The sequence below is a fragment of the Saccharomycopsis crataegensis genome (assembly GCF_037102585.1).
Source record: "Saccharomycopsis crataegensis DNA, jcf7180000000082, whole genome shotgun sequence".
Classification (NCBI taxonomy): domain Eukaryota; kingdom Fungi; phylum Ascomycota; class Saccharomycetes; order Ascoideales; family Saccharomycopsidaceae; genus Saccharomycopsis; species Saccharomycopsis crataegensis.
The window spans coordinates 61427-133515 of NW_027043827.1; the positions used below are offsets into that span (position 1 = coordinate 61427).

Here is a 72089-nt window from a genome sequence, read left to right on the forward strand (position 1 = left end):
TTGGGTATTCCACTAAACACACCACTACATCAAGATCAGGTATTGAAAAACATCAAATACAAATATTATCTCACACAAATGCACCATCTCAGCTTAGCGGAAAAGGTATTGGGGTACAATACTTACATTATCCCTAAACTCTTATATCGTGCAATGCATCAGCCCCTTTCTAACTCTACCACCACTAAGATTGAGGAATCATTTCAACACCTTTGTCGCAGGATTGGCAGCCTATCCCTTTCCACCCTCAAAACTTCCACCCAGATGGGAGGATATGGAATGCTCGATCTCAAAAACCACTTCCTATATCGGTACGCACACGTCATATACCAACTACTAACATCCCTGGAAAAATATTTATATCACCAAATCTTGAGATATAAAATCCAATACGCCATTAACACCCAAATCCAAGTGGAATCTCTACTTGATCAATACCAGAAATCTCAACTCCATCCAGAATCTCACTTTCAAAGAATTGGAAGTATGATTGACAGAAACTCCATCCAAACACATCTATGGTACTTTCCGTTACTTGGCTACCAACTCTCATATCCTGGCAGCTCCACCAAGAAAATTACCCTTTCTGACATTGTCAAAAGCAACATTTTCTCACTAGAAGAGAAAAAATACCTCAAATCATGGTCGATTTTATTTGATCTAGAGAACCAGGGAAAAACAAGGTATCACAGATGCAGAAGATTGAAGATTGAAGATATCCAGGACAATTTAGCAAAACCAGTACCAGAGAAATACAAGGCCCACCATCAAAAAATGTTCACTTTTGATTTTAAGAACGGCAGCAAACAGGAACAACTCAAACGAGACGTCTCCAAAGCATCAACAACATTGACCAAAATCACATACCCCCTGGAGCCACAACAAAGAAAATTTTGGAAACAGATTAACCAGATCAAAAGGTGGGTACCGGGTTCAATGGAGAACCTCCACCTCATGATGTTGGGGCTCACATTGTTCAAATCAACAAATTCCCGTTGCCATGTTTGTAATTTTCCTCCAGAAAATTGGAGCACCAACCCCAGGGATCCTGACCATATCAAGGAAGCCTACATCACCCATTACTACATAAATTGCACAGTATCAAGAAACTTATGGAAAATATTAAAAATGGGAATATCTCAAACATGGGATAACATCATATTGCATCAACATCAGAAACAAACTATGATAAAATTGGATCGCTTCGCTTATTACATTGAAAAATATAATAGGGTACGAAGGTCAAATAATGCAGATTGGACTAATCAATCAATGAAAACATTATTATATCTTATTACAGCGGTCTACTAAAAAATTAAAATAACCATAAAACAAAATAAAAATAAAATAAAAATAATATTAAAAATAAAAATAAAAATAGTCAATATCTTAAAGGGGGTTTTTAGTGAGTAGAAATCTCACACTGTTGAATATTAATTTAAAAAAATTGAAATTCTTCGTCTTTTGAAGATTTTCCTCCTCAAAACCAAGAACAAGTTTATATAATTATATACTTATGAGATTTAATATAAATCGAAATTATTGGAAAAAAAAAAAAAAGAAAAAAAAAAAATTATAATGAGTATTAATAATACCAAAAGAATTCCAAAGCCTTCCAACTACTCCACTGATCCAACAAATGATCCACCTTCTCAAGAAACCCTGGTTTCTTCTGATATTATCGTTGACTTAGATCATGCAAATCCCAACGCAACCGATCAAAACAATGTAAACAAACACGGAAATGAACCACATTCAGACGAAGAAATCACTGAGGAAGATGACAATACTTTTTTAAGTACTGCTGAAACCTTTGCAACCCCATCTAATACCATAAATGAGGCCTCTAATGCTGATTCTGATGTTGATATTGCCCACCGCCCAGCCCCGGAAATTAATGTTTCTCCAGTTGATTGCGATCGCAATCTTGATAGTGCAGGTGACACTAGCGTCGACATGCATATGTCAAATCAAGCCACCATTGAATCTCAAGGAGATTCACAACCTTCTGTTTCTATTGATTTTGTTACTGAAAACTCTGAAAACCAAAAAAAAATTGAAAACAACAAAACCCAAAAAAACTCTGAAAACCAAAAAACCCCAAAAAAAACTAACCCAGCCCCAGTTGCTGCTTTCAGCAGATCCTACGCCCAAATCGCCTCGGGCTCTAAAGGCGCATCCCAACAGGGGACTCTGATTATGAACACCACCTCCACTTTTCAAAATGTTTTAGCCAAATTCGAAAGAGTTTTTAAATGGGCTAAATATCTCAAATCAATCAAGTTCGAACACCAAGATGTCCTTGAATATGCTATTAAGGAAAAGGGCATGAGGGGATCACTTTTCGGATTTGACACACAAAAAGTGGAAAATGTTGAAGAGAAATATCAAGAATTTGTCAAAATCTACACCATTGAAAAGTTTTTCAAATTTTATACAAATTCCCATTTAATTAATGAATTCTCAAGATTGAAACAATCTAATATTGCAGAGGAGGATTACATTAAATTTATTATGAGCCATCAAGATAAACAAAAAATCATGATGTCATTTATTATCCCACCTGAGCTCTACCGGAAGTATGAGCTTGATGATCATTTGAGTACAATAAAGGATGCCTTCCAAAAATTAATCGATGTTAAATTAACCAACATTGAAACTGATTTGAATGATAATGATGATATCAACTTCATCAAGAAAGCTTTAATTGAAGCTCAAAACTACTTGTTTATTTCAAATGAAACTATTTGCCTCAAATCCTCACTTATCCCAATATTGAAAGGTCAATTACAAACTAAGAATGAAAAGTTACGTAATGCATTTATTGATTTTGTCACTAGCCATTTAAGTGTTGACATTGAACAATCCACTTACAAGCCACGCATCAATATCAATAAGAATGATAAAGAAATCCAATTGATTGAGATAACAGCCTTGGAAACAACCCCCGACTATTTTGTCGATGCTACCATCAAGCAAGCGCTTGACCTAGCCCAAATTGAACCAACATCATTCTCAGTGATTAAAAGTGACATGACTAAAAGACCTAACGAGGAGCTTAAAAATCGTTACATTTATGGTTACTTGGAAATGGAACCAGGAAAACAAATCCCGGTTATTCACCAAGACAACATTGTTTCTAAAGTTATTACTAAATGCTTACACTGTATCAATTGTGGTTCAAGAGAACACACCAGATACAATTGCAAGCAAGCATCTTGCGCGATTTGCAAAAAGCCTAGCCATGTAGCTAAAGACTGTTACTTTAAGCGGCCAAAGAAAAATGTTACAGATGATCGTCATGAGAACCCCAAACAGAAGCAAAATCAACCACCAGTGATTGAAGTTCCTTCTACCGAGTTCACCATGGTTCATGGTTCATCTAGATCCAGACAGTCAAAACCACCACAAAATGAACTGAGCAATTTATGGAAGAATCCATTCCACCAATTGGGATTAATATCCAAAGAAAGAGATGATGATTATGAAAATATTCAAACTACCACACCAGCTATCAACAGAAAGCATCAAATCACCCCTCCTCCGGTTAATCAAGTTAGAAAGGCCTCCAAAAAGAAGGCATCCGTCAAACCAAAGAAAATCCTTCAAAGGGAGAAACCAGCTGAAACCAAGCAAGAGTCAGCAAAACCAGGAATTAAGTTGAATGTGTTTAGATCCCATCCAATTACCCCAAAATCTAATCAAACCTTGTCCAACCCAACTTCTACCCCAGCTTCTACTCCAAAATCTACCCCAAAATCTACCCCAAAATCTACCCCAATCTCTACCCCAATTTTGACCAAAATTAACACCACCAAGCCTTCAGCACCAAAACCATTTGTACCAAAATCTATTAAGTTAGTCATTAAAGACCCACACCCATCAGTGACATCAAAACTGGCACAAACTGGCTCTAAAGAGCCAACCCTGTCTGAATCAAGTGCAGAACCTGATAATGATAATGACGAAGAATATGATGAGGAGTATGAAAATGATGGAGAATACATCTATGATGCAAAAGACGAATATGAGGATTCAGAAGAATATGAGCAGGATGAAATGCTACTGGGTGATGAAATTCCAGTACATGAGAAAACAGAATTAACACCAACCAATGATGATTTGTCAACTCTGGAAGCTGATGCAACCAGAAACAAACAGACAAATCAAAATTCCAATGAATAAACATAATGATTATTAAAATCAATACTCAAAATATACAACGGAGTCGTATCAGCGACCAGTTGGTAATAAGTTTCACCCAAAAATCCAATGTGTCTTTGCTCCAAGAACTAAATCTATCAGAAGACTTTTCGTTTCAGTTCGATAACAAAGTCATATACTATAATTCAACCTGTTCCAGAACAGCAATAATTGTTGATGATTCTATTCCAGTGTTAGGATCCAAATTAGCAGGTATTACTGTCCAACATGAACTCCAAAAACACATCACGGATGTCTTAATTGAATTAGAAAATAACCAAGCACTCTGGATTATAAACTTGTATAATCCAAATCAATACCAAAAGCAAAATCAGATCCATGATCAGCTCAAACTCAGTTTACTTGCCCAACATCAGAATCTTCAAACTAGATTCCCAGGAAAGACAATCAACATCATGTTAGCTGGTGATTTTAATAATTTTATTGATCGTTCGGACTCCCTAAATTATAGAAGCCGTGAAGACTCAGTTGCTGAATCCTTAACTAATCTCATTACTTTGTTGAACTTGAAGGACTCATTCAATTCAATCAAACATAACATCAAGAAAACATTCACTAATAAAGCATCAGAATTAGGGAAAAGCCGGAGATTGGATAGGTTCTATATCACTGGGAGCTTCTTAAAAAACAAAGAAAACAAATGGAATATGACACAAACAAATCATTTTGGGAAAAGATCCACACATGATTCAGTTACAGTGGAGTTGACTTTAACTTCATCCAAGGCTTACTATAATATGAAGAGATATAGATTGACCGACAGAATCATTAATGTTCTCAGGCACCAATCTATAAATGAAGATATCCAAGGAACCGATGAATTAATAATTGATATTAAATGCAAAGCAGAAAAACTCAAACACATGTTGAAAAAAGTGAAAGTGCCTGAACTTGATAAAGTGACGGAATATTATCAACATATTAACCAAGTTTTCCACCAATATCAAGAACAACGCCCAATAAAACAGCTAAAAGATGTAGAAGGGACACTAGTTCAATCTCATGAAGAGATAATGAAAATAGCAACTGAATATTATATAGACTTGTTTGATGGAACCAGAGGAACAAAGGACACAAAAAAAATACATAAATATCTTCAGGACGTGATTCCAACCCAAGGAATATCTCCTGAAGAGAAGAGAAAAATGGATTCCTCCATAACAATGGAAGAACTCAAACTGGCAATTGATTCGGCAAATTTGAAGTCCACACCGGGCATAGATGGAATCCCATACAAATTTTATAAGGAATTATTTCCCCAAATCAAACACATCCTTCTTCAAGAATTTAACCACATTCTAACTGAAGGAAATTTACCATTCCACTACCGAACTATACTCTTTAACATCATACCAAAGCCTGGAAAGTCAAAAGAAAACATTGGAAACTATAGGCCGATAGCCCTTATCAACACTAATCTTCGATTATTATCCACAATAATTAATAATAGGTTGTTGAAGCACTTGCCCGATATCATAGGGGAAGATCAAGCTGGTTTTATTCCAGGCCGGTCATCGTTCTCCAACATCACCATTTTCAGAGAAATGTTAGATAGTCTAATTCATCCAAAAGATAAAACGCATATAATACCAAATCCACAAAAGCTGATACTAATTGTGGATTTGGAGAAAGCGTTCGATAGGATATCTCACGAATATATGGAACAACTATTGTCCCATTTAAATTTTGGAAAAAAATTAGCCAAGTTAATCATCAACATCCTCAAGCAGACAACGGGATCCTTATACATCAACAACATGACCGGCCCATTATTCAATTTAAAAAATGGTACCCTCCAAGGTAATCCGTTTTCCCCTTCATTATTTGCATTAGCAGTAGAACCTTTACTACGATCTATCAAACAGAATACCAGAGGCCATAGTTACCAAGGAGATTTGATACCTGAAGCATATAGCAGTCAACATTATCTTGCTTTTGCTGATGATATCACAGTTTTCCTCAAAGATAAAAGAGATTATTCCAAAACAATGAAATGTATTAGACTATTTGAAAAATTCAGTGGCAGCAAACTCAATGAAAAGAAATCCCAACTAATCATACCAACTGATAATTATCCATTTTTGACACCATTCCCATTTGAGATTGCTGATGAAAACTTTCAATTGACATATTTGGGGATAACTATTGGGCCATCAGTGACATTTTGGCCGGAAACATTGCAGCGTGACCTCTATATCAAGTACAAGTTATCAAACATGACCAGCTTGCTGATTCAATCAAAAATAGAAGCATTCAACACATATATTGCATCCAAGTTCTATTACAAAGAACTACACCAACCTTTGTTACCCAATCAGTTGAATCAAATTGACACATCGATTAAATTATTGGTCAAGCAAGATACACCTATTTCTTTGGATACACTCAAGACACACAACAACAAAGGCGGTTTCTCAATGATTGATTTAAAGTCTCAACTCCAACACCGAAGAGCTAAAATTTTCCAGGATTTGTTTTTGGATAGTCACGCTAAATATAACCAGATATTACGTTTCAAAATTCAATCAAGTATCAACAACATCATTCAAAAAACATCACCAACAAAATCACCAAAGGAAGATTATTTCAAAACTCATTATTGGTGGGTGGTATTACTTGAACTAGCGGATGACATTGAGAATACCAATGATTCAATTTCCTTAGAAGTTATGAATAGCAGCACATTCTCAGATGCTGAACGGACAGCGTACTGGGATTTCAGAAAAGTTCTTGGTATAAAGAAACGTACAATCAGGTTGAAGCCAATGAAGATTGGAATTGAAGATTTGAAAAATTCAATTGAAAAAGGGATTCCTGAAAAATATCAACAACACATTCCAATTAGAATTAAGGATTTTGACCATACTAAAGGAAGTAAAAAACAACGGGAAAAACAAGATGTGAACAAGATGTCAAAAACACTCATGGACATTACTGGGGTGAATCAGAAACAAGTTGATAACTATTGGCATAACCTCAAAAAATTCAACCAACATTTCCCGGGGAAATATCAAAATATTCACATCTTTCATTTGGGCATTGAAAATCACAATTACGTAAATAATCATTGTGACTATTGCAGCAAAAAATTAACCAGATATGATGAACCCCAATATGCCCCAAAGGAAATCCAATTTGAAATCATGAAGCACCATCTTATTGAATGTCCATTGGCCCAGAAACTTTGGAAAAAAATTGACTTGAATATCCCATTAACCTGGCAAACAATCATTACCCCTGCCACCAACATGAACGAAACCAGAATGATCGATAGATATCTAGGTTTCCAACGAAAATTATCAAGATTGAAATCCAAAAGGCATTTCAATTGTCATATGGCCGTTGATTCAATGATCTTCTTGCTTGAAAGCAATATCTTTTAAGCGGAGAAGAAGAAATAGGTGGGGAAAAACAAGAAAATAAAATCAAAAAAAAAAACAACAATTAAAAACCTTAAAAACGCATAAAAACATTTTTTCACAATAATAGGGTTTTTCACCATTAATGGTTTTCCCTTAACACTTTAATTTTCAAACTACATTAGGTAGTTTATGAGATATATAGTTATATAATTAATTAATATATTGAATTTTGTCTTTAAAAAAAAAAAAGATTCAATACCGCCGCAAAAAAAAACCGCCGTTTGGTGACATCAGTAAAAAAATCATGAGAACCACTAGAAATAGTAATAAAGCTACCCCAAACTACTCCACCGACCCTACTAATGATCCCCCAATCATTGAAACCCCGGTTTCTTGGGGCTCTTCATTGGATGTTGGCGCAACATCTGAAACCCCGATCCCGATAGCAAACATAAACAAACAAGCTAAAGATCAAGATTCCGATGAAGAAATTACTGATGCAGCCGACAATACTATTAATAGTACTGTTGAAACCTTTTTAACTGCTTCAGAAGATCCTGAAGCGGACCAAAACATGGATTCCAACGCCATTTCTACCCCAACTACCTCTCCAGCAATTAATGTTTCTTCAGTTGATTGCGATCGCAATTCTCATGCAGCATGTGACACTGACATTGACATGCATAATCCTGTTATTCCAACCCAAGCCGTTATTTCTACTGATTTTATTAATGAAAACTCCGAAAACCAAAAAAAAATCGAAAATTCTCAAAACCCAAAAAAAATTCTGTTTCTGTTCCTTCTGTTTCTGTTCCTTCTGTTTCTGTTCCTTCTGTTCCTGTTCCCTCTGTTTCATCTTCTACTGTCGCCTCTCCAACTACGGCCTCCAATCCGGTGGCTCCAGCTGTCAATATGGCAAGACCAATCCAAACCTATGCTCAAGCCACCGCTGGAGACAAGCGCACACCTCGAGCCACTACAAACACCAATGATCCATCCTTCCAAAACGTGTTGATGAAATTTGAAAGAACTTTCAAATGGGCAAGTCACATCAAAATCCTTGACTTTAAGCACCGCGACGTATTGGAATATGCCATAAGCGAGAAACGCAAATCAGGAAAATTGTTCTCCACCTCCAATCCTGCTATTATTAAATCCAAAGAAAAACGCGAGGAACTCGTCAAGATCATGGAAATTGAAGATTTCTTCCAAAACTACACCAGTTTTAATATGACAAACGAATTCAACAGATTGAGAAACTCTAGAATCAGCTTGGAGAACTACTTGGAATTTATCATGAGCCAACAGCATCTTAAGGATATCTTAATCTACTTTAAGATCCCAAAAGATATCTTTACAGAGTTTCCTCTTGAAAAACACTTGGAATCCATCAAAAACGGACTCACTAAGTTATCCAAAGAACTTGATACTATTACACAGTCATCCAACGAACCAGATAAGGATTTGATCATAATCAGGGAAAACTTAAAAGGGGCCCTCAACCACTTGGTTATTTTTAATAAGAAGATCTGCCTTAACTCAAACTTCATCCCAAACCCTCAGGATACAGGCTCTGATATCTTCAAGAAGGACAGAAATCTTTTAATTGAATATCTTAACATCCACCTTAAAGTTACAGTTGGAAATTATACCTACACGCCAGGGTCTTTGTTAAACACAATGAATAAGGAATCCCATTTAATTGAGATTGAAATGAATTCCGAGTTTACTGAATTTAACCGGGAAAAACTTCTTGACCATGTCTTCAATGAATCCGGAATTGATCCATCATCCTTCTTTCCAATCAACACCGTTCACTTTACGGAAGAAGCTAGCAAAGCTGCCAGTATTGTCACTTATGGTTATATTGAAATTGACTCAGGAAAATCCCTTCCACTCTTCAATGACAAAAATTTCCGCTCCAGAGTCATCACGAAATGCGTCCACTGCACTGCATGTGGTTCCCGTGAACACACTCGTTTTGACTGCAAGACGTCATCTTGTGCCATTTGCAAGAAATTATCCCATAGGGCAAAAGATTGTTATTTCAAAAAGCAACAAAGAGCACCTATTGTGAATCCGGAAGATCCAGAAAAACACTCTCCGAAACAAAATTCTGGAAAAGCAGTCAAACCAAACCACAAATTAAACTATGGTTTTCAGACTGTCGAAAAAAGAAAAATAAAACTGAATAAACCGGCTACTCCAGAATATTCTAAACCACATTCAAACCCTTTCGACTTATTGGCAAATGAAGAAGAAAATGTTGATGATTCAATTATTGATGAGGACGATACTTTGGAAAAGAACTACCCATCCAATGAGGAAGATGCTTTAGAGGAAGGCCTCTCTACTGATGCAGACCAATCCATGGATGAACTCGAAACCTCTACAACCCAACACACTGCTACTCTCAGACATCAAACCAAACCAATAGAATTATTGTCCAAGAAAGGTAAATCTAAGAAGCACGCCAAGTTCGCGGCCATTAGCGCCATCAAGCTGGCCCATATTAGCAAGGTCTCCAAAAAGATCCTCGCCTCACCTTCATCCCACCCTCAGGTCCGTGTTTCTCGCAGATATCAAGAAGTAAACTCACAACATCATACTACTTCTTCTGCTGCCAACATTCCTCCTTCACCTACCCCTGCCCGTGATACTGTCACTTCCTCGGCTCTGGCCACTTCTTCTATCCCTGCTTCTGTCCCTGCTTCTGTCCCTACCTCTGTTCCTACCCCTCTTACTACCTCACCTCATTCAGCTTCCCCCTTCTCAAAACATCCATCTATCCTGGAAAACTCAGACAAAATGCCCACGCCACTGGAATCATTTAATCCCCGGCCAATGAAGCTTCTGTCAAAAGAACAATCTTCCCCCCTGGATGATAACAACAACGAAATAAATTCACCTCAATCAGATGGCTCAAATGTCACAAAAAACGCCTCTCATACACAAAATGAGTAAACTATCGATCATTAGTCAAAACATCCAAAGATTGAGATTGGATGACTCCAAAATTCTCCATCTATCAAACCAATATAACATTTCAATGTTTCAAGAACTTAATCTTGGCGAGGACTTCCTCTTCCAACACCAAAACAAAAAAATTTATAAAAATACTCCATCATCCCGCACAGCTATTATAATTGAGGACCACATAAAGGTCGTTGATCATTCATTGCTAACAATTGCAGTACTGAGCCAGCTCCAGGTTTATATCACAGATGCCATTATTGAACAAGATGCCAATACAGTGTTTTCATTTTTTATTCGTACCAACCACCGGAAATGTTCATACCAGTGGCAAAAAATAATTCATACCGACCCCCGGTATTTTTCGTACCACCGCAGCGGGATTTATTCAAACCATCTAAGAAAAATAGTTCATACTATTGCACTTCAATTATTCATACCAACAGTATATAAAATTCATATTAATTCCTTTCTTTTTTTATGTGACTGGCTCTATAAGCCTCTAAGCTACTCAGTTTAAACAAATTATACTCATTTTTTCCATAATTCTGTGCTACTTTCTATAAAACCGGATATCTATAATAATATCAATAATATCACGTGATTACGGTTTTCAAGAAATGGGAACGAATGTATGGTAGGAGCTGTTCTCCATTTAAGATGATGAATTCCCACTTTTGACATTCAATTCGGTCTTTATATGATCACCAGATTACTTACAAAAAAAAGCATAAGATTTTACCATCAAAACTAAGTATGGACTTGAAAGCCAAGCTACTAACTGATGGGTATGTTGATGGCCTAGGTAATAGATTCTATGCTGAACCCAGTGAAATGACTTTAGAGTCTGAAATAGCACCAGTTGAAGCTTGCTTTAGTTACAGTGACTATAAGCATTTTGAAAAACCAGGTATCATGGATATCATGGAAATTGATCCTATTTTCGAAGAAGAAGAAAATGCCGAGATGGAAATTGAAATGAAAGAACGAAGATATAGAGGTTCGTACCGGTATTATAATCAAGCTGTCAAACAAAGATTTTGGCACTTGGTCATGGAAGAAGGTGTATCAGCTTACAAGGCTGCAAAATTAGAAGATATACCTTTGCAAACTGCTTACACATGGAAAAGAAAGTGGAACAAATTACTTGTCAATGAATTAAATGGTATCTCGAAGCCAATAAAGAAAAGAGGTCGTAAACCCCTTCTCACTGATGAACATAAGGAATTCCTTCAAAAATTGATAAAGGAAGATGCTACAGTGACTCTCGATTTTATGTTGGAGAGACTCAAGAAAGCCTTCACCAATGTAAGAGCCAAGGCTACAACAATCTATAACTTTGTAACCAAGGTCTGTAAGCTAAGTCTCAAACGTATTTCTAAATGGGCTTTGAGAAGAAGTCTGAAGGAATTGAAGAAACAGAGACTCGAGTGGGCAGAGAAGTATAAAGACAAGCTCGACTTTAGTCAAAACTGTATTTTCATCGACGAAGCAGGTTTCAATATCAGTATGCGGCGTGAGTATGGATGGTCTGCTGTGGGTGAAAAAGCAGTTCTTACTGTTCCCGTAACCAGAGGGCTTAATATTTCGTTCATTGGGGCAATTTCTGTCAAAGGTTGTATTGAATTAAAGGTCAGAACTCCAGTGGCTACATCCAATAAGAAGAGAAAACTTGATTCAGAAACGACCATTGACAAAGTGAGTAAAGGTACAGTGTTTTCATTTTTTATTCGTACCAACCACCGGAAATGTTCATACCAGTGGCAAAAAATAATTCATACCGACCCCCGGTATTTTTCGTACCACCGCAGCGGGATTTATTCAGACCATCTAAGAAAAATAGTTCATACTATTGCACTTTAATTATTCATACCAACAGAATACAAAATTCATACTAAATGCATAAAATTCTTATGCTTTCATTAATATTTTATCTTTGATATTATTAAACATGTTACAGGGGACCCGCACACCCAATAAAGCCCCTTTGCAATACTCATTTACCATTTCAAAGGCTCATAACCAAATTTTGGAGTGGTTTCGTCCTTCCTTAAAATTTTAAATTTTCATTAATTTGTTTTGGAGCTTTGTTGCGTCTTTATGTAATTTTTTTTATAGTTTTTACTTTTTTTTTTTTGGTTTGTTTTCTGTATTTTGTTTTCTAATTTTTTTTCTTCATCTTTGGTATTTGTTTTCAAAAGAGCTGCTGTTGTAAACAGAGATCAATATGTCTAGAAGCATGTCTGCAGAATCCCTTGTAACTATCAAGGGAAATATTTTCTGTGGCTTCTTTCACCCTTGGAGTTAATTGCTCCTTCTTGCTCAAGTTTGATCTTTTGACTTTACTCTTACATACTGACCAGAATTCTTCTATAGCATTCAACCCTGGAGAATAAGGAGGTAAAAACACAAGTTCCAAGCCACTCAGTGCCACTAGTAACTGAAGATCACGTCGTTTATGAATGGCAGCATTATCAAGGATCAAATATTTCATACCTTTGAGCTCCTCGTTATTTTCTATTTGCTGGATCACTGACTTTACAAAACTGTAGAAGTGATTAGCTGTAGTACCTTTACTCACTTTGTCAATGGTCGTTTCTGAATCAAGTTTTCTCTTCTTATTGGATGTAGCCACTGGAGTTCTGACCTTTAATTCAATACAACCTTTGACAGAAATTGCCCCAATGAACGAAATATTAAGCCCTCTGGTTACGGGAACAGTAAGAACTGCTTTTTCACCCACAGCAGACCATCCATACTCACGCCGCATACTGATATTGAAACCTGCTTCGTCGATGAAAATACAGTTTTGACTAAAGTCGAGCTTGTCTTTATACTTCTCTGCCCACTCGAGTCTCTGTTTCTTCAATTCCTCCAGACTTCTTCTCAAAGCCCATTTAGAAATACGTTTGAGACTTAGCTTACAGACCTTGGTTACAAAGTTATAGATTGTTGTAGCCTTGGCTCTTACATTGGTGAAGGCTTTCTTGAGTCTCTCCAACATAAAATCGAGAGTCACTGTAGCATCTTCCTTTATCAATTTTTGAAGGAATTCCTTATGTTCATCAGTGAGAAGGGGTTTACGACCTCTTTTCTTTATTGGCTTCGAGATACCATTTAATTCATTGACAAGTATTTTGTTCCACTTTCTTTTCCATGTGTAAGCAGTTTGCAAAGGTATATCTTCTAATTTTGCAGCCTTGTAAGCTGATACACCTTCTTCCATGACCAAGTGCCAAAATCTTTGTTTGACAGCTTGATTATAATACCGGTACGAACCTCTATATCTTCGTTCTTTCATTTCAATTTCCATCTCGGCATTTTCTTCTTCTTCGAAAATAGGATCAATTTCCATGATATCCATGATACCTGGTTTTTCAAAATGCTTATAGTCACTGTAACTAAAGCAAGCTTCAACTGGTGCTATTTCAGACTCTAAAGTCATTTCACTGGGTTCAGCATAGAATCTATTACCTAGGCCATCAACATACCCATCAGTTAGTAGCTTGGCTTTCAAGTCCATACTTAGTTTTGATGGTAAAATCTTATGCTTTTTTTGTAAGTAATCTGGTGATCATATAAAGACCGAATTGAATGTCAAAAGTGGGAATTCATCATCTTAAATGGAGAACAGCTCCTACCATACATTCGTTCCCATTTCTTGAAAACCGTAATCACGTGATATTATTGATATTATTATAGATATCCGGTTTTATAGAAAGTAGCACAGAATTATGGAAAAAATGAGTATAATTTGTTTAAACTGAGTAGCTTAGAGGCTTATAGAGCCAGTCACATAAAAAAAGAAAGGAATTAATATGAATTTTATATACTGTTGGTATGAATAATTAAAGTGCAATAGTATGAACTATTTTTCTTAGATGGTCTGAATAAATCCCGCTGCGGTGGTACGAAAAATACCGGGGGTCGGTATGAATTATTTTTTGCCACTGGTATGAACATTTCCGGTGGGTGGTACGAATAAAAAATGAAAACACTGTACTACAGCTAATCACTTCTACAGTTTTGTAAAGTCAGTGATCCAGCAAATAGAAAATAACGAGGAGCTCAAAGGTATGAAATATTTGATCCTTGATAATGCTGCCATTCATAAACGACGTGATCTTCAGTTACTAGTGGCACTGAGTGGCTTGGAACTTGTGTTTTTACCTCCTTATTCTCCAGGGTTGAATGCTATAGAAGAATTCTGGTCAGTGTGTAAGAGTAAAGTCAAAAGATCAAACTTGAGCAAGAAGGAGCAATTAACTCCAAGGGTGAAAGAAGCCACAGAAAATATTTCCCTTGATAGTTACAAGGGATTCTGCAGACATGCTTCTAGACATATTGATCTCTGTTTACAACAGCAGCTCTTTTGAAAACAAATACCAAAGATGAAGAAAAAAAATTAGAAAACAAAATACAGAAAACAAACCAAAAAAAAAAGTAAAAACTATAAAAAAAATTACATAAAGACGCAACAAAGCTCCAAAACAAATTAATGAAAATTTAAAATTTTAAGGAAGGACGAAACCACACCAAAATTTGGTTATGAGCCTTTGAAATGGTAAATGAGTATTGCAAAGGGGCTTTATTGGGTGTGCGGGTCCCCTGTAACATGTTTAATAATATCAAAGATAAAATATTAATGAAAGCTTAAGAATTTTATGCATTTAGTATGAATTTTGTATTCTGTTGGTATGAATAATTAAAGTGCAATAGTATGAACTATTTTTCTTAGATGGTCTGAATAAATCCCGCTGCGGTGGTACGAAAAATACCGGGGGTCGGTATGAATTATTTTTTGCCACTGGTATGAACATTTCCGGTGGTTGGTACGAATAAAAAATGAAAACACTGTAACTGGCTTTGGCTAATCAATATCTACAACCCATCTGCTGATTACCAAAAACAAATCCTCCTTCAAAATCAACTCTCCATCACCCTCCAAACCCAGCTTACCACTCTCAGAGCGAGAAGCAACAATAAGACCATCAACATTATTCTCGGAGGTGACTTTAATAATTTTGTCAATTCAAGAGACTCTGCTAACTTCCGTTCTCGCGAACAAAGATCGTCCGAGTCGCTTAAAAAGCTAATCAAAACTTTCAAGCTAGCAGATATCTATGAACATCCAAAATTGCACCAGATTAAAAAGAATTGGACTAACCAATCCACCACGGAAGAAAGTAGTCGCAGAATAGATCGTTTTTATATCAGTCAGTCCATGATCTCCGACAAAAACAGATTTCATATTCAAATGTCCCAACAAAACTATCTAAAGTCTTCTTCAACTCACGATTCTATTATTCTTGAAATCAACACTCAACCTCATGCAATGACTTACATCCCCCAACATAATATCATTAAAAATCATATTATTCAATGGCTTCTGAAGATCAAGTTTCCACCCACTGTGAACTCTACTTCAGACCTCATTTCCGAGATTCGCTTGAAGCTGAATTTTTTGACGATGGTACACAAGAAAATAACAGAAAATACTGATGAACCAAATTATTATGACCACATAAAAACTAGGTTCCACCAACACTCCAGACCGCGCCCAATCAAAGCCCTCAAAGCTTCAGATGGCGCTTTATTGACATCACAGCAAGACATGCTTCTAGAAGTAACCAATTACTATCAAAAACTCTACGATGGATCTCGTGGTTCAAAGAGCTCGGAAAAAATAGAAAGGTTCATCAACGCCTCCTTGGGAGATCAGTTATCACTAACCAACACTGAATCCAACAACTTGAACAAACCAATCACCATGACAGAATTGGAATATGCCGTTACTGAATCCAATACTCAATCCGCCCCCGGGGTAGATGGTATACCATACGGCGTTTATAAGTCTCTCTTTCCTCAGATAAAACACATTCTTCTAAAAGAATTTAACCAAATTCTTTCTTCAGGGGAAATTCCATTCAACTATCGAACCATAAAATTCACTCTCATACCAAAACCAAACAAAGTTGTTCAAAAAGTGGAGAATTACAGGCCCATAGCATTAATCAACACAAATTTGAAACTCTTTTCCAGCATCATCAACGCCCGTTTGCTCCCGTTCTTGCAAAAAATTATCGGCCCAAATCAAGTTGGTTTCATACCTGAAAGATCCTCCTTCTCTAATATAACAATTTTCGGTGACTTGCTTTCCAGTTTAATATCCCCACAAGACAAGCCACATGTCAATCATTCTACTAACCACCGAATCATGCTTGCTGACTTTGAAAAGGCTTTTGACCAGATTTCCCATCTATACCTTAAAATATTACTTCGAAAACTCAATTTTGGAAAAATGACGGAAACTATTCACGCTATCCTTACCAAAGCCCTCGGAACCATTTGCCTAAATAACATTACAGGCCCTTCTTTCCCATTAAGAAACGGAACCCTTCAGGGCAACCCACTTTCACCAACAATTTTCGCGTTAGCCCTTGAACCTTTTCTAAGAGCCATCCAAAGATTAAATAAAGGATTCAGTTACAACCATAAGATCCAACCAAACATCATCCCCAGAGTCAAATACCTTGCCTATGCAGATGATGTTACCTTATTCTTGAGAGATCATAATGACTTCAAAAACACTATGAAGATAATTCAGGCGTTCGAACAAGTCAGTGGTTCTAAATTAAACAAAAGCAAATCCAGATTAATTGTTCCATGCGATCAAATACCATTCCAGTCCGACTTCCAAATAGATATTGCTGACAATAATTATGAAATCCAATATCTAGGCGTTAAAATTGGGAACTCGTGTCAAACCTGGCCTAATACTCTCCAAAAAGACATCAGCACCAAATATTACATGACCAACATGAGTTCACTACCAATATCAAGTCAAATAGTCGGATATAACACATATATCTTGTCTAAGCTATATTACCACGAGATTCATGCACCTATGCTTCCAGACCAAATAGATTTGCTAGAACAATCCATCAAAAACCAGGTGAACAAAAAACTGAAAATCTCCATGGACACTTTAAAAACAAGCCCATTGAAAGGAGGATATGGCATGGTGGATATCAAAAGCCAATTGAGCTACCGCAAGGCAAAAATCTTTCAACAACTCTTTCTCCAATCTTTAAACCCATATTGCCAGTTACTCCGATTCAAGCTCCAACTAGCAATAAACATGATCATCAAACAAAATCTATCCGAGGAAGAGCAGTCGATACAAGGATATATAAAAACCCAATACTGGTGGCGGTTAATATTGGGTGACCAGATCAATATCAAGAATAAGAGAGACAGCAGGTCCATACTCAACCAGGTTATGTTGAGTTGACAATCCAAAGTCATATATTGGGTTTTGTACAGATGGCTCAACGGTTAACACGGGTATCAATGTGTTGAATAGATCCCGGGTTCGAGTCTCGGATAAGACGGTTTATTTACCATGGCTGAGCAATATATAATCTGCATGTGATTATGACTCAGCCTAATAATTAGTCATTATGCATATGATTAATCATCTAGAATGTTCTAGATGGATGTATGATTACAAATCATATATATTGGTCTTATTATAAATATGGGGCCTCTCCCCATAGTTTGAGTTTATATTTTGTTATTTAAATAGTTAGTTAGTTAAGAAGAATAAGAATAATAACAAGGATAGTTTGATAGTATTTGTTATTGGTAATGACTACTGTAACTAGGGTTACAAAACTTCAACAATTTGCTCCAAGAACTTGTTCTTTTTCTTTGGTCCAAGAAGCATATGCTGGTTGTTGGCAAGCCAGTTCTGGTCCTTAAGCACCGCTTTATGTTTTTTGTGTTCTTCTTTAACCAAAGTTTCCCGCTTCCATAGTGATCCTTTCAAATCATAAGTTCTATGGATTTCCTTGTTGGCAGGAAATAAGTTGTTCATCACGATAAAGTAAATTTTCCGTTTTTGAAACACAATACACGATAAAGTAAATTTTCCGTTTTTGAAACACAATACACGATTATTGATCCTAATAAGGGAGTCTTTGTGTGAACATTTGTTTGTTTGCTTTTTTTTGTTTTTGTTTTTGTTTTTTTTGGTGATGTTTTTTTTTTTACACTTATTAATTTGCAGGGTTATATTTTATTATTAACCCTCAACATTTCAAAAAAAAAATTTCACACCAATTAAAAGTTCCGCAACCATAAAAAACTCCCCCAACCCACCACCCAGCACCATCACTAGTTCCCGATTCATTGATTGTGTGTGTGTGTGTGTGTGCGTTTTTCTTTTTTTTGGTTTTGGACATTCGATAATCATCAACATTTAATCATTTTATTTTGGAAAAAAAAAAAAAATAATAATAATAATAATAATAACAATGTCAATGCGGTCCCATTATGACCCTATTCATGATACCAATGGCGAGCAGCCTCGGCCTCAGCAGACCAGGGTGAACATTTCTAGTCTTTTAGCGGAGAATAATCCATCGTTGGAACCCCTGGAGCCCGTGGAAATATATAACCACGAGAGCGACCTGACAATCGATACCGATGAAGAACAGATGAATGACCAAGCTGATGTGTCGACAATGAGCCAACAACACACATTTATCACCGAGAATCCAGGTCCATCCAACAATAATTCTTCTGATGATAATAATTCGAAACAACAACAACAACAACAACAACAACAACAACAACAACAACAACAAGCACCACCACCACCACCAGCAGGAACTTTCTCGTCGACCACCCTGACCCCTACAAAACTCCCATCGGTGAAGATCCCTATCGATGGGATGATCAATGCCCCAAAATTACCAAGCCCATTAAAGAAATCAATGAATGCCGATCCTTTTGCATCGCCAATTGCTACAGGTGGTGGCAATAGTGATATCAATCATCATCATAATAATAATATTAATATTAATATTAATACCGTTGCTGGTGATTCTTCTACCATCACCGATGCCAATGGATCATTTGTTAATTCTTTCCAGAATACTGGGGCTAATAAACGGACGAACCAAACATTGCTTATCAGTGCCAAGCTGTTCCATATTAAAAAAAAGGATGGTCAACCTTTATGGCGTGAGGATATCCAATACGATTTCCTAAGTGAAGTCTTTCATAACGATGTGGTGGCATTCACCAGCCCAGTCCTTCTGGTGGGGTTCAGAAAGTCAATTTTGCCGATTTGTACATCAGTACCATGGCTTATTCTAATAAGACCTCCAAAGTTTTAAGAGAACGGCTATTAACTGATAAGACCATGTCAATTCCAGTATGTATGGTTTCGTTATTGGTGAATGTTGGGAGAATGAACACCACTGTGAATTTTGTTCCGGAAATGAAATCACAATTACGAACTTTCCATTCGATCCCGTCGCTTCAACAAGGGAAAAGCCACGATAATAAAATCTTGCAAGATTCTCCTCGATTGAAAAGTATTTTGAAATCGTGGTCCGAAGCTAAGAAACACCCGACAAAGTTCGAAGAGTTGTTCAACCAACCGCTAGTTCCCGATACCAAATTCCCGAAAACTAACGTCATCAATTTGATTTTCATGTTGTGTTGTTATGAGCATTTAATTTTCCAACATTTTGACCCCGTCAATCTTGAAAATGGCACCAGTAGGAACTTTGTTTCCGAATCCCCGTCGTTTTTAGGTGAAGATTTGACCAAGCCCCATTCAATTGTTTGTTTTTAAACTTTAAGACCACTCCAAAATCTCGAGCCCAACGGTTTTTGTGGTTATTGTACAATTACTTGGAAACCAATTTGATAAAAGAAGAAATTTTGAACAACCCGTTCAAAGATCCCGAGAATCCGTTGCTGATTCCCGCGTTGGTGCCAATTCCTGACGGAATGAACTTCGATATCGATACTCCCCAAGAAGTAGAATACGCCAAGACCATGGAAAAAGTGCGGATGAATTTCTTGAAAACCGACGGTAATCCGGATTTGATGGAAAATGGCAACAAATCAGAGAAATCAAAGGATGATGGAGGATCAGAAAAGCCAAAGAAGGGTGGGCGAGCCGTGAGGAACTCAGGGAAATCCGCCAAAGCTGCGGGAAATAATGGTAATAATAATAATAATACTAATAATAATAAGAAAGTTGGTGATTCTAAAAATAATACTGCGAAACCCAAACCCGACGATATTCACAAGGAGATTTTCAAGAATAATAAGGCAAGAAGCAAGTTCCAACGTCATTATAATGGTAATATCATGTATCTGACGCATTCTATCCTTAACGATGAATTGATAGAAGAAGAGGATGCGAAGTTCGATGGTGATGGGAAAATTGTTTCACGAGAGGTGGGGAATCGTAAAAAAAGATATAATGGAGATTTTGGGGAGTTCGCCACTACTTGTCTTAAGATGTTTAAAGCAGGAAAGAACTATCATGAAGCACATTACCTTGAACAGGCAAAGAATGGTGAGAATGAAGTTAAGGTTGAACTCAAGTTGGGTGAAGATGGTACGACAATTAGTGGATTTTCGATTGATATTTGAGGTATTTGTTGGGGATGTATATTTTTATTTAAGTGTGTTTGTATATTAGTTTTATATATATATATATATATATATTTCATTGGTAAGTATTGATTAATTGAAAATTAATAGATAATTAATGGTTTAGGTGATGTAGTTTGTAAAGTTGATTTACACATAATGAGATCAAAAACAACAATCTATAATACAATCTTCATTTAATACTATACAAAAAAAAGACAAAAAAAAAAAAATGTGAACAAATAAGAATAATAATCAACAATTCAAGAAATGCTTGCCCATTTTTTAGACGTCCAAGCTACTGACCAACGATATATTATCACCTTTCAAAAGGATTCTCCCCAATGGTGTGCGCTTACTGGTGTCTTTGGTATCGATTTCAATAGCTTCTCCAACAACGATATTCATGAACTCATCAAACCCGCATATTTTACCCTGGATACGCGAATGGTTTTGTTCGTATAACCAGATCTGTACTGTTGATTCTTGTTGGTAAAGTTTGAATAAAAGGTTCACTGGGGGAACCATCTATAGAATAGAAATAGGTTAGTAACGATAATTTTGACTTTCTCTTTTTTCCTCCTCCTCCTTTTTTTTTTTTTTTTTTTTTGTAAAGGGGGGAAATAATTGTGAACAATATGACGTACCACTTTCTGTTGGACCGCGGACATTATGGGGGGTTGATTATTTATTATACAAATGATATATTATGATATGTTATGGTATTTTATTACTATGGGGCTAACAATTTTTTTTTTTTTAATCTTTTTGGCAAGACAAAGTGCTAAGCGCAGGATACTTTTTTTGACAACCACCGGTGTTGTAGTTTTGTAACTCTAGTTACAAAAGACATTGATAACAATAATATTCAATAATATTTATTCCCTTGTTATACTTGTTTTTCTTGTTAACTATCTAAATTATATAAAGGACAAACTCAGACTTAGGGGGGCATGGCCCATATTTATATTAATCTCAATGGGTTCTAGAAGGTTCCATAAGCTCTAGAAGGTTCCATAAGTTCTAGAAGGTTCCATAAGTTCTAGAAGGTTCCATAAGTTCTAGAAGGTTCCATAAGTTCTAGAAGGTTCCATGAACAATGACTAACCACATAACTTTGGATTGCCAACTCAACACCCTCTCTCAATTCAAAGTCTCCATACCACAGAGCCTTCTCAACTCCAAGAATTGAGGGGCAGCAAGACCTTTTGTAAACATATCAGCAATCATAACACCAGTGCTCAAGTACTCCAAATTGATAGAGCCAGATCCAATGTGGTCCCTGATAAAGTGAGTCCTGATGTCAATGTGTTTGGTGCGATGATGGAAAGCTGGATGCTTTGCCATCTCAATACACCCTTGGTTATCATCAAACATCCTCACTGGACCAGTATTGATCCCAAATTCCTTGAACACTTGCATTAGCCATAATGCTTCTTTCACACCTTCGCTGAGAGACATATATTCTGCTTCAGCTGTAGAAAGAGCAACCGTTGCTTGTTTCTTGGACCTCCATGTTATTGCACCATTGGCATACTTGAACACAAACCCAGTAGTAGACTTTCTGTCTGACTTATCTCCAGCCCAGTCAGCATCACAGTATCCAAGAAGCTCACCGTTATCATTTTTGCCAGCCTCATATCTTATTCCCAAATCTTTGGTTCCTTTCAAGTATCTTAAAACTCTCTTTGCTGCCTTATAATGCACCTCCTTTGGTTCCTTGAGGTATCTGGATAGAACACCGACGATATAGCTGATATCGCTTCTAACAGTATTAGCAGCAAACAATAATTTTCCAACCAAAGATCTGTAAGCTGTGGCATCACAATCCTCAGCACTGTTGTCCACCAAGGTGAGCTCCTGACCAGCAATAGTAGGCGTCTTATCTGGGTTGCAATTCTCCATTCCAAATTCCTTTAACATAGAGCCAATATAGTCTTTCAAGCTCATGTTAATACCTCCATCATCTTGCGAGATATTGATACCCAAAAATTTCCTGACTATTACCAAGTCCTTCATCTTGAAGACATTCATCAATTCACTTTTCACTTTCCTGATGGCAAAATCTGAGGTACCAGTTATCAATAAATCATCAACGTAAAGCGCAACCATCACAAAAGACTTTTCGGATTTCCTTGAATATAGACAATATTCAGCACCGTTTCTGACAAAACCAAGCGACGACAAAACACTGTGGATTCTTTCATTCCACACCAAGGGAGCCTGTTTCAAACCATACAAGCTTTTCTTCAATCTCAAGACACTGGTTTCCCTTCCTTTAACCACATACCCTTCTGGTTGAGTCATGTATAATTCTTCCTGAAGAGATCCGTTGAGGAATGCAGTTTTCACATCCATCTGATGAACTGCCATTCCATTCTTAGCTGCAATACTCAACATCAACCTGATAGATTCATAACGCACCACAGGTGAGAATGTCTCATTGTAGTCAATACCTTTCACCTGTGTGAATCCTCGAGCAACAAGTCTTCCCTTGAAGACTCCGTTATCTTTCTTTGCAAAGACCCAACGACATGTAATTGGCTTTCTTCCTTTCGGCAACTCGACCAATTCATAAGTGGAATTCTCCTTGTGAGCCGCAATTTCTTCGTCACAAGCGCGCTTCCATTCTGCACTTTCGTTGCTCTTCATGGCTTCCTTATAATTTCCAGGAACATCCCTTCCACCAGCCAAAGCAGCAGCTTCACCAGCCATAAAACAAGAGGCAACATAATTCACAGGTTTGTACTCTAACAACTTGCCTTCGGCATCATCATTCAGTTCTGATTCCTCATCACAATCACTTGGCTGTTCAACATGTGGCTCAATTTCCGAAACCACCAAGTTGTCATTGCTACTACCATTAGGAACAAAAGAAGTAAGCTCTTTTGAGCTACTGTCGTTTCTGTATTTCTTCCTTTGTGGTTTCTCAATAGCAATTTCCCTCTCTGAATCTGAACTGAATGTATCAGATTCTTGTTCAACTTCTGCCAAGATCCCAAATGGATTTCTTTTAATCAAACCTGTACTTTTCTTGGGTCTAGAACCCGATGATCTTTTCCTTTTTGTAGCAGTAACCAACTTGAACTCTTCTGAAACCATCCTTGATGGGATTAACTCTCCAGTGGCATCCTCATCATCGTCTATGATTCTCATTTCCACGTCTTTGCCTGAGGAAACAGTGGACTCTCTTTCTGAATCATCCAAATCGGAAACCATTCGTTCATCATCAACCGAGATCTCACTTGCAACATCCTCTAAGTCTGGATCACTTATAACAGGGCCTGGTGCAACGCCACCAGCAAAACCCATACCACCAGAGCTGCTTACCTTAGCAATCTCGGTATCCACATCAGTGACTCGCTTCACATCCTGATAGTAATATCTTGACTCATCAAATCTGACCTGAGTCGCCACAATAATCTTGTTGGCAGCAGGATCAAAAATTCTGTACGCACAGTGATCTCTATCATACCCGAGCATCACTCCAACCTTGGCGGTAGCATCAAATTTCCCATTTCTCAAACTGTTTGGTATAACCACATATGCAAGGGAACCAAAGCAGCGAAGATGGTCAAGGCCCGGCTTGTATCCATACCAACGACCATATGGTGTGTGGAAATTAATAACGCGGGATGGCGTCCTGTTAATCAAATAAACAGCCGTGCGGACACCTTCAGACCAAAACTGAACCGGCATAGAAGCCCCAATAATTAAAGACCTAGTTTTGTCTTGAATTGTCCGATGCATTCTTTCAGCAACACCATTTTGATAACTATGGTGTGGCACAGTCAACTCATGGGCAATACCTTTGCTTCTCATGAAATCATGCAACTTTCCTGTAACAAATTCACCACCATTATCAGTGCGGATAGTTCCCACGGTAAACTCTTTTCCCTGAGACTTGAACATTGTTTCGGTGTATGTAATAAACTCAATAATCCTGTCAGCACACTCTGACTTGTTTTTCAAACACTTGACCTCCACAAACTTGGAATACCCGTCGACAATAGTGAGAAAATATTTGCTCGAATCAATAGACCCATAATTGATTGGGCCACACACGTCCATATGCAACAATTGTAAAGGCTGTTGTGGTTTAGCACCCTTGCCGCTCTTTGGTCTTCTGGTAACCCCTTTACTTGTCAAGCAGCTTTCACATAACTGCACAGAATCTTCACTGTAAAGTTTACCTTTCACCAAATGAAACATCAGATTGAACTTGTTCATAATATTCATACTGGGATGGCCTAATCTCTGGTGCCACAACCCGCTCTTATCAACACTGTTAAATGCCACACCATCGACACTGGTGTGCAAAGCATAAAGATCACTCATAACTGGATCTTTAACAGCAACCACTTTCTTTTCAGGGTACATTTTCACCTTGTTTCCTTCAAATAATAATCTTGCACCATTCAGAGTAGCCTTGGAAACAGAAATCAAATTGGCCTTTGACCCTGGAACATAATAAGCATCCTTGATTTCGATACTGGTGTTATCACGTAACTTAAACACCGCAGACCCGATACCTTGAACCTCGAGAGAACTACCATCAATACCTGAGATCTCACCAGAAAAGGGACCAATGGTTTTAAACATCTTTCTGTCATTCAAAATATGTTGCGAGGCACCAGAGTCAAAGTACACTCTGGAGACCCTACCATGCATTCCCATAAATGCATACCAAGATGGTGATGGATTCTTCAGATCACCACCCATTCTCTCCTTTCTAGGAGCCTTGCAATCCTTCTTGAAATGACCGGGTTTTCCACAATTGAAGCACTTGTACTGTTTCTTAAAAGCAAACACAGGTTCCAAACCCTCAACACTGGTGGAACCAACCGATTTATCTCCAATGATTTCTCTTGTCAAATCTTGGACAAGCCCAATATCAACATTTCCAATAGTCCTGCCATTTCTAGACTCATACGCAGTCATGACTTCCCTGGAAAGAGTTGCATTAAACCCGGCTTTCTGACCCAAGCTCAAAAACAACGCACACAACACAGTGTTTCCGTCTAATTTGCCAACAGTATTCTTGAAATGATTGAAGGCATCAATGAAATTCTCAACGTTTCCGTTGCTAGATTTCAACCACTTAGCGTCAATTAAATCTGAGATAATACCAACAGCATTTGTAACAGTCAATGTACCATAAGCATCCTTGAGAAACATAAACAAGTTTCTACCAGTACCATCAAATTCGGAAGCCTTAGTCAAAGCAGCGCCTGAGATGCTGTTGAAAATGGCTGTTGAAATAATCTCATCCATAGTAACAATCAATTGGGCAACTTCATTAGCAGTTTCCAGCCCGTCGGTTCCGGTTTCGCCATTGATCAAGTAAGCATGTAAACCAAGACCTTTCATCTTCATCTTAACACTGATCAAAGTAAACCAATCATAAAAGTTCCCGGAGCCCTTCAACTTCTCATCAGCAGCGAACGAAGTGAGAGCATTTGAACTCATAACCTGTTGTAGTTTTGTAACTCTAGTTACAAAAGACATTGATAACAATAATATTCAATAATATTTATTCCCTTGTTATACTTGTTTTACTTGTTAACTATCTAAATTATATAAAGGACAAACTCAGACTATGGGGGGCATGGCCCATATTTATATTAATCTCAATGGGCTCTAGAAGGTTCCATAAGCTCTAGAAGGTTCCATAAGTTCTAGAAGGTTCCATAAGTTCTAGAAGGTTCCATAAGTTCTAGAAGGTTCCATGAACAATGACTAACCACATAACTTTGGATTGCCAACTCAACACGCCATTACTTCAACACCCGATCATATCTTGAACCCCTCAAAGAAACCAAAGAGCAAAAAAGTCTGGATAACAAAAGAGATTCGAGCCTTATGTCCTAAACCTAACGACCCTGATGCCAAAAAGAAAATGAAACATTATAATGGCGTCTGCCGTAAGGCCAAGAACAAATACCTTTGCGACACCTTATATAAGGGTCTCAAAGGCAGATCTTTATGGGACTATCTCCGAAGATCTAACCCCAGGAATCACACCACTCCATCTATCATGCCGGAAAAAAGCACTGCCGAAGGCTCCCAAGCCCTCCTCAACAAATTCTTCCGGTCACACTCTCAAACCACCTCAACTCCATTATCATCCAACTGCACGTTTCGACAGAAAGACTTCCCACACGTCACTTCAACCGAATTCCAAGCCCAATTGGAAAAGATCAAGCCTCATGTAGCCCTGGGTCCAGACGGTATCACAGTGGATATTCTCAAGGCTGCTGGACAAGTGAAGCCTTTCTCAAAGTTACTCAGGAAAAAAATTAATCGCTCTTTGGAATTTGGATTCTTCCCTTCCTCCTGGAAGAACACCATCACCATTCCCATCCAAAAACCCAACAAAAAAGACCTCAACGACCCAGCCTCATATAGACCAATCCCTTATTAATCTTTTGTCCAAATTTGTCGAGTCTATCATTCATGACAGAGTCCAAAAATGGTCTACCCAACACCATTTGATACCAGATAACCAGTTCTGCTCTTATGGCACAGGATGTATTGATTCGCTAATGTATATGGGCTCTTGTTGTAGTTTTGTAACTCTAGTTACAAAAGACATTGATAATAATATTCAATAATATTTATTCCCTTGTTATACTTGTTCTAGACTACATCTGATTAGTAATAGCAAACGTAACTTAGCAAGTCAGGAGCAAGGAGCAATAATCTGGATAATGACGTAAGGAGCTTCTATTAGTCGGGAAGGAAGAATTATATATATTAAAGGATGTTTACATCTTTAAAATATCTCACACTAGTAAATTAGTCAGGAGAGAAGAGCAATTAATTAACAGTGACTTAACAGACCCGAAAGAATATTATTATTGTAATGAGTTCAACTAATGATTCCAATGATCCTGTCAGTGCTAATGCACTGAACACTTCAACTACTCAGTCTGATGTGGCTTCTACTGCTAATAAAGAAGCGAGTGTCCCTAGCTCAGCTAGCAGCTCCCAACATCTTTGGATCCCTGGTATGCACACCGCAGTTATGTTATTTAATATGACATAAACTGAAAAAAAATAGCACCACTAGGTTTCGATCCTAGGACATTTGGGTTATGAGCCCAATGCGCTTCCACTGCGCCATGGCGCTGAACGTTTTTTTTTGTTATATTATCGGATCATGGTTGAGTTGAGTCCTGGTTACCAAAAAAAAAAAAATTAGTTAAGAACTTGATTTTATCATGAGAACCACTAGAAATAGTAATAAAGCTACTCCAAACTACTCCACCGACCCTACTAATGATCCCCCAATCATTGAAACTCCGGTTTCTTTGGGCTCTTCATTGGATGTTGGCGCAACATCTGAAACCCCGATCCCGATAGCAAACATAAACAAACAAGCTAAAGATCAAGATTCCGATGAAGAAATTACTGATGCAGCCGACAATACTATTAATAGTACTGTTGAAACCTTTTTAACTGCTTCAGAAGATCCTGAAGCGGACCAAAACATGGATTCCAACGCCATTTCTACCCCAACTACCTCTCCAGCAATTAATGTTTCTTCAGTTGATTGCGATCGCAATTCTCATGCAGCATGTGACACTGACATTGACATGCATAATCCTGTTATTCCAACCCAAGCCGTTATTTCTACTGATTTTATTAATGAAAACTCCGAAAACCAAAAAAAAATCGAAAATTCTCAAAACCCAAAAAAAAATTCTGTTTCTGTTCCTTCTGTTTCTGTTCCTTCTGTTCCTGTTCCCTCTGTCTCATCTTCTACTGTCGCCTCTCCAACTACGGCCTCCAATCCGGTGGCTCCAGCTGTCAATGTGACAAGACCAATCCAAACCTATGCTCAAGCCACCGCTGGAGACAAGCGCACACCTCGAGCCACTACAAACACCAATGATCCATCCTTCCAAAACGTGTTGATGAAATTTGAAAGAACTTTCAAATGGGCAAGTCACATCAAAATCCTTGACTTTAAGCACCGCGACGTATTGGAATATGCCATAAGCGAGAAACGCAAATCAGGAAAATTGTTCTCCACCTCCAATCCTGCTATTATTAAATCCAAAGAAAAACGCGAGGAACTCGTCAAGATCATGGAAATTGAAGATTTCTTCCAAAACTACACCAGTTTTAATATGACAAACGAATTCAACAGATTAAGAAACTCTAGAATCAGCTTGGAGAACTACTTGGAATTTATCATGAGCCAACAGCATCTTAAGGATATCTTAATCTACTTTAAGATCCCAAAAGATATCTTTACAGAGTTTCCTCTTGAAAAACACTTGGAATCCATCAAAAACGGACTCACTAAGTTATCCAAAGAACTTGATACTATTACACAGTCATCCAACGAACCAGATAAGGATTTGATCATAATCAGGGAAAACTTAAAAGGGGCCCTCAACCACTTGGTTATTTTTAATAAGAAGATCTGCCTTAACTCAAACTTCATCCCAAACCCTCAGGATACAGGCTCTGATATCTTCAAGAAGGACAGAAATCTTTTAATTGAATATCTTAACATCCACCTTAAAGTTACAGTTGGAAATTATACCTACACGCCAGGGTCTTTGTTAAACACAATGAATAAGGAATCCCATTTAATTGAGATTGAAATGAATTCCGAGTTTACTGAATTTAATCGGGGAAAACTTCTTGACCATGTCTTAAATGAATCCGGAATTGATCCATCATCCTTCTTTCCAATCAACACCGTTCACTTTACGGAAGAAGCTAGCAAAGCTGCCAGTATTGCCACTTATGGTTATATTGAAATTGACTCAGGAAAATCCCTTCCATTCTTCAATGACAAAAATTTCCGCTCCAGAGTCATCACGAAATGCGTCCACTGCACTGCATGTGGTGTTGAGTTGGCAATCCAAAGTTATGTGGTTAGTCATTGTTCATGAAACCTTCTAGAACTTATGGAACCTTCTAGAGCTTATGGAACCTTCTAGAACCCATTGAGATTAATATAAATATGGGCCATGCCCCCCATAGTCTGAGTTTGTCCTTTATATAATTTAGATAGTTAACAAGTAAAACAAGTATAACAAGGGAATAAATATTATTGAATATTATTGTTATCAATGTCTTTTGTAACGAGAGTTACAAAACTACAACATGTGGTTCCCGTGAACACACTCGTTTTGACTGCAAGACTTCATCTTGTGCCATTTGCAAGAAATTATCCCATAGGGCAAAAGATTGTTATTTCAAAAAGCAACAAAGAGCACCAATTGTGAATCCGGAAGATCCAGAAAAACACTCTCCGAAACAAAATTCTGGAAAAGCAGTCAAACCAAACCACAATTTAAACTATGGTTTTTGTTGAAGTTTTGTAACCCTAGTTACAGTAGTCATTACCAATAACAAATACTATCAAACTATCCTTGTTATTATTCTTATTCTTCTTAACTAACTAACTATTTAAATAACAAAATATAAACTCAAACTATGGGGAGAGGCCCCATATTTATAATAAGACCAATATATATGATTTGTAATCATACATCCATCTAGAACATTCTAGATGATTAATCATATGCACAATGACTAATTATTAGGCTGAGTCATAATCACATGCAGATTATATATTGCTCAGCCATGGTAAATAAACCGTCTTATCCGAGACTCGAACCCAGGATCTATTCAACACATTGATACCCGTGTTAACCGTTGAGCCATCTGTACAAAACCCAATATATGACTTTGGATTGTCAACTCAACAGAGCCATCTGTACAAAACCCAATATATGACTTTGGATTGTCAACTCAACACCCTCTCTCAATTCAAAGTCACCATACCACAAAGCTTTCTTAGCTCTATGAATTGAGGAGCAGCAAGACCTTTAGTGAACATGTCAGCAACCATGATTCCAGTATTAAGGTATTGCAAATCAATTGTCCCAGATCCAATGTGATCCCTGATGAAATGAGTCCTGATATCAATATGTTTGGTACGGTGATGGAAAGCTGGATGTTTGGCCATTTCAATACACCCCTGGTTATCATCATAAATTGTTGTAGTTTTGTAACTCTAGTTACAAAAGACATTGATAACAATAATATTCAATAATATTTATTCCCTTGTTATACTTGTTTTACTTGTTAACTATCTAAATTATATAAAGGACAAACTCAGACTATGGGGGCATGGCCCATATTTATATTAATCTCAATGGGCTCTAGAAGGTTCCATAAGCTCTAGAAGGTTCCATGGAATTCTAGAAGGTTCCATGAGTTCTAGAATGTTCCATGGAATTCTAGAAGGTTCCATGAGTTCTAGAATGTTCCATGGAATTCTAGAAGGTTCCATGAACAATGACTAACCACATAACTTTGGATTGCCAACTCAACACCCTCTCTCAATTCAAAGTCTCCATACCACAGAGCCTTCTCAACTCCAAGAATTGAGGGGCAGCAAGACCTTTCGTAAACATATCAGCAATCATAACACCAGTGCTCAAGTACTCCAAATTGATAGAGCCAGATCCAATGTGGTCCCTGATAAAGTGAGTCCTGATGTCAATGTGTTTGGTGCGATGATGGAAAGCTGGATGCTTTGCCATCTCAATACACCCTTGGTTATCATCAAACATCCTCACTGGACCAGTATTGATCCCAAATTCCTTGAACACTTGCATTAGCCATAATGCTTCCTTGACTCCTTCACTTAGTGACATGTATTCAACCTCTGCCGTAGAAAGAGCAACAGTAGCTTGCTTCTTAGATCTCCATGTGATTGCACCATTGGCATATTTGAACACAAACCCAGTAGTAGACTTTCTGTCTGACTTATCTCCAGCCCAGTCAGCATCACAGTATCCAAGAAGCTCACCGTTATCATTATTGCCAGCCTCATATCTTATTCCCAAATCTTTGGTTCCTTTCAAGTATCTTAAAACTCTCTTTGCTGCCTTATAATGCACCTCCTTTGGTTCCTTGAGGTATCTGGATAGAACACCGACGATATAGCTGATATCGCTTCTAACAGTATTAGCAGCAAACAATAATTTTCCAACCAAAGATCTGTAAGCTGTGGCATCACAATCCTCAGCACTGTTGTCCACCAAGGTGAGCTCCTGACCAGCAATAGTAGGCGTCTTATCTGGGTTGCAATTCTCCATTCCAAATTCCTTTAACATAGAGCCAATATAGTCTTTCAAGCTCATGTTAATACCTCCATTATCTTGCGAGATATTGATACCCAAAAATTTCCTGACTATTCCCAAGTCCTTCATCTTGAAGACATTCATCAATTCACTTTTCACTTTCCTGATGGCAAAATCTGAGGTACCAGTTATCAATAAATCATCAACGTAAAGCGCAACCATCACAAAAGACTTTTCGGATTTCCTTGAATATAGACAATATTCAGCACCGTTTCTGACAAAACCAAGCGACGACAAAACACTGTGGATTCTTTCATTCCACACCAAGGGAGCCTGTTTCAAACCATACAAGCTTTTCTTCAATCTCAAGACACTGGTTTCCCTTCCTTTAACCACATACCCTTCTGGTTGAGTCATGTATAATTCTTCCTGAAGAGATCCGTTGAGGAATGCAGTTTTCACATCCATCTGATGAACTGCCATTCCATTCTTAGCTGCAATACTCAACATCAACCTGATAGATTCATAACGCACCACAGGTGAGAATGTCTCATTGTAGTCAATACCTTTCACCTGTGTGAATCCTCGAGCAACAAGTCTTCCCTTGAAGACTCCGTTATCTTTCTTTGCAAAGACCCAACGACATGTAATTGGCTTTCTTCCTTTCGGCAACTCGACCAATTCATAAGTGGAATTCTCCTTGTGAGCCGCAATTTCTTCGTCACAAGCGCGCTTCCATTCTGCACTTTCGTTGCTCTTCATGGCTTCCTTATAATTTCCAGGAACATCACTTCCACCAGCCAAAGCAGCAGCTTCACCAGCCATAAAACAAGAGGCAACATAATTCACAGGTTTGTACTCTAACAACTTGCCTTCGGCATCATCATTCAGTTCTGATTCCTCATCACAATCACTTGGCTGTTCAACATGTGGCTCAATTTCCGAAACCACCAAGTTGTCATTGCTACTACCATTAGGAACAAAAGAAGTAAGCTCTTTTGAGCTACTATCGTTTCTGTATTTCTTCCTTTGTGGTTTCTCAATAGCTATTTCCCTCTCTGAATCTGAACTGAATGTATCAGATTCTTGTTCAACTTCTGCCAAGATCCCAAATGGATTTCTTTTAATCAAACCTGTACTTTTCTTGGGTCTAGAACCCGATGATCTTTTCCTTTTTGTAGCAGTAACCAACTTGAACTCTTCTGAAACCATCCTTGATGGGATTAACTCTCCAGTGGCATCCTCATCATCGTCTATGATTCTCATTTCCACGTCTTTGCTTGAGGAAACAGTGGACTCTCTTTCTGAATCATCCAAATCGGAAACCATTCGTTCATCATCAACAGAGATCTCACTTGCAACATCCTCTAAGTCTGGATCACTTATAACAGGGCCTGGTGCAACGCCACCAGCAAAACCCATACCACCAGAGCTGCTTACCTTAGCAATCTCTCTATCCACATCAGTGACTCGCTTCACATCCTGATAGTAATATCTTGACTCATCAAATCTGACCTGAGTCGCCACAATAATCTTGTTGGCAGCAGGATCAAAAATTCTGTACGCACAGTGATCTCTATCATACCCGAGCATCACTCCAACCTTGGCGGTAGCATCAAATTTTCCATTTCTCAAACTGTTTGGTATAACCACATATGCAAGGGAACCAAAGCAGCGAAGATGGTCAAGGCCCGGCTTGTATCCATACCAACGACCATATGGTGTGTGGAAATTAATAACGCGGGATGGCGTCCTGTTAATCAAATAAACAGCCGTGCGGACACCTTCAGACCAAAACTGAACCGGCATAGAAGCCCCAATAATTAAAGACCTAGTTTTGTCTTGAATTGTCCGATGCATTCTTTCAGCAACACCATTTTGATAACTATGGTGTGGCACAGTCAACTCATGGGCAATACCTTTGCTTCTCATGAAATCATGCAACTTTCCTGTAACAAATTCACCACCATTATCAGTGCGGATAGTTCCCACGGTAAACTCTTTTCCCTGAGACTTGAACATTGTTTCGGTGTATGTAATAAACTCAATAATCCTGTCAGCACACTCTGACTTGTTTTTCAAACACTTGACCTCCACAAACTTGGAATACCTTGGAATACCCGTCGACAATAGTGAGAAAATATTTGCTCGAATCAATAGACCCATAATTGATTGGGCCACACACGTCCATATGCAACAATTGTAAAGGCTGTTGTGGTTTAGCACCCTTCCCGCTCTTTGGTCTTCTGGTAACCCCTTTACTTGTCAAGCAGCTTTCACATAACTGCACAGAATCTTCCCTGTAAAGTTTACCTTTCACCAAATGAAACATCAGATTGAACTTGTTCATAATATTCATACTGGGATGGCCTAATCTCTGGTGCCACAACCCGCTCTTATCAACACTGTTAAATGCCACACCATCGACACTGGTGTGCAAAGCATAAAGATCACTCATAACTGGATCTTTAACAGCAACCACTTTATTTTCAGGGTGCATTTTCACCTTGTTTCCTTCAAATAATAATCTTGCACCATTCAGAGTAGCCTTGGAAACAGAAATCAAATTGGCCTTTGACCCTGGAACATAATAAGCATCCTTGATTTCGATACTGGTGTTATCACGTAACTTAAACACCGCAGACCCGATACCTTGAACCTCGAGAGAACTACCATCAATACCTGAGATCTCACCAGAAAAAGGACCAATGGTTTTAAACATCTTTCTGTCATTCAAAATATGTTGCGAGGCACCAGAGTCAAAGTACACTCTGGAGGCACTACCATGCATTCCCATAAATGCATACCAAGATGGTGATGGATTCTTCAGATCACCACCCATTCTCTCCTTTCTAGGAGCCTTGCAATCCTTCTTGAAATGACCGGGTTTTCCACAATTGAAGCACTTGTACTGTTTCTTAAAAGCAAACACAGGTTCCAAACCCTCAACACTGGTGGAACCAACCGATTTATCTCCAATGATTTCTCTTGTCAAATCTTGGACAAGCCCAATATCAACATTTCCAATAGTCCTGCCATTTCTAGACTCATACGCAGTCATGACTTCCCTGGAAAGAGTTGCATTAAACCCGGCTTTCTGACCCAAGCTCAAAAACAACGCACACAACACAGTGTTTCCGTCTAATTTGCCAACAGTATTCTTGAAATGATTGAAGGCATCAATGAAATTCTCAACGTTTCCGTTGCTAGATTTCAACCACTTAGCGTCAATTAAATCTGAGATAATACCAACAGCATTTGTAACAGTCAATGTACCATAAGCATCCTTGAGAAACATAAACAAGTTTCTACCAGTACCATCAAATTCGGAAGCCTTAGTCAAAGCAGCGCCTGAGATGCTGTTGAAAATGGCTGTTGAAATAATCTCATACATAGTAGCAATCAATTGGGCAACTTCATTAGCAGTTTCCAGCCCGTCGGTTCCGGTTTCCCCATTGATCAAGTAAGCATGTAAACCAAGACCTTTCATCTTCATCTTAACACTGATCAAAGTAAACCAATCATAAAAGTTCCCGGAACCCTTCAACTTCTCATCAGCAGCGAACGAAGTGAGAGCATTTGAACTCATAACCTGTTGTAGTTTTGTAACTCTAGTTACAAAAGACATTGATAACAATAATATTCAATAATATTTATTCCCTTGTTATACTTGTTTTTCTTGTTAACTATCTAAATTATATAAAGGACAAACTCAGACTTAGGGGGGCATGGCCCATATTTATATTAATCTCAATGGGTTCTAGAAGGTTCCATAAGCTCTAGAAGGTTCCATAAGTTCTAGAAGGTTCCATAAGTTCTAGAAGGTTCCATAAGTTCTAGAAGGTTCCATAAGTTCTAGAAGGTTCCATGAACAATGACTAACCACATAACTTTGGATTGCCAACTCAACACCCTCTCTCAATTCAAAGTCTCCATACCACAGAGCCTTCTCAACTCCAAGAATTGAGGGGCAGCAAGACCTTTTGTAAACATATCAGCAATCATAACACCAGTGCTCAAGTACTCCAAATTGATAGAGCCAGATCCAATGTGGTCCCTGATAAAGTGAGTCCTGATGTCAATGTGTTTGGTGCGATGATGGAAAGCTGGATGCTTTGCCATCTCAATACACCCTTGGTTATCATCAAACATCCTCACTGGACCAGTATTGATCCCAAATTCCTTGAACACTTGCATTAGCCATAATGCTTCCTTTACTCCTTCACTTAGTGACATGTATTCAGCCTCTGCCGTAGAAAGAGCAACAGTAGCTTGCTTCTTAGATCTCCATGTGATTGCACCATTGGCATATTTGAACACAAACCCAGTAGTAGACTTTCTGTCTGACTTATCTCCAGCCCAGTCAGCATCACAGTATCCAAGAAGCTCACCGTTATCATTATTGCCAGCCTCATATCTTATTCCCAAATCTTTGGTTCCTTTCAAGTATCTTAAAACTCTCTTTGCTGCCTTATAATGCACCTCCTTTGGTTCCTTGAGGTATCTGGATAGAACACCGACGATATAGCTGATATCGCTTCTAACAGTATTAGCAGCAAACAATAATTTTCCAACCAAAGATCTGTAAGCTGTGGCATCACAATCCTCAGCACTGTTGTCCACCAAGGTGAGCTCCTGACCAGCAATAGTAGGCGTCTTATCTGGGTTGCAATTCTCCATTCCAAATTCCTTTAACATAGAGCCAATATAGTCTTTCAAGCTCATGTTAATACCTCCATCATCTTGCGAGATATTGATACCCAAAAATTTCCTGACTATTACCAAGTCCTTCATCTTGAAGACATTCATCAATTCACTTTTCACTTTCCTGATGGCAAAATCTGAGGTACCAGTTATCAATAAATCATCAACGTAAAGCGCAACCATCACAAAAGACTTTTCGGATTTCCTTGAATATAGACAATATTCAGCACCGTTTCTGACAAAACCAAGCGACGACAAAACACTGTGGATTCTTTCATTCCACACCAAGGGAGCCTGTTTCAAACCATACAAGCTTTTCTTCAATCTCAAGACACTGGTTTCCCTTCCTTTAACCACATACCCTTCTGGTTGAGTCATGTATAATTCTTCCTGAAGAGATCCGTTGAGGAATGCAGTTTTCACATCCATCTGATGAACTGCCATTCCATTCTTAGCTGCAATACTCAACATCAACCTGATAGATTCATAACGCACCACAGGTGAGAATGTCTCATTGTAGTCAATACCTTTCACCTGTGTGAATCCTCGAGCAACAAGTCTTCCCTTGAAGACTCCGTTATCTTTCTTTGCAAAGACCCAACGACATGTAATTGGCTTTCTTCCTTTCGGCAACTCGACCAATTCATAAGTGGAATTCTCCTTGTGAGCCGCAATTTCTTCGTCACAAGCGCGCTTCCATTCTGCACTTTCGTTGCTCTTCATGGCTTCCTTATAATTTCCAGGAACATCCCTTCCACCAGCCAAAGCAGCAGCTTCACCAGCCATAAAACAAGAGGCAACATAATTCACAGGTTTGTACTCTAACAACTTGCCTTCGGCATCATCATTCAGTTCTGATTCCTCATCACAATCACTTGGCTGTTCAACATGTGGCTCAATTTCCGAAACCACCAAGTTGTCATTGCTACTACCATTAGGAACAAAAGAAGTAAGCTCTTTTGAGCTACTGTCGTTTCTGTATTTCTTCCTTTGTGGTTTCTCAATAGCAATTTCCCTCTCTGAATCTGAACTGAATGTATCAGATTCTTGTTCAACTTCTGCCAAGATCCCAAATGGATTTCTTTTAATCAAACCTGTACTTTTCTTGGGTCTAGAACCCGATGATCTTTTCCTTTTTGTAGCAGTAACCAACTTGAACTCTTCTGAAACCATCCTTGATGGGATTAACTCTCCAGTGGCATCCTCATCATCGTCTATGATTCTCATTTCCACGTCTTTGCTTGAGGAAACAGTGGACTCTCTTTCTGAATCATCCAAATCGGAAACCATTCGTTCATCATCAACAGAGATCTCACTTGCAACATCCTCTAAGTCTGGATCACTTATAACAGGGCCTGGTGCAACGCCACCAGCAAAACCCATACCACCAGAGCTGTTTACCTTAGCAATCTCGGTATCCACATCAGTGACTCGCTTCACATCCTGATAGTAATATCTTGACTCATCAAATCTGACCTGAGTCGCCACAATAATCTTGTTGGCAGCAGGATCAAAAATTCTGTACGCACAGTGATCTCTATCATACCCGAGCATCACTCCAACCTTGGCGGTAGCATCAAATTTTCCATTTCTCAAACTGTTTGGTATAACCACATATGCAAGGGAACCAAAGCAGCGAAGATGGTCAAGGCCCGGCTTGTATCCATACCAACGACCATATGGTGTGTGGAAATTAATAACGCGGGATGGCGTCCTGTTAATCAAATAAACAGCCGTGCGGACACCTTCAGACCAAAACTGAACCGGCATAGAAGCCCCAATAATTAAAGACCTAGTTTTGTCTTGAATTGTCCGATGCATTCTTTCAGCAACACCATTTTGATAACTATGGTGTGGCACAGTCAACTCATGGGCAATACCTTTGCTTCTCATGAAATCATGCAACTTTCCTGTAACAAATTCACCACCATTATCAGTGCGGATAGTTCCCACGGTAAACTCTTTTCCCTGAGACTTGAACATTGTTTCGGTGTATGTAATAAACTCAATAATCCTGTCAGCACACTCTGACTTGTTTTTCAAACACTTGACCTCCACAAACTTGGAATACCCGTCGACAATAGTGAGAAAATATTTGCTCGAATCAATAGACCCATAATTGATTGGGCCACACACGTCCATATGCAACAATTGTAAAGGCTGTTGTGGTTTAGCACCCTTCCCGCTCTTTGGTCTTCTGGTAACCCCTTTACTTGTCAAGCAGCTTTCACATAACTGCACAGAATCTTCACTGTAAAGTTTACCTTTCACCAAATGAAACATCAGATTGAACTTGTTCATAATATTCATACTGGGATGGCCTAATCTCTGGTGCCACAACCCGCTCTTATCAACACTGTTAAATGCCACACCATCGACACTGGTGTGCAAAGCATAAAGATCACTCATAACTGGATCTTTAACAGCAACCACTTTCTTTTCAGGGTACATTTTCACCTTGTTTCCTTCAAATAATAATCTTGCACCATTCAGAGTAGCCTTGGAAACAGAAATCAAATTGGCCTTTGACCCTGGAACATAATAAGCATCCTTGATTTCGATACTGGTGTTATCACGTAACTTAAACACCGCAGACCCGATACCTTGAACCTCGAGAGAACTACCATCAATACCTGAGATCTCACCAGAAAAAGGACCAATGGTTTTAAACATCTTTCTGTCATTCAAAATATGTTGCGAGTGTTGAGTTGACAATCCAAAGTCATATATTGGGTTTTGTACAGATGGCTCAACGGTTAACACGGGTATCAATGTGTTGAATAGATCCTGGGTTCGAGTCTCGGATAAGACGGTTTATTTACCATGGCTGAGCAATATATAATCTGCATGTGATTATGACTCAGCCTAATAATTAGTCATTGTGCATATGATTAATCATCTAGAATGTTCTAGATGGATGTATGATTACAAATCATATATATTGGTCTTATTATAAATATGGGGCCTCTCCCCATAGTTTGAGTTTATATTTTGTTATTTAAATAGTTAGTTAGTTAAGAAGAATAAGAATAATAACAAGGATAGTTTGATAGTATTTGTTATTGGTAATGACTACTGTAACTAGGGTTACAAAACTTCAACACCACGTGACTAACGAACAAGAAAGAGTTCGAACTACAAAAGAAGAAGAGATTTTTAAACAATATGCAGATGTTTTTCAATTGAAGTTACCAGAAGGAGGATCTAACTTCACCGGAGTCAAACACGAGATACATGTATTGAGCGACTCCAAGGCACCATTCAAAGCTCCATACCGACTCTCACCTCAAGATCGAGCCGAGCTCAAGACGCAGATTAATGAACTACTCCGGCAAAAGTTAATATTTCCGGTTGCGTCTCCTTATGGCGCCCCAGTGCTTTTTGTTAAGAAGAAGGATGGAACGAAACGGCTCTGCGTGGATTACCGAGGCTTAAATGAGATAACTATCAAGTCAAGATTTCCACTACCAAGAATAGATGACCTACTCGACCTCATCAAGAACGCCAAAATATTTTCCAAGCTTGATTTGGTTTCCGGTTATCATCAAATCGCCATCAGCCCAGCTGATCGGCACAAAACCGCCATGGTCACGCCGTTTGGCCAATACGGTTGGAATTGCATGCCGTTTGGCCTCACGAATGCTCCTGCCACGTTCCAACTGGCTATGAATGAATTACTTTTACCGCTTGAAGAATTTTGCGTCGTCTACTTAGACGACGTATTGATTTTCAGCACAAGTGAGGCCGAGCATCGTAAGCATATCGACGCTGTGATATCTACCCTCCAAAAAGCTGGTTTAATTATTAGCAAACGCAAATCAGAATTCTTTTTGGCTGAAGTCTCGTTCCTTGGTTAGCAGATTGATGCCGCCGGTGTTCATGTGGAGCCTGGGAAAATTGAAGCTATCCAACGATTTACGGTATCCACCCCGGAAGAAGCTCATTCTTTTATAGGAATAGCCAGTTATTACCGCCGTTTTATTGAACACTTTGCCGAATTAGCCCGCCCTGTCCATCAATATGTCAACGGGAAGATAGAATACAGTGACGAGGTAAAGAACGCGGTTGGCGAGTTAAAGCGGAAATTGATTTCTGCTCCGGTCCTTATGAACTTCGACAGTACCAAGCCACTCCGAGTCACAACCGACGCCTCTGGTTTTACTTTAGGCGCCGTGTTGGAACATGTGGCCCCGAATGGAAAAACAGAGGGTGTAGTGGCCTACTTTTCGAAGGGCCTTATCGGGGCCCAACTTAGGTACCCAGTCAGGGAGAAGGAACTTCTAGCCATCATTGAGTCATTGAAGAAGTGGCGTCACTACCTCGTCGCTCCATTTGAAGTGGTAACTGACCATCATTCCCTCACCTACCTCAATTCCGCCAAGAATGAAGGCAATCAAAGATTGCTCAGATGGCAAGATTTCATTGCGGACTTTAACTTTACGGTGAAATACCGTCCCGGAGTTACCAATAAAGCTGCTGATGCTTTATCGCGAATGAAAATCAATGCCATGATTATTGACTCGGTTGGTGAAGACGAATATAAGGCTGATGCTTATTTTTCCGAATTGTGGAAGGTCCTTGACGGGGAATTAGAGTGTCCGAAAGAACTAAAATCCATTATTCAACGGTATCAGTTTGCTGAGTTGGCAGGACGCCGACAAATCATTTACCAAATGACTCCGATGGACAAACCCCGGCTTTGTGTGCCTGGAGGGAAAACCAGATACCGGTTATTGCAAGGCGTCCACACGGCCGAGGCTGCGCTTCATATGGGTACGACTAAGATGCTATATCAGTTACAGGAGAGTGGGTTCTACTGGCCTAAGATGCTTAAGACTATTGCCCTGTTTGTCAAGAAGTGTGATATTTGTACGAAGGTAAAACCCACGAATAGACGCCCGGAAGGAATGCTACAAACCCCAACGATTCCTGCCCAGAGATGGTCTAACCTTACTATGGATTTTATAACAGGTTTTACTCCGAGCCGCGGATTCGATTCAATATTCGTGGTGGTGGATAGACTTACCAAAAGAGCAGTGTTCGTGCCTCATAAGAAAACCGATGATGCCGAAGCGGTTGCTAATTTATTTATGGATTATGTTGTCCGAGACCATGGCCTTCCAATGTCCATCATTTCTGATCGAGACCCACTCTTCATCAGTCACATGTGGAAGACCCTTACCAAAATGTTAGGTGTTTCCCAGGATCTCTCCACCTCTGGCCACCCCGAGACAGATGGCCAGACCGAACGACTCAACAGAGTATTGGTTCAATTGATGAGAACGTTGGCTGCTTCTTACGCGACTGAATGGGCTAAGTACTTGGGCATGGCACAGTTTGCCTACAACTCTCAGTACCAACTGGCTATTAGAACCACACCGTTTTTTGCTGATTTGGGCTATCATCCAAGATGTTGGCAAATCATTTATGATATTCCATTGGCCACCGCGATTGGTGATGACTCTATGATTGGGGGGTACGAATTTGTTCATCGGCAAGAAAGGATCTTGGAATCAATTCAAGTACAATTAGCCGATACTCAAAAGGAGACAACAGCGAAGGTGAATAGAAAACGCTCCGACGTGGAGTATAAGGAAGGAGAATATGTGTTATTACACCGCCACGCGTTCAGAACAGCCCGAACTAGCAAGCAAAAGTTCTTACCGCCATTCCAAGGTCCGTATAAAATCGTCAAGGTACTAAATAACACCGCCTTCCAAATCCAAGTCTCAAGCAGGAAGATAATTACTGCCAATATACAATGGGTGAGGAAATATCACGCTATCCACATGATACTACCAGAAGTGGAAAGCGACCCGTGGTACAAGGAAAACATATCGGAAATCCAAATGATTGTTGATCTCGAAAAGGACTACGCCCTTGTCATGTACCCAGGGAAGGCAGACCCAGTGCCTGTCCCCGAAACTTGGATCCGTTTAATTCCTCATGAGAAACGGATTACACTCCTCGACGAGCTTGATGACTTTTTGGCTAACAATAATGATCGAGACGACTCATTCTCCGAGGGGGGATAATGTTATATTATTGGATCATGGTTGGGTTGAGTCCTGGTTACCAACGGTATGGTACCATACGAAACCATGATCTGCATTACCTCATCGAGGTATCACTTTATGTCCCACCGCTTATCTCTTATCCTTGTCGTATCGCCTTATGTTTAGCCTTTTATTCCCAGAACGGGTCCAACACCCCATTATTAGTTTCAATCATTTTATTTATTTAAGGATTCAACATTCCTCTTATTTTCACCTTTATTTAGTTTAGAAAAAGGATCATCTTTGTGATCACCTAATTTGAATTTTTTTTCCTTCAAAGTTCGATTTATTAATAAATATATAATTATATATATCTATGTAAAATCTTATAAGCTAATGCTCATTATATATGTTAGGGAAAACCATATCATATGGTGAAAAACCCTTTAGTGATAATTAATAGTATTTAAATAAAATGTTTTTTTTGTTATTGTTTTTGTTAATTTTTTTTTGAATCTTTTTTTTTTTTTAAAGACAAAATTCAATATATTAATTAATTATATAACTATATATCTCATAAACTACCAAATGTAGTTTGAAAATTAAAGTGTTAAGGGAAAACCATTAATGGTGAAAAACCCTATTATTGGAAAAAATGTTTTTATGCGTTTTTAAGGTTTTTAATTGTTTTATTTTTTTTTTTTTGATTTTATTTTCTTGTTTTTCCCCACCTATTTTTTTCTTCTCCGCTTAAAAGATATTGCTTTCAAGCAAGAAGATCATTGAATCAACGGCCATATGACAATTGAAATGCCTTTTGGATTTCAATCTTGATAATTTTCGTTGGAAACCTAGATATCTATCGATCGTTCTGGTTTCGTTCATGTTGGTGGCAGGGGTAATGATTGTTTGCCAGGTTAATGGGATATTCAAGTCAATTTTTTTCCAAAGTTTCTGGGCCAATGGACATTCAATAAGATGGTGCTTCATGATTTCAAATTGGATTTCCTTTGGGGCATATTGGGGTTCATCATATCTGGTTAATTTTTTGCTGCAATAGTCACAATGATTATTTACGTAATTGTGATTTTCAATGCCCAAATGAAAGATGTGAATATTTTGATATTTCCCCGGGAAATGTTGGTTGAATTTTTTGAGGTTATGCCAAAAGTTATCAACTTGTTTCTGATTCACCCCAGTAATGTCCATGAGTGTTTTTGACATCTTGTTCACATCTTGTTTTTCCCGTTGTTTTTTACTTCCTTTAGTATGGTCAAAATCCTTAATTCTAATTGGAATGTGTTGTTGATATTTTTCAGGAATCCCTTTTTCAATTGAATTTTTCAAATCTTCAATTCCAATCTTCATTGGCTTCAACCTGATTGTACGTTTCTTTATACCAAGAACTTTTCTGAAATCCCAGTACGCTGTCCTTTCAGCATCTGAGAATGTGCTGCTATTCATAACTTCTAAGGAAATTGAATCATTGGTATTCTCAATGTCATCCGCTAGTTCAAGTAATACCACCCACCAATAATGAGTTTTGATATATTCATCCTTTGGTGATTTTGTTGGTGATGTTTTTTGAATGATGTTATTGATACTTGATTGGATTTTAAAACGTAATATCTGGTTATATTTAGTGTGACTATCCAAAAACAAATCCTGGAAAATTTTGGCTCTTCGGTGTTGGAGTTGAGACTTTAAATCAATCATTGAGAAACCGCCTTTGTTGTTGTGTGTCTTGAGTGTATCCAAAGAAATAGGTGTATCTTGCTTGACCAATAACTTAATCGATGTGTCAATTTGATTCAACTGATTGGGTAACAAAGGTTGGTGTAGTTCTTTGTAATAGAACTTGGATGCAATATATGTGTTGAATGCTTCTATTTTTGATTGAATCAGCAAGCTGGTCATGTTTGATAACTTGTACTTGATATGGAGGTCACGCTGCAATGTTTCCGGCCAAAATGTCACTGATGGTCCAATAGTTATCCCCAAATATGTCAATTGAAAGTTTTCATCAGCAATCTCAAATGGGAATGGTGTCAAAAATGGATAATTATCAGTTGGTATGATTAGTTGGGATTTCTTTTCATTGAGTTTGCTGCCACTGAATTTTTCAAATAGTCTAATACATTTCATTGTTTTGGAATAATCTCTTTTATCTTTGAGGAAAACTGTGATATCATCAGCAAAAGCAAGATAATGTTGACTGCTATATGCTTCAGGTATCAAATCTCCTTGGTAACTATGGCCTCTGGTATTCTGTTTGATAGATCGTAGTAAAGGTTCTACTGCTAATGCAAATAATGAAGGGGAAAACGGATTACCTTGGAGGGTACCATTTTTTAAATTGAATAATGGGCCGGTCATGTTGTTGATGTATAAGGATCCCGTTGTCTGCTTGAGGATGTTGATGATTAACTTGGCTAATTTTTTTCCAAAATTTAAATGGGACAATAGTTGTTCCATATATTCGTGAGATATCCTATCGAACGCTTTCTCCAAATCCACAATTAGTATCAGCTTTTGTGGATTTGGTATTATATGCGTTTTATCTTTTGGATGAATTAGACTATCTAACATTTCTCTGAAAATGGTGATGTTGGAGAACGATGACCGGCCTGGAATAAAACCAGCTTGATCTTCCCCTATGATATCGGCAAGTGCTTCAACAACCTATTATTAATTATTGTGGATAATAATCGAAGATTAGTGTTGATAAGGGCTATCGGCCTATAGTTTCCAATGTTTTCTTTTGACTTTCCAGGCTTTGGTATGATGTTAAAGAGTATAGTTCGGTAGTGGAATGGTAAATTTCCTTCAGTTAGAATGTGGTTAAATTCTTGAAGAAGGATGTGTTTGATTTGGGGAAATAATTCCTTATAAAATTTGTATGGGATTCCATCTATGCCCGGTGTGGACTTCAAATTTGCCGAATCAATTGCCAGTTTGAGTTCTTCCATTGTTATGGAGGAATCCATTTTTCTCTTCTCTTCAGGAGATATTCCTTGGGTTGGAATCACGTCCTGAAGATATTTATGTATTTTTTTTGTGTCCTTTGTTCCTCTGGTTCCATCAAACAAGTCCATATAATATTCAGTTGCTATTTTCATTATCTCTTCATGAGATTGAACTAGTGTCCCTTCTACATCTTTTAGCTGTTTTATTGGGCGTTGTTCTTGATATTGGTGGAAAACTTGGTTAATATGTTGATAATATTCCGTCACTTTATCAAGTTCAGGCACTTTCACTTTTTTCAACATGTGTTTGAGTTTTTCTGCTTTGCATTTAATATCAATTATTAATTCATCGGTTCCTTGGATATCTTCATTTATAGATTGGTGCCTGAGAACATTAATGATTCTGTCGGTCAATCTATATCTCTTCATATTATAGTAAGCCTTGGATGAAGTTAAAGTCAACTCCACTGTAACTGAATCATGTGTGGATCTTTTCCCAAAATGATTTGTTTGTGTCATATTCCATTTGTTTTCTTTGTTTTTTAAGAAGCTCCCAGTGATATAGAACCTATCCAATCTCCGGCTTTTCCCTAATTCTGATGCTTTATTAGTGAATGTTTTCTTGATGTTATGTTTGATTGAATTGAATGAGTCCTTCAAGTTCAACAAAGTAATGAGATTAGTTAAGGATTCAGCAACTGAGTCTTCACGGCTTCTATAATTTAGGGAGTCCGAACGATCAATAAAATTATTAAAATCACCAGCTAACATGATGTTGATTGTCTTTCCTGGGAATCTAGTTTGAAGATTCTGATGTTGGGCAAGTAAACTGAGTTTGAGCTGATCATGGATCTGATTTTGCTTTTGGTATTGATTTGGATTATACAAGTTTATAATCCAGAGTGCTTGGTTATTTTCTAATTCAATTAAGACATCCGTGATGTGTTTTTGGAGTTCATGTTGGACAGTAATACCTGCTAATTTGGATCCTAACACTGGAATAGAATCATCAACAATTATTGCTGTTCTGGAACAGGTTGAATTATAGTATATGACTTTGTTATCGAACTGAAACGAAAAGTCTTCTGATAGATTTAGTTCTTGGAGCAAAGACACATTGGATTTTTGGGTGAAACTTATTACCAACTGGTCGCTGATACGACTCCGTTGTATATTTTGAGTATTGATTTTAATAATCATTATGTTTATTGATTGGAATTTTGATTTGTCTGTTTGTTTCTGGTTGCATCAGCTTCCAGAGTTGACAAATCATCATTGGTTGTTGTTAATTCTGTTTTCTCATGTACTGGAATTTCATCACCCAGTAGCATTTCATCCTCCTCATATTCTTCTGAATCCTCATATTCGTCTTTTGCATCATAGATGTATTCTCCATCATTTTCATACTCCTCATCATATTCTTCGTCATTATCATTATCAGGTTCTGCACTTGATTCAGACAGGGTTGGCTCTTTAGAGCCAGTTTGTGCCAGTTTTGATGTCACTGATGGGAGTGGGTCTTTAATGACTAACTTAATAGATTTTGGTACAAATGGTTTTGGTGCTGAAGGCTTGGTGGTGTTAATTTTGGTCAAAATTGGGGTAGAGATTGGGGTAGATTTTGGGGTAGATTTTGGGGTAGATTTTGGAGTAGAAGCTGGGGTAGAAGTTGGGTTGGACAAGGTTTGATTAGATTTTGGGATAGTTGGATGGGATCTAAACACATTCAACTTAATTTCTGGTTTGGCCGAGTCTTGTTTGGTTTCAGCTGGTTTGACGGATGCCTTCTTTTTGGAGGCCTTTCTAACTTGATTAACCGGAGGAGGGGTGATTTGATGCTTTCTGTTGATAGCTGGTGTGGTAGTTTGGATATTTTCATAATCGTCATCTCTTTCTTTGGATATTAATCCCAATTGGTGGAATGGATTCTTCCATAAATTGCTCAGTTCATTTTGTGGTGGTTTTACTAACCCGTGACTAACTATATCTAGTATAGTTGCTTCGTAATATAACAACACAAATCAGGCACGGTGGCCGAGTGGTTAAGGCGAAAGATTAGAAATCTTTTGGGCTCTGCCCGCGCAGGTTCGAGTCCTGCCCGTGTCGTTATTCTCTACCTTGAGAACTGGTCCCTTGGCCCAGTTGGTTAAGGCGTGGTGCTAATAAAGGTCTTCTGATATTGTTACGCCAAGATCGGCGGTTCGATCCCGCCAGGGACCAATTTTTTAAATCTTGCTAGAAATGAAACTGTTTTTTCGAAAGATGTATTATTGAAGTGACTACAGCGTGAATTCAAATTTGGTTTTTTCTTGAACAACACCGACAGGAGTTTTTTTGGGTGTTGAAATGTAGCTCTAAGTACAGTGCAAGCTCCAATAGTTTGATTTTGTCTATCACTTAACTTAAGGGTACTTTATGTGATTTTGTGCACTATGGTGGAGCAATGTTTTTCCGACAAGAAAAACGCCGGACACCTATGTACAATAATTACCTCTTCTGATAAAAGTGCGCTCTGTTGTCACAAGTTCGAGATCTTACAATCAAGGGGTCTGTAGGTCTTATACTAGGAACCAGATCATTAGATCTCTACTAATAAATATTATAGTCGTTGCTATCAAGATTATATTTACAGCCATTATTGGTTTAAGGTTGCTAGGTGTCGTGCTGTTTGTCCTTACTACTGTCCTTATATTTAACTTTATTATCTAAAGTGTTTGTCATTATACGTGAGTGCGTTTGTTTCGTCTTTATATATTAAAGTACTTTGTAGACCTGTAGAATTCTAAAAAAATTGTGGTGCCAAGGTTTATGGCATCAGGACACAAGCTCTTGATATTGTTGAGATGTTGTGCCATATTTGAGTTGGAGAAAGCCTCTCCGTTCTTTTGGACCACCACATATTGTGTTGGCGAGGGTCTTGTGGTACCTTTGAGGGGTTTTGGAGCTATCTTCTTATTAAGCTTCGGTAAAGTGAATGGCTTCGTTTTTTTTTTTTTTTTTTTTTCCTTCAAAGTTCGATAAATTAATAAATATATAATTATATATATCTATGTAAAATCTTATAAGCTAATGCTCATTATATATGTTAGGGAAAACCATATCATATGGTGAAAAACCCTTTAGTGATAATTATTATTGTTTTTGTTAATTTTTTTTTTCTTTTTTGTTTTGATCGACTATTCAGCTCCCAGTAGTAATGATATAAATCAAGTTGTTAATTGATGTGTTCCAATCAATTTGGTTATGATATCTTAGGCGTGAGAGTTTGCGTTGATAGCATAGATAGCGGTCGATCTTTTTGATTGTTGATTCTGAATGATTGGGAGCGATTAAGTTATTCCATGCTAATGGAATTGGGATTTTCAATCTTGACCATAACTCGGTTGATAATGGGCATTGAATTAGGAAATGGGTCATTTTGATCTTGACTTGGAGTTCTGGTGATTCATGTTGTTGGTCTTGAGAGACGGTTTCGAGCCCGCAATAGTGACATTTTCTATGTTGGTAAAAAATTGTTCAGCACCTAAGTGGAATATGTGTATGTTTTCAAAGTAACCAGGGCTATTATGTTGGTATTTGTGGAGTCTCTTCCAGAAAGAGTTTTGTTTCGTTTGGGTGACTTCTTGGATATTGGTTAAAGTGGTGGATAATTTATGTTTATCAATTCTGGCTCTTTTTTTCTTGCTTCCCTGTTTGTGTTCAAACTCCATGACCAGTTTTGGGATCTCCATTTGATAGATAGTTGGTATACCGTCTTGAATGGACTTGGCAAGGTCTGAGTGTTTGATATTCATTGGGTTCAATGTTTGTTGTTGAGATATTGGTTTGGACAATAATTTATACCAAGCCACAAAAGCACATTTTTCCGCTGTGGTGAACATTGGAAGATTTATAACCTGGTTGAGTATGGACCTGCTGTCTCTCTTATTCTTGATATTGATCTGGTCACCTAATATTAACCGCCACCAGTATTGGGTTTTTATATATCCTTGTATCGACTGCTCTTCCTCGGATAGATATTGTTTGATGATCATGTTTATTGCTAGTTGGAGCTTGAATCGGAGTAACTGGCAATATGGGTTTAAAGATTGGAGAAAGAGTTGTTGAAAGATTTTTGCCTTGCGGTAGCTCAATTGGCTTTTGATTGTTGTAGTTTTGTAACTCTAGTTACAAAAGACATTGATAACAATAATATTCAATAATATTTATTCCCTTGTTATACTTGTTTTACTTGTTAACTATCTAAATTATATAAAGGACAAACTCAGACTATGGGGGGCATGGCCCATATTTATATTAATCTCAATGGGTTCTAGAAGGTTCCATAAGCTCTAGAATGTTCCATGGAATTCTAGAAGGTTCCATAAGTTCTAGAAGGTTCCATAAGTTCTAGAAGGTTCCATGAGTTCTAGAAGGTTCCATAAGTTGTAGAAGGTTCCATAAGTTCTAGAAGGTTCCATGAACAATGACTAACCACATAACTTTGGATTGCCAACTCAACATCTAGAACTTATGGAACCTTCTAGAATTCCATGGAACATTCTAGAACCCATTGAGATTAATATAAATATGGGCCATGCCCCCCATAGTCTGAGTTTGTCCTTTATATAATTTAGTTAGTTAAGAAGAATAAGAATAATAACAAGGATAGTTTGATAGTATTTGTTATTGGTAATGACTACTGTAACTAGGGTTACAAAACTTCAACAAGGAGAACCCTTGAGTGGTCCACCATGTTCGGATTGTCCAAGGTGTCGTGAAAGTGATGTGCTGGAATCCGTCATAAGGTTCAGGAGCTGACAATACCAAACCAGAGACAGGCTCACGGTTGCAGTGGCATTGGTGTATAATGCTGTTCCTGGAGAAGACGTGTGTACAGTTTCAAAGAGATCAAGCTTAAGCTTGGCTGCATTATGCTAGCGAAAGTCATGGAAGCGAAGCTACGTGTCATCTCAGTGCAACTGAGTTGAACAATTTGTCACTCACCCTTTTCTCACCACGGCATAATGGATGTACCCACCGTTGTGTTATATGAAGTATCTTTCCGACCATGACTATCTTACTTCGCTAGGTCGGATGCGATAATGCGAATATGATTACAGTTACCTCATATACCTGCAGGACTCTGTCTTGGTTACTTCGTCAGAAAAGACGTCATATGTGTTTGTCTTGATTGTGTTGAGATTTAACACCACGCCAGGTGACGCGAATTCCCTGTCTGCTTTACATCGTTATAAGTGAACGATGAAATTATTTTTGTTTGTGACTGCTGTCTGTTGAAGTTTTGTAACCCTAGTTACAGTAGTCATTACCAATAACAAATACTATCAAACTATCCTTGTTATTATTCTTATTCTTCTTAACTAACTAACTATTTAAATAACAAAATATAAACTCAAACTATGGGGAGAGGCCCCATATTTATAATAAGACCAATATATATGATTTGTAATCATACATCCATCTAGAACATTCTAGATGATCAATCATATGCACAATGACTAATTATTAGGCTGAGTCATAATCACATGCAGATTATATATTGCTCAGCCATGGTAAATAAACCGTCTTATCCGAGACTCGAACCCAGGATCTATTCAACACATTGATACCCGTGTTAACCGTTGAGCCATCTGTACAAAACCCAATATATGACTTTGGATTGTCAACTCAACACCCTCTCTCAATTCAAAGTCACCATACCACAAAGCTTTCTTAGCTCTATGAATTGAGGAGCAGCAAGACCTTTAGTGAACATGTCAGCAACCATGATTCCAGTATTAAGGTATTGCAAATCAATTGTCCCAGATCCAATGTGATCCCTGATGAAATGAGTCCTGATATCAATATGTTTGGTACGGTGATGGAAAGCTGGATGTTTGGCCATTTCAATACACCCCTGGTTATCATCATAAATCTTCACTGCACCAGTGTTAAGGCCAAACTGTTCAAAGACCTGTTTCAACCACAATGCCTCTTTCACACCTTCGCTGAGAGACATATATTCTGCTTCAGCTGTAGAAAGAGCAACCGTTGCTTGTTTCTTGGACCTCCATGTTATTGCACCATTGGCATACTTGAACACAAACCCAGTAGTAGACTTTCTGTCTGACTTATCTCCAGCCCAGTCAGCATCACAATATCCAACTAGTTCACCATCTCCTTTATCTCCAGCCTCATATCTTATACCTAATTCTTTCGTACCTTTCAAATATCTCAACACTCTTTTAGCTGCCTTGTAATGGACCTCCTTTGGCTCCTTGAGATATCTTGATAAAACACCGACGATATAACTAATATCGCTCCTAACAGTATTGGCAGCAAACAACAATTTTCCAACTAAGGATCTATAGTCTGTAGCATCACATGTTTCAGCATTGGCATCCACCAACGTAAGTTCTTGGCCAGAAATTGTAGGCGTCTTATCGTGGTTGCAATTCTCCATTCCAAATTCCTTCAACATGGAACCAATGTAGTCCTTCAAACTCATGTTGATACCACCATCATCTTGAGAAATATTCATGCCTAAAAATTTCTTGACAACTCCCAAGTCTTTCATCTTGAAAACATTCATCAATTCAGATTTGACTTTTCCAATAGCAAAATCTGAGGTACCAGCTATCAATAAGTCGTCAACATAGAGGGCAACCATCACAAATGACTTTTCAGACTTTCTTGAGTACAAACAATATTCAGCACCGTTTCTAACAAAACCAAGAGATGACAATACACTGTGGATTCTTTCATTCCACACTAACGGGGCTTGTTTTAATCCATACAAGCTTTTCTTCAACCTCAAGACGCTGGTTTCTTTTCCCTTAACCACATACCCTTCTGGCTGAGTCATGTATAATTCTTCTTGAAGGAAACCATTGAGGAACGCAGTTTTAACATCCATCTGATGAACTGCCATTCCATTCTTGGCAGCGATACTCAACATCAACCTGATAGATTCATAACGCACCACAGGTGAGAATGTCTCATTGTAGTCAATACCCTTCACCTGTGTGAATCCTCGAGCAACAAGTCTTCCCTTGAAGACTCCGTTATCTTTCTTTGCAAAGACCCAACGACATGTAATTGGCTTTCTTCCTTTCGGCAACTCGACCAATTCATAAGTGGAATTCTCCTTGTGAGCAGCTATTTCTTCGTCACAAGCGCGCTTCCATTCCACTCTTTCATCGCTCTTCATAGCTTCCTTGTAGTTTCCAGGAACATCAGTTCCTCCAGATATAGCGTCAGCTTCACCAGCCATGAAGCATGTAGCAACGTAATTCACAGGTTTGTATTCTAACAACTTGCTTTTGGTATCATCATTCAGTTCTGATTCCTCATCACAATCACTAGGCTCTTCAATGTGAGGCTCAATTTCCGAAACCACCAAATCATCATTACTACCATTTGGAACAAACGAGGCCAACTCTTCTGATTTCCTTGAGTTTCTGAATTTCTTTCTTTGTGGTTTCTCAGTAACACTTTCCCTCTCTGAATCTGAGCTGAATGTGTCAGGCTGTTCTTCTATTTCAGCCAAAATACCAAATGGGTTTCTCTTAATTATACCCCTGCTTTCCTTGACTCTAGAACCTGATGATCTTTTTCTTTTCGTAGCAGTAACCAACTGAAAAGCATCATCATAAACTTTTGAGGGAATCAATTCTCCGTCCCCATACTCCTTGGTTTCCACAATGGACATTTCAATGTCTTTATCAGGTGCATCACTTTCAGATACCATGCTTGCATCATCAACTGAGATTTGGGACGTAGTTTCATCATCATGGTATGCAGAGCCATTTCTACTACCAACATCAACATCAACCAAATCATCATTCATAATAATTGGAGCAGCAGATATTCCACCAATGATACCTCCCCCTCCTCCGCCAGAAATTCCAATCCTTTCTTCTGGTGCAGCAGTGGAGGACTTCTTTCCATCTTGAAAATAATATCTTGACTCATCGAAGTTCACTTGGGCAGCCGTAACAACTCTATTTGCTTCGGGATCAAACATCCTATAAGCACACCGATTTCTATCATACCCAAGCATAACACACATTTTCGAAGTAGCACCAAGTTTCCCATATCTCAATTTATGGGGAACAACAACATATCCAATACAACCAAAACAACGAAGATGATCAAGTCCTGGATTATAACCAAACCAACGACGATACGGAGTCTGAAAACCAATCACTCGGGATGGTGTTCTGTTGGTCAAATAAGCAGCAGTACGAACTGCCTCTGGCCAAAATTGCGCAGGCATGGATGCCCCAATCATCAAAGATCTTGTTTTATCTTGAATGGTCCGATTCATTCTTTCAGCAACACCATTCTGATAACTATGGTGTGGCACCGTCAACTCATGAGCAATTCCTTTTCGTCGCAAGAACGCGTGCAATTGGCCTGTAATGAATTCTCCACCATTATCAGTTCTTATGGTTCCAACTCTAAAGTCTTTTCCTTGTTACTTGAACATTGTCTCAGAGTAGTTTATGAAGTCAATAATCTGAGCCGTGCACTCGGACTTTTGAGTTAAGCATCGAGTTTCCACATACTTGGCATATCCATCTACTATCGTAAGAAAGTAGGCACTCGAATCAATCGAGCCATAGCTAAAAGGACCACAAACATCCATATGCAACAATTCCAATGGTCTCTTAGGTTTAGAACCATGACCCAACTTTGGTTTTTGGACTGTTCCTTTAGCAGCAAGGCAACAGTCGCATCGAATAACAGCATTGTCACCCAAGATTTTCCCTTTAACAAGCTTAAACATTTTGTTAGCTTTCTGTAAAATATTAGCACTTGGGTGTCCGAGTCTTTGGTGCCAGAGACCACCCTTATCAATACTGTTAAAAGCAACACCATTAGCATCAGTAGATAATCTGTAAAGCCCATTCATCAGAGGATCCTTGGTACCAATAACCTTCATTTCCGGATACATTTTCACTTTGTTTCCTTCAAACAATAATTTCGCACCATTCAGAGTAGCCTTGGAAACTGAAATCAAGTTGGCTTTTGAGTCTGGAACATAATAAGCATCTTTGATTTCAATATTGGTATTATCACGTAATTTGAACTCCGCAGACCCAATACCTGCAACAGCAACACCACCGCCATCAATCCCGGAGATCTCTCCTCCAAACGGTCTGATCGTCTTGAACAAGCTCTTATTGTTTAAGATATGTTGCGAGGCACCTGAATCAAAATACACCCTGGAGTTGTTACCATGCATTCCCATAAATGCATACCACGATGGTGACGGATTCCTACCATCGCCAATTAATTTCTCTCTCTTAGGAGCCTTGCAATCTCTTCTGAAATGTCCAGGCTTCCCACAATTGAAGCACTTGTATTGCTTCTTGGTGGCGAAAACCGGTTCCGGACTCTCAATACTAGTAGACGCAATACTTTTATCTCCAATGATCTCTCTTGTTAAATCCTGAACAAGACCGAGGTCAACATTACCAATAGTTCTGCCATTTCTGGACTCGTAGGCTGTCATGACTTCTCTAGAGAGGCTATTACCGAAACCAGCCTTCTGGCCCAAACCCAAGAACAATGCACAAAGCACAGTGCTTCCGTCCAATTTACCAACAGTGTTCTTGAAATGATTAAAAGCATCAATAAAGTGTTCCACTTTTCCTTCTTTAGTTTTCAACCATTTGTTGTCCATTAAATCACAAATAATACCCACAGCATTGGTAACAGTCAAAGTACCATAGGCCTCCTTGAGAAACATAAACAAGTTTCTGCCGGTACCATCGAATTCCGAGGCCTTAGTCAAAGCAGCGCCAGTGATACTGTTAAAGACAACCGTAGAGATAATTTCATCCATAGTAGCAACCAATTGAGCAACTTCGTTTGAGTCTTCCAGACCGTCAGTTCCGGTCTCTCCATTGATCAAATAAGCATATAACCCAAGACCTTTCATCTTCATCTTGACACTGATCAATGTGAACCAATCATAGAAGTTTGATGAACCTTTCAACTTTTCATCAGCAGCAAACGAAGTAAGAGCATTTGAACTCATAACCTGTTGAAGTTTTGTAACCCTAGTTACAGTAGTCATTACCAATAACAAATACTATCAAACTATCCTTGTTATTATTCTTATTCTTCTTGACTAACTAACTATTTAAATAACAAAATATAAACTCAAACTATGGGGAGAGGCCCCATATTTATAATAAGACCAATATATATGATTTGTAATCATACATCCATCTAGAACATTCTAGATGATTAATCATATGCACAATGACTAATTATTAGGCTGAGTCATAATCACATGCAGATTATATATTGCTCAGCCATGGTAAATAAACCGTCTTATCCGAGACTCGAACCCAGGATCTATTCAACACATTGATACCCGTGTTAACCGTTGAGCCATCTGTACAAAACCCAATATATGACTTTGGATTGTCAACTCAACTCAAGCTTCCCACGTCTTCCTTTAATTCTGCTTGGGTAGTGACTAGGCCAGCCACTGTTTTATTTCTGCTTGGGTAGTGACTAGGCCAGCCACTGTTTTATTTAAATCAATAACATTATCTCTGTCTTCGTGACGCTCCTTTTGCATACCAGTAGCTAAGTTAGTTAGGAGGGGAATTTGAGGCCGGATAGAATTTCGACGTGAATCACTCGTTTGTTTTTTCTTAAAATCAAGAACATGGTTCACCATTATTTGTTTAGAGGGTTGGGTGGTTGGAGATTCGGGACCTTCGGTGGGATCAGACGATGAAGACCCCTTGTGTTTAGTGTGTTTATATTCTTCTGAATCTAGATATAAAAGGGCTTTCATTTGTCATGAAAGGAAGAATAACTCGATCTTATCCGAAAAACTTTCTACTAGAAGTAGACTAACAAATAGATAAACCGATAACCAACTTTGTAATGAATACTTCATCCAATCCTTCTGCCTCCAGCATCTAACGATGTTCAACACCAGGATAGTTCTGGTACAGCCAGTACATACCAACAGAATTTCTACAGTAACTGTCTATTTTTCATAAGGGTAAATAAGATAGCGCGGCAGTATAACAGATACTTACCCTCACTATATATTCAAAGGTTAAATTGTACCGGATAAAAAAACACACCCTGACCTCCTTTGTTGAGTTGGCAATCCAAAGTTATGTGGTTAGTCATTGTTCATGGAACCTTCTAGAGCTCATGGAACCTTCTAGAACTTATGGAACCTTCTAGAATTCCATGGAACATTCTAGAACCCATTGAGATTAATATAAATATGGGCCATGCCCCCCATAGTCTGAGTTTGTCCTTTATATAATTTAGTTAGTTAAGAAGAATAAGAATAATAACAAGGATAGTTTGATAGTATTTGTTATTGGTAATGACTACTGTAACTAGGGTTACAAAACTTCAACATCCTTTCCTCTTAGAAGGTGTTGAAGAGAAGTGCTCCGTAACGACTTCCCTGAATCCCATGACTTCCTTTCCATTCATCTCAATGATCTTTAAATCGTTAGATCCTTTTTTTGCTTTTTAGTTCTTAACCTTTTTTTGCTTTGTAGTTCTCAACCTTGTTAAGAGCTTCTTTGGAGAAGGCTTGCTCTTTTTTTTTTTTTTTTTCGTAGAGTTCTGCTAGTTTAGGATTAGGATAACCACATTCTACCAAATTAAAAAGAAGCTGTTTATGCTTTATTTCCAATGAAGGCCGATTCTTTGTCTTAGGTTTTTTTTTGAGCTAGTAACAGATTCTGGACTACTTCATGAGTATTTGGTGTATTTGACAGGGCTGGTCGAGCTATTGGCAGAATAAATGACTGTTCTGACTCATTAGAACTATTGTTCACGTATCTTAACAAGAAGAAATCACTGATTTCATCAGCTTCAGATGCATCTTGAGACATAATCTTAGTTTATTGAATATATTATTAAGTAGTTTATTTGAGTATTGTGCATGGGAAGAGCAAATTGTTATGTGAGATTTCGCGTCTTTTTTGTCTTTAACCGGGGTGTGAGAATTCTACAGGTCTACAAAGTACTTTAATATATATAAAGACGAAACAAACGCACTCACGTATAATGACAAACACTTTAGATAATAAAGTTAAATATAAGGACAGTAGTAAGGACAAACAGCACGACACCTAGCAACCTTAAACCAATAATGGCTGCAAATATAATCTTGATAGCAACGACTATAATATTTATTAGTGGAGATCTAATGATCTGGTTCGTAGTATATATGACCTACAGACCCCTTGATTGTAGGATCTCGAACTTGCGACAACAGAGCGCACTTTTATCAGAAGAAGTAATTATTGTACATAGGTGTCCGACGTTTTTCTTGTCGGAAAAACATTGCTCCGCCATAGTACACAAAATCACATAAAGTACCCTTAAGTTAAGTGGTAGACAAAATCAAACTATTAGAGCTTGCACTTTACTTAAAGCTACATTTCAACACGGGGGCATTTGAATATGATGACTAATGATTTGCACAAGCTTATTATGTAAATTCTTGCTAGAGTTCCCCGGAGCGGAAGTATGATCGTCCGTAGGTGCCGCATTGGAAGTGACGGATAAGTTATAGTTAGAGTTATCTCAGGACATTATGCAGTAATAATAATGAGTTGTTGCAAGTTAGATTGGGGGCTGAATGGTTTGTGTGTCGTTTATTCCAGCTTGGGATTGAATAATATCAGAGTTTGTGATAAGACAAGTTTGGTCAAAATCGGATCCTCTCAACCGCGGCTCCCCTCCCACCAGTGGTAGGATATTATGCTTCAATATATAATTATTTAAATCTCTGAAGATCAATCTTCTTCAGTATCAGGATTATTCTGATTGGCTTATTGGTAGTCTCCATGTAACATTTGATGACTACACACAAACCAGCTCATAGGTGCTTACAAAAAAATTGGAGCTTTTAAATTTAAACACTCATGGTGTGTTAAAGAGATGAGTCTAGGTAAAAATGCGCGAACCGGGAATCGAACCCGGCTCTGCTGCTTGGAAGGCAGCAATGCTAGCCACTACACCATTCGCGCTCAATGATGTGTTTGTTACAATCAGTGTGCAAGGGCACACTAGATTCTGGAATCAAGTGACCAGAAATTATTGGAAAAAAAAAAAATTTTTTAAAACCAACATGTCAAGTCCTGATAGTTATAAGAAACAAAGTATTAATTACTCAACTGATCCTACAAATGATCCCCCAAAGTCCTTTACTAGAGATTCATCCCCCTCCGTGGCTGATAATGTCGATATGTCTTCTCAAGGCGACCATCAAGGTCGTGACAACAAGAACGCTGAAATTCATGAAAACAGCGTCGAAAAACCACCGGAAAATGACGAAGATGAATCTTTTGACGATGAAAGTTCCAATTATGGAAGCGATTATTCTTCAAATGATTCAAGGGATGAGGAAAACGCGGTAGAAAACCCAAATCTGCCCGCCGCAACCCAAATTTATTCTTCGATTGCTAATCAAATCGATCCTGCATTATTAGGTAATCAATCACCTAAGCACGCAACGGCCCCTCAACATGGAGAAGTTGAGGATGCGAACTTGGAACAAAAAAACACCAAAAAAAATGAAAAATCCTCCATAAACTCCGAAAAAAACGTAGAAAACTCCACTGAAAACCAATCTGAAAAAAACAAAAAACCCAAAAAACCCAAAACGCCTTTATTAGTTCCACCTCCGCCCGTTCCTTCGCCTCCGTTGTCGCTTCTACTCTTGCCCCAGAAGAAATGGAAAATTCTTCTACGACCACGGTCAACCCCTTTAATGGGAGGAAAGAAATCGACAGGGAAAATGACCCTCTTTTCCGAAAATTCGCTAACGCGTTTTACTGGCCTTTCCTCATCAAGGACCTCAAGTTCTACTACAGGGAAGTGTTGGAGCACTTCATTGAATGCTACAACAATAATGATCATATTTATCAATCTACACTGTATAAAATCCGTCCAGATGATCCAGACAGAATGATGGAATATCATAATACTTTGTTCATTGTTGAGTACTTTAGCCAACAATCTAGAACAAAGATTGACATGGAAATGAAACGTCTTGCAGGTCTTACCACCAATGAAAAATTACAGCTCTTCAGACAAATTTACAAATTGAACCAAGGTAATTTGCATTTCAAAATCCCAAAACCATTGATGCAAGGAAGCTCCGCAGAAATCCAATTGGCTCTCATTAAATTCGCTTTGATGGACCTAGCTAATCAACAACAACAGCTCCTTGAATCTGGGAACATCGAGGAAACTGAACGTCATCAAAGAACAAAATTGGAGTATGATTTAAGACATTCCCAGGAAGTCATTTATATCAACTCTGATGAAAATGAAATTGTCATTCCTGGAAGTTTTTTCCCTGATTTCCCTCTGCCAGACGACAAATTCAAAAAAAGAAAAATATCATTCATCAATCATATCAATGAGTTTTTACAAATAAGCACTGAAACCACAACTTATAAACCCAAAATTGTGATTGACGAATATGTTGAACGTCATTTTATTGAAATCGAAGTCCAAACTAGTAACAGAGATGCTTTAAACGACATATTGGAGTCCCACTTCCAACAACATAAGATCCCATACGATGCCTTTAATTTTGTTGATTTGCAAGCCTGCATAACATCTGACCCCTTCCAAAGAAATAGATTCTATGGTATGATAAACTTGGAAAAAGATACAGAACTACCAATTATCTCATCCAAGATTTTGAAAATCAAACTCTTGACCCATTGTTTCCACTGTACTAGCTGTGGTTCCAGGAAGCATACCAAGTTCTCTTGTCCTGAGCGGAACTGTATCATCTGTAAAAAACCAGGCCACATTGGACCAGAATGCCCAATTAAACGTCATTCTAAGAAAACCAAGATCACCCCACAAAAAGAATCCCTGAATCAAAATGTTGCACATGAAGCAAATAGCTCCTTCAAAGTTGTTACTGGAAAGAAGAGAACCATTTTGAACAGAGACTCAAAACTACAACCAAACAGAAAGGACCGTTCCCAAAGACAAGTTCCAGATAAGCAGGTTGGGCAAAACCCATTCAATGTCTTAGCTGGAGATACTTCGGAATTGGATATTACGGAACCCGGCGTGGAAGCTGAAGGGAACAACACCAACCAGCCATCTCAAAAGACTGAGAAACCCCAAAAATCATCCACAAATACATCCCCATCATTTACCAGTTCCAATCCTACCCAACCAAGACATTCATCCCCAAAACCATTATCCCCAGTCTCATCCCCTTCAACCACAAAATCCAACACCATCTATTCTCAACATGACACCTCCCCAATTCTCGTGCCAAAAACTCCAGCCAAGGAACCCTCCTCCACTCCTAACAAGAGTTCTCATAACCTGAGTTCTAAGACCCGGAGGACATCTCAAAATACAACTGTTCACCAGAGCAACCAAGACCTGGAACGGCTGACTAAGGGAAACCTGAAAGCCGACAAACATGATGGAGAACCGGTAAATTTACTGGCTTTCCTCGATGAACACTATTCAAGCAATGACGATGATGACTCAGATTATGAACCAGATGATCACCAGAGTGATCACATTGAAATTGACTCCCTGGATAATCCGAATGATGATGATGATAATGACGATGATGAGCTGATATCAGATATCAGCATAAATGAATCCAATTAATCATGACTACCCATAAGAAATCCTTCAATCTAATATCTCAAAATATTCAGAGATATCATTTCACCTCCCAACATCACCTCTCCAAATACAACAAACAGCACATCCTTTTCTTTCAAGAACTTCCGAAAGACTGTGAGGCTTTGATCCGAAACTTCCATCAACATTCCTTTCATGTAAATAATTCCCCTTACCCCCGAGCGGCTATACTATTGAGAAATATCCCCTCCATGGGCACGGTAATACTAAAAAATTTCATTTCCGATAAACTTGAGTCACATCTAACCGGATACCTTACTGATCTAGTAATATCTTGGAATGATGGCAAAACTCTATTATTATTGATAAACCTATACAACCCAACTGGACAACAAAAAGCCCAATTGACTATTCATTCCCAGTTGCACCAGCTACTCGGTGAGTTGTTGGGCCATTTGGCTATCAAATACCCAAACTCACACATCGAAATAGTGGTTGGAGGAGATTTCAACAATATCTTAGAAATTCCAAAATCAAAAAAAAATAAAAAAATTCTGAAACATCTAAAAAAACTAAACGATTTCATTGAATGCTTCAATCTCAAAGACGCTTTCTACCTCCTGCTGTCCAAAGGTCTCCCTTCCACTAACCGAGCCTCAAACGGTAAAAATCGTCGCTTAGATCGATTTTATATTTCTGAGGGTTTGTTGGAGAATACTGCTCTTAGCCAGACAAATACCCTTGGTACTATTTCCACACATGACGAAATTAGCATCAAATTTGCCCTCTCCTTTAATTTAGTGCAACTAGGACCAAAGCGTTTCAAATTGCACAACCAACTAATACCATTTATTGCTAACTCCAAGAAGTTATCACAATTGCCATCCATATCCCATTTGATTGCAGAGATCCGACTGTTAGCACCACTAACAAAAACGGCATTGAACTCTCTCCAACGCAGTGACCCATCTATTTTACCTGACCCTTATGAAAGATTGAACTCTGTTTTTAAACAGAACCCAAACACAAATCCAATTGATGCTTTTGTCATTGCTGGAGATAGGAAACTCACCGATATTCAAGATTTATTGGCCCATGCCACGTCCTATTACAAGGACATTTTTTCGGCTAAAGACTACCATGTGTTGAGTTGGCAATCCAAAGTTATGTGGTTAGTCATTGTTCATGGAACCTTCTAGAACTCATGGAACCTTCTAGAACTTATGGAACCTTCTAGAACTCATGGAACCTTCTAGAATTCCATGGAACATTCTAGAGCTTATGGAACCTTCTAGAATTCCATGGAACATTCTAGAGCTTATGGAACCTTCTAGAACCCATTGAGATTAATATAAATATGGGCCATGCCCCCCATAGTCTGAGTTTGTCCTTTATATAATTTAGATAGTTAACAAGTAAAACAAGTATAACAAGGGAATAAATATTATTGAATATTATTGTTATCAATGTCTTTTGTAACTAGAGTTACAAAACTACAACACTTTGAAAACATACACATATTCCACTTAGGTGCTGAACAATTTTTTTACCAACATAGAAAATGTCACTATTGCGGGCTCGAAACCGTCTCTCAAGACCAACAACATGAATCACCAGAACTCCAAGTCAAGATCAAAATGACCCATTTCCTAATTCAATGCCCATTATCAACCGAGTTATGGTCAAGATTGAAAATCCCAATTCCATTAGCATGGAATAACTTAATCGCTCCCAATCATTCAGAATCAACAATCAAAAAGATCGACCGCTACCTATGCTATCAACGCAAACTCTCACGCCTAAGATATCATAACCAAATTGATTGGAACACATCAATTAACAACTTGATTTATATCATTACTACTGGGAGCTGAATAGTCGATCAAAACAAAAAAGAAAAAAAAATTAACAAAAACAATAACAAAAAAAACATTTTATTTAAATACTAATAATTATCACTAAAGGGTTTTTCACCATATGATATGGTTTTCCCTAACATATATAATGAGCATTAGCTTATAAGATTTTACATAGATATATATAATTTTTTTTTTTTTAAAGACAAAATTCAATATATTAATTAATTATATAACTATATATCTCATAAACTATCTAATGTAGTTTGAAAATTAAAGTGTTAAGGGAAAACCATTAATGGTGAAAAACCCTATTATTGAGAAAAAATGTTTTTATGCGTTTTTAAGGTTTTTAATTGTTGTTTTTTTTTTGATTTTATTTTTTTTTTTGATTTTATTTTCTTGTTTTTCCCCACCTATTTTTTCTTCTCCGCTTAAAAGATATTGCTTTCAAGCAAGAAGATCATTGAATCAACGGCCATATGACAATTGAAATGCCTTTTGGATTTCAATCTTGATAATTTTCGTTGGAAACCTAGATATCTATCGATCGTTCTGGTTTCGTTCATTTTGGTGGCAGGGGTAATGATTGTTTGCCAGGTTAATGGGATATTCAAGTCAATTTTTTTCCAAAGTTTCTGGGCCAATGGACATTCAATAAGATGGTGCTTCATGATTTCAAATTGGATTTCCTTTGGGGCATATTGGGGTTCATCATATCTGGTTAATTTTTTGCTGCAATAGTCACAATGATTATTTACGTAATTGTGATTTTCAATGCCCAAATGAAAGATGTGAATATTTTGATATTTCCCCGGGAAATGTTGGTTGAATTTTTTGAGGTTATGCCAAAAGTTATCAACTTGTTTCTGATTCACCCCAGTAATGTCCATGAGTGTTTTTGACATCTTGTTGACATCTTGTTTTTCCCGTTGTTTTTTACTTCCTTTAGTATGGTCAAAATCCTTAATTTTAATTGGAATGTGTTGTTGATATTTTTCAGGAATCCCTTTTTCAATTGAATTTTTTAAATCTTCAATTCCAATCTTCATTGGCTTCAACCTGATTGTACGTTTCTTTATACCAAGAACTTTTCTGAAATCCCAGTACGCTGTCCGTTCAGCATCTGAGAATGTGCTGCTATTCATAACTTCTAAGGAAATTGAATCATTGGTATTCTCAATGTCATCCGCTAGTTCAAGTAATACCACCCACCAATAATGAGTTTTGATATAGTCATCCTTTGGTGATTTTGTTGGTGATGTTTTTTGAATGATGTTGTTGATACTTGATTGAATTTTGAAACGTAATATCTGATTATATTTAGTGTGACTATCCAAAAACAAATCCTGGAAAATTTTGGCTCTTCGGTGTTGGAGTTGAGACTTTAAATCAATCATTGAGAAACCGCCTTTGTTGTTGTGTGTCTTGAGTGTATCCAAAGAAATAGGTGTATCTTGCTTGACCAATAACTTAATCGATGTGTCAATTTGATTCAACTGATTGGGTAACAAAGGTTGGTGTAGTTCTTTGTAATAGAACTTGGATGCAATATATGTGTTGAATGCTTCTATTTTTGATTGAATCAGCAAGCTGGTCATGTTTGATAACTTGTACTTGATATGGAGGTCACGCTGCAATGTTTCGGGCCAAAATGTCACTGATGGTCCAATAGTTATCCCCAAATATGTCAATTGAAAGTTTTCATCAGCAATCTCAAATGGGAATGGTGTCAAAAATGGATAATTATCAGTTGGTATGATTAGTTGGGATTTCTTTTCATTGAGTTTGCTGCCACTGAATTTTTCAAATAGTCTAATACATTTCATTGTTTTGGAATAATCTCTTTTATCTTTGATGAAAACTGTGATATCATCAGCAAAAGCAAGATAATGTTGACTGCTATATGCTTCAGGTATCAAATCTCCTTGGTAACTATGGCCTCTGGTATTCTGTTTGATAGATCGTAGTAAAGGTTCTACTGCTAATGCAAATAATGAAGGGGAAAACGGATTACCTTGGAGGGTACCATTTTTTAAATTGAATAATGGGCCGGTCATGTTGTTGATGTATAAGGATCCCGTTGTCTGCTTGAGGATGTTGATGATTAACTTGGCTAATTTTTTTCCAAAATTTAAATGGGACAATAGTTGTTCCATATATTCGTGAGATATCCTATCGAACGCTTTCTCCAAATCCACAATTAGTATCAGCTTTTGTGGATTTGGTATTATATGCGTTTTATCTTTTGGATGAATTAGACTATCTAACATTTCTCTGAAAATGGTGATGTTGGAGAACGATGACCGGCCTGGAATAAAACCAGCTTGATCTTCCCCTATGATATCGGGCAAGTGCTTCAACAACCTATTATTAATTATTGTGGATAATAATCTAAGATTAGTGTTGATAAGGGCTATCGGCCTATAGTTTCCAATGTTTTCTTTTGACTTTCCAGGCTTTGGTATGATGTTAAAGAGTATAGTTCGGTAGTGGAATGGTAAATTTCCTTCAGTTAGAATGTGGTTAAATTCTTGAAGAAGGATGTGTTTGATTTGGGGAAATAATTCCTTATAAAATTTGTATGGGATTCCATCTATGCCCGGTGTGGACTTCAAATTTGCCGAATCAATTGCCAGTTTGAGTTCTTCCATTGTTATGAAGGAATCCATTTTTCTCTTCTCTTCAGGAGATATTCCTTGGGTTGGAATCACGTCCTGAAGATATTTATGTATTTTTTTTGTGTCCTTTGTTCCTCTGGTTCCATCAAACAAGTCCATATAATATTCAGTTGCTATTTTCATTATCTCTTCATGAGATTGAACTAGTGTCCCTTCTACATCTTTTAGCTGTTTTATTGGGCGTTGTTCTTGATATTGGTGGAAAACTTGGTTAATATGTTGATAATATTCCGTCATTTTATCAAGTTCAGGCACTTTCACTTTTTTCAACATGTGTTTGAGTTTTTCTGCTTTGCATTTAATATCAATTATTAATTCATCGGTTCCTTGGATATCTTCATTTATAGATTGGTGCCTGAGAACATTAATGATTCTGTCGGTCAATCTATATCTCTTCATATTATAGTAAGCCTTGGATGAAGTTAAAGTCAACTCCACTGTAACTGAATCATGTGTGGATCTTTTCCCAAAATGATTTGTTTGTGTCATATTCCATTTGTTTTCTTTGTTTTTTAAGAAGCTCCCAGTGATATAGAACCTATCCAATCTCCGGCTTTTCCCTAATTCTGATGCTTTATTAGTGAATGTTTTCTTGATGTTATGTTTGATTGAATTGAATGAGTCCTTCAAGTTCAACAAAGTAATGAGATTAGTTAAGGATTCAGCAACTGAGTCTTCACGGCTTCTATAATTTAGGGAGTCCGAACGATCAATAAAATTATTAAAATCACCAGCTAACATGATGTTGATTGTCTTTCCTGGGAATCTAGTTTGAAGATTCTGATTTTGGGCAAGTAAACTGAGTTTGAGCTGATCATGGATCTGATTTTGCTTTTGGTATTGATTTGGATTATACAAGTTTATAATCCAGAGTGCTTGGTTATTTTCTAATTCAATTAAGACATCCGTGATGTGTTTTTGGAGTTCATGTTGGACAGTAATACCTGCTAATTTGGATCCTAACACTGGAATAGAATCATCAACAATTATTGCTGTTCTGGAACAGGTTGAATTATAGTATATGACTTTGTTATCGAACTGAAACGAAAAGTCTTCTGATAGATTTAGTTCTTGGAGCAAAGACACATTGGATTTTTGGGTGAAACTTATTACCAACTGGTCGCTGATACGACTCCGTTGTATATTTTGAGTATTGATTTTAATAATCATTATGTTTATTCATTGGAATTTTGATTTGTCTGTTTGTTTCTGGTTGCATCAGCTTCCAGAGTTGACAAATCATCATTGGTTGGTGTTAATTCTGTTTTCTCATGTACTGGAATTTCATCACCCAGTAGCATTTCATCCTGCTCATATTCTTCTGAATCCTCATATTCGTCTTTTGCATCATAGATGTATTCTCCATCATTTTCATACTCCTCATCATATTCTTCGTCATTATCATTATCAGGTTCTGCACTTGATTCAGACAGGGTTGGCTCTTTAGAGCCAGTTTGTGCCAGTTTTGATGTCACTGATGGGTGTGGGTCTTTAATGACTAACTTAATAGATTTTGGTACAAATGGTTTTGGTGCTGAAGGCTTGGTGGTGTTAATTTTGGTCAAAATTGGGGTAGAGATTGGGGTAGATTTTGGGGTAGATTTTGGGGTAGATTTTGGAGTAGAAGCTGGGGTAGAAGTTGGGTTGGACAAGGTTTGATTAGATTTTGGGGTAATTGGATGGGATCTAAACACATTCAACTTAATTCCTGGTTTGGCTGACTCTTGCTTGGTTTCAGCTGGTTTCTCCCTTTGAAGGATTTTCTTTGGTTTGACGGATGCCTTCTTTTTGGAGGCCTTTCTAACTTGATTAACCGGAGGAGGGGTGATTTGATGCTTTCTGTTGATAGCTGGTGTGGTAGTTTGGATATTTTCATAATCATCATCTCTTTCTTTGGATATTAATCCCAATTGGTGGAATGGATTCTTCCATAAATTGCTCAGTTCATTTTGTGGTGGTTTTGACTGTCTGGATCTAGATGAACCATGAACCATGGTGAACTCGGTAGAAGGAACTTCAATCACTGGTGGTTGATTTTGCTTCTGTTTGGGGTTCTCATGACGATCATCTGTAACATTTTTCTTTGGCCGCTTAAAGTAACAGTCTTTAGCTACATGGCTAGGCTTTTTGCAAATCGCGCAAGATGCTTGCTTGCAATTGTATCTGGTGTGTTCTCTTGAACCACAATTGATACAGTGTAAGCATTTAGTAATAACTTTAGAAACAATGTTGTCTTGGTGAATAACCGGGATTTGTTTTCCTGGTTCCATTTCCAAGTAACCATAAATGTAACGATTTTTAAGCTCCTCGTTAGGTCTTTTAGTCATGTCACTTTTAATCACTGAGAATGATGTTGGTTCAATTTGGGCTAGGTTAAGCGCTTGCTTGATGGTAGCATCGACAAAATAGTCGGGGGTTGTTTCCAAGGCTGTTATCTCAATCAATTGGATTTCTTTATCATTCTTGTTGATATTGATGCGTGGCTTGTAAGTGGATTGTTCAATGTCAACACTTAAATGGCTAGTGACAAAATCAATAAATGCATTACGTAACTTTTCATTCTTAGTTTGTAATTGACCTTTCAATATTGGGATAAGTGAGGATTTGAGACAAATAGTTTCATTTGAAATAAACAAGTAGTTTTGAGCTTCAATTAAAGCTTTCTTGATGAAGTTGACATCATCATTATCATTCAAATCAGTTTCAATGTTGGTTAATTTAACATCGATTAATTTTTGGAAGGCATCCTTTATTGTACTCAAATGATCATCAAGCTCATACTTCCGGTAGACCTCAGGTGGGATAATAAATGACATCATGATTTTTTGTTTATCTTGATGGCTCATAATAAATTTAATGTAATCCTCCTCTGCAATATTAGATTGTTTCAATCTTGAGAATTCATTAATTAAATGAGAATTTGTATAAAATTTGAAAAACTTTTCAATGGTGTAGATTTTGACAAATTCTTGATATTTCTCTTCAACATTTTCCACTTTTTGTGTGTCAAATCCGAAAAGTGATCCCCTCATGCCCTTTTCCTTAATAGCATATTCAAGGACATCTTGGTGTTCGAACTTGATTGATTTGAGATATTTAGCCCATTTAAAAACTCTTTCGAATTTGGCTAAAACATTTTGAAAAGTGGAGGTGGTGTTCATAATCAGAGTCCCCTGTTGGGATGCGCCTTTAGAGCCCGAGGCGATTTGGGCGTAGGATCTGCTGAAAGCAGCAACTGGGGCTGGGTTAGTTTTTTTTGGGGTTTTTTGGTTTTCAGAGTTTTTTTGGGTTTTGTTGTTTTCTATTTTTTTTTGGTTTTCAGAGTTTTCAGTAACAAAATCAATAGAAACAGAAGGTTGTGAATCTCCTTGAGATTCAATGGTGGCTTGATTTGACATATGCATGTCGACGCTAGTGTCACCTGCACTATCAAGATTGCGATCGCAATCAACTGGAGAAACATTAATTTCCGGGGCTGGGCGGTGGGCAATATCAACATCAGAATCAGCATTAGAGGCCTCATTTATGGTATTAGATGGGGTTGCAAAGGTTTCAGCAGTACTTAAAAAAGTATTGTCATCTTCCTCAGTGATTTCTTCGTCTGAATGTGGTTCATTTCCGTGTTTGTTTACATTGTTTTGATCGGTTGCGTTGGGATTTGCATGATCTAAGTCAACGATAATATCAGAAGAAACCAGGGTTTCTTGAGAAGGAGGATCATTTGTTGGATCAGTGGAGTAGTTGGAAGGCTTTGGAATTCTTTTGGTATTATTAATACTCATTTTTAAAGGGTGTTTTTTTTTTTAAAGACAAAATTCAATATATTAATAAATAACTATTTTTTTTTTTAAAGACAAAATTCAATATATTAATTAATTATATAACTATATATCTCATAAACTACTTAATGTAGTTTGAAAATTAAAGTGTTAAGGGAAAACCATTAATGGTGAAAAACCCTATTATTGTGAAAAAATGTTTTTATGCGTTTTTAAGGTTTTTAATTGTTTTATTTTTTTTTTTTTGATTTTATTTTCTTGTTTTTCCCCACCTATTTTTTTCTTCTCCGCTTAAAAGATATTGCTTTCAAGCAAGAAGATCATTGAATCAACGGCCATATGACAATTGAAATGCCTTTTGGATTTCAATCTTGATAATTTTCGTTGGAAACCTAGATATCTATCGATCGTTCTGGTTTCGTTCATGTTTGTGGCAGGGGTAATGATTGTTTGCCAGGTTAATGGGATATTCAAGTCAATTTTTTTCCAAAGTTTCTGGGCCAATGGACATTCAATAAGATGGTGCTTCATGATTTCAAATTGGATTTCCTTTGGGGCATATTGGGGTTCATCATATCTGGTTAATTTTTTGCTGCAATAGTCACAATGATTATTTACGTAATTGTGATTTTCAATGCCCAAATGAAAGATGTGAATATTTTGATATTTCCCCGGGAAATATTGGTTGAATTTTTTGAGGTTATGCCAAAAGTTATCAACTTGTTTCTGATTCACCCCAGTAATGTCCATGAGTGTTTTTGACATCTTGTTCACATCTTGTTTTTCCCGTTGTTTTTTACTTTGTATTTTTTTTTTTTTTTATAAAGTCCCTATATTTAACTACTAAGAGCTATATAGGTCATCGCACTTTTTATGTACGGTTATTATGATCAATTATGCGCAGCTATGGCGACTTATTTGGTGTCCGTTTTCTCCCAATATTTTTGGTAACCCGGGAGTTTGGGTTGGAAAATGCAATGTTTTTGACTTGTAGCAACCTGTCACTATTTTTTTTTTTTTTAGCCAGGGAGGAGGAAATCTTCGAAAGACACCAGCGACGCAACCTTACCGGTAGTGTGAGATTTTTACTCACTAAAACCCCCTTGTATCTTACCTTCAGAGTGGTATTACTCCTTACTCAGCTAGCGTACTGAACGTGACCTGGTGGTTAATGCAGCGAGCGGGGTTCGAACACGCGACCCTTTCTTAGTCTATGGTTCTGCCCACTACGCCACCCAGCGCAGGTCTTTTTTTTTTTTTTTCCAATAATTTCGATTTATATTAAATCTCATAAGTATATAATTATATAAACTTGTTCTTGGTTTTGAGGAGGAAAATCTTCAAAAGACGAAGAATTTCAATTTTTTTAAATTAATATTCAACAGTGTGAGATTTCTACTCACTAAAAACCCCCTTTAAGATATTGACTATTTTTATTTTTATTTTTAATATTATTTTTATTTTTATTTTTATTTTGTTTTATGGTTATTTTAATTTTTTAGTAGACCGCTGTAATAAGATATAATAATGTTTTCATTGATTGATTTGTCCAATCTGCATTATTTGACCTTCGTACCCTATTATATTTTTCAATGTAATAAGCGAAGCGATCCAATTTTATCATAGTTTGTTTCTGATGTTGATGCAATATGATGTTATCCCATGTTTGAGATATTCCCATTTTTAATATTTTCCATAAGTTTCTTGATACTGTGCAATTTATGTAGTAATGGGTGATGTAGGCTTCCTTGATATGGTCAGGATCCCTGGGGTTGGTGTTCCAATTGTCTACTTTTTTTTTTTTTTTTATAAAGTCCCTATATTTAACTACTAAGAGCTATATAGGTCATCGCACTTTTTATGTACGGTTATTATGATCAATTATGCGCAGCTATGGCGACTTATTTGGTATCCGTTTTCTCCCAATATTTTTGTTAACCCGGGAGTTTGGGTTGGAAAATGCAATGTTTTTGACTTGTAGCAACCTGTCACTATATATTTTTTTTTTTTTTAGCCAGGGAGGAGGAAATCTTCCAAAGACACCAGCGACGCAACCTTACCGGTAGTGTGAGATTTTTACTCACTAAAACCCCCTTGTATCTTACCTTCAGAGTGGTATTACTCCTTACTCAGTTAGCGTACTGAGCGTGACCTGGTGGTTAATGCCGCGAGCGGGGTTCGAACACGCGACCCTTTCTTAGTCTATGGTTCTACCCACTACGCCACCCAGCGCAGGAATGAATTGTATATTAACGAGTCACAGAGGTTCTAAATAACATGCAAGCCGGGCATTTCATGCCGGTCTTTCTAATAGGTAAGTAAAATACTATAACTTTCTCTCAACCT

The 72089-nt window shown here is 37.8% G+C and overlaps 6 protein-coding genes across 6 annotated transcripts; 4 read left to right on the top strand and 2 right to left on the bottom strand. All coding sequences in view use genetic code 12, as the record gives it.

Moving 5' to 3' along the window:
• Positions 1–8498: 8498 nt before the first annotated feature.
• On the top strand, positions 8499–10078 carry DASC09_028790 (uncharacterized protein; the record flags this gene model as incomplete). The annotated part of the gene is made up of 2 exons (XM_064996482.1): positions 8499–10041; positions 10065–10078. 2 exons carry the CDS (start codon positions 8499–8501, stop codon positions 10076–10078), a joined length of 1557 nt encoding a protein of 518 aa, XP_064852554.1.
• Positions 10079–18877: 8799 nt separating this feature from the next.
• Positions 18878–19744, top strand: DASC09_028800 (uncharacterized protein; the record flags this gene model as incomplete). The annotated part of the gene is made up of 1 exon (XM_064996483.1): positions 18878–19744. One exon carries the CDS (start codon positions 18878–18880, stop codon positions 19742–19744), a length of 867 nt encoding a protein of 288 aa, XP_064852555.1.
• Positions 19745–19770: 26 nt separating this feature from the next.
• On the top strand, positions 19771–21020 carry DASC09_028810 (uncharacterized protein; the record flags this gene model as incomplete). The annotated part of the gene is made up of 2 exons (XM_064996484.1): positions 19771–20196; positions 20217–21020. 2 exons carry the CDS (start codon positions 19771–19773, stop codon positions 21018–21020), a joined length of 1230 nt encoding a protein of 409 aa, XP_064852556.1.
• A 285-nt stretch (positions 21021–21305) lies between these two features.
• DASC09_028820 (small nuclear ribonucleoprotein E) lies at positions 21306–21691 on the bottom strand (the record flags this gene model as incomplete). The annotated part of the gene is made up of 2 exons (XM_064996485.1): positions 21306–21548; positions 21668–21691. 2 exons carry the CDS (start codon positions 21689–21691, stop codon positions 21306–21308), a joined length of 267 nt encoding a protein of 88 aa, XP_064852557.1.
• Positions 21692–28513: 6822 nt separating this feature from the next.
• Positions 28514–30268, top strand: DASC09_028830 (uncharacterized protein; the record flags this gene model as incomplete). Its single annotated transcript, XM_064996486.1, has 2 exons — positions 28514–29786; positions 30222–30268. The coding sequence occupies 2 exons, from the start codon at positions 28514–28516 to the stop codon at positions 30266–30268; spliced, it is 1320 nt and encodes a 439-aa protein (XP_064852558.1).
• A 27228-nt stretch (positions 30269–57496) lies between these two features.
• DASC09_028840 (uncharacterized protein) lies at positions 57497–57679 on the bottom strand (the record flags this gene model as incomplete). Its single annotated transcript, XM_064996487.1, has 1 exon — positions 57497–57679. The coding sequence occupies one exon, from the start codon at positions 57677–57679 to the stop codon at positions 57497–57499; it is 183 nt and encodes a 60-aa protein (XP_064852559.1).
• Between the last annotated feature and the right edge of the window lie 14410 nt (positions 57680–72089).